A 72,089-nucleotide genomic window follows, 5' to 3' on the forward strand; every position below is an offset into this window, starting at 1 on the left:
ATATACAGTATACCCCTCAATCATCAACATACAACCCGGCTTGTGGTTGTGCTCTTGCACAAACACTACATCTACACCATACCTAATGAGCATCTCATGAAACCATTCACACTTCCTAGAATTTTTCAGACCATTAACATTTATAGAGAGACTCTTGAATTTGTCAATGGAGGTTTTCCTTTACGTATTGCACCACCTTTATCCCCCTTCCCCTTTATACGCCCTTGATCTTCAATCACCATTCTGTGATCTGCTTTCACATGCCCCTTGCCCCTGGACCCCCCAGGTCCATGCTCAACCACTTCAGCCCAAACCTTTTTGCCCGAACGCTGTGCCGGAGTGAGCACATCCACATCGTCCATGTCCGAGGGCACTGCCGCTCTCTTCCGTGACACTCGAGCCTTTCTTCCCGCCTCCACCTGGAAGCCATCCCCGTGCACTTCCGCCACCACTGTGCCAATTTGCAACCCAGCCTCAACCTGGGTCTCTGACATGCCTCCCCCCCTCTCACCACCTGGAACCCCAGCAGCATCCAGGGCACCCACAAGCCCCTCAACTGTGCTACACCATACAGCTCTTCGTTGGCAATGCCGTATGTGTCCCTGATGATGGCAGGTAATAAAACTTGAGCTGAGTGGGCATGCACAGCCCCACGCACCACTTCAATGCCGACAGTGTTTACCCTTCTTTTTGCCGGCTGCGCCTTAATATTATATCTCCAGTATCGTCATTAAATAGCTAAAATGAAGATGGTCGGCGATATATTATCTGTTCATCATCATCATTATCTTTATTATAATTAGCTAAGTATTATAGGTAGGATGTTTCCTTGGTTAAATAAGGAAAATAACTATTGACGGTAGGGAACCGTCTTGCCAACAACTGTTATGAGTTTTAGTGGTCCAGCCATCACACTCACGTGAGTCACGTGACCCTTACCTGACGTTTGGGTTGGAGAACGTGTGATCAGGCAGTCTGGTTCAGCCTTGAGCTGGAAAAACATCTCTCTCTTCTTGAGTCTCAAAGATCTTTAAGGGACAGAGTTGTTATACTGGGTTGTCTCACAAGAAGTGTCTTGTAGACTTTCTTTCGCTGTAAGACACAGGTCTTCATATTGGTTTTAAGTCTGCTAAGGCTTAAAGCGTCATACCAGTATTGTGTTTAAAGACTCGGAGTTCTATAGAAAGATGTATAGTTGCTTTCGTTAATTTCTTCTGTTGTTGGCTTTAGAGAGTTTTGCTTGACTCATTACCCGAGCTCAGGATCTCTTGGATCACGGTTGAACTGTATTATTAGATTTACCAGGATAAGGATAATGTGAATTTTCTAGTATAATTATCATGTATGTAAATTCATATACCTTAAGTTGTTTACGAAGCCAATCGTAAACTTGTACTTTCTGTATATTGCTCCTGTAATATAAATTAATAAGAGAGAAGAAAAGAAAGTATTGTCCTAAATATTTTATATTAAAGATGGTAAATATTTTACATGTTGGATTTTGTCTCCTAAGTGGATTAATCCTGTGATACTCTGAAGACTTTCTAAAGTCCCGCTTGTAATCCAACGTCTTGTTACGAAGAAGAAGCGATCTTATACTCTTTACCCGGAAAAAAGCTTACAAGCACAAAATAAACCCGGACTCGTAACAATGTGTTCAGTTCATTAAGACAAGAGCAAAGAAGTTCTCTGTAACAGCATCTAAAAAAAAAAAACATTATGTCATGCCAGTTGGGCACCAAGACAAGACCTGGGCATCTCATGTTGCTTGTCAACATCGTAAGAAAACATTGGAAGGTAATAAAGTCATTAGTTATGTGAAGGGTAAAATCTTGAATAGCAACATTTTTTTAAATGAAATGTATGTAACAGAAACTAATTCTTTTGTTCTTTTACAGGGTGGAATAGAGGAAAAAATAAAATGCCAGGAAGTTTGCTGTTCCTAGAATATGACGTGAACCCACTGATCACTCAACCAAACTGTTGCTTCTGTCTGGTGGATCCTTCCAAACACCGAACTGGGAAAAATGCACCTACTATTTATTATCCAGACCTTCTTCTCTTCTATTGCACCAGTACCACACAGTGTTGATCTTCCTGTACCTACACCTCCAGAAAGAAGTCAACCATCAGAAGAAATCAGCAAATCAGAAAATGAGGAGTACGGTGAACAAGACTATGATCTCACAGATGCAGCTGTTGAGAGGAATCCTTACTACCCACACCAGACTTCAGTGACCTTATCAGAGATCTTGGTTTGACAAAGTCAAATGCTGAGCTTTTAATTTCAAGGCTCAAGGAGTGGGACTTGGTGGATAAAAGTGTGCAAGTGACAAGCCAAGGAAAACCTAACCAACCTTTTTCAAGCTTCTTCACTAATGAAGAAAGATTGTCCTACTGTAATGATGTATCAGGCCTGTTTTATGCAACTGGAATTGCATGCAATCCAGATGAATGGAGACTCTTCATTGACCACAAGTCAGGAAAATCATGGAGCGCTCAGAATTTCCAAAGAAGCTCACAGAGAAGGAAAAGGAAGCATGGGAGAGTTTTGTTGCTGTAGCACAGGGCTTTCTGGGCAACAACAAGGCTCATAATTATGTGGAACTTGCTGAGACCTTGGTAAAAAAGCTATGGTCAGATGGCCTGTAGGATGTCCCTTAAGGTCCATATCCTTGATAATAATCTTGACAATTTCAAGGAGAATATGGGAGCATACTCAGATGAGCAAGGGGAGCGCTTCCACCAAGATATAACGGACTTTGGACACAGATATCAAGGATCTTATAATGAAAACATGATGGGAGACTGCATTTGGGGGCTTAAACAGGAAAGTGATTTGTTGCTGCTCGCAAATCTAGAGAAACTGCTCATTTTTGTCTTTGTAATTATGTTTTTTTTTCTTCTTCTTATTCGCCGGTACTCTCCCGGCCCGGGTCTTTCCCAAGTAGTGGTGACCCGGCCTTGGCTCCCTATCTGGGGAGTGACTCGAGACCTAAGTCTACCATGTTTCAGAAAGTTTTAAATAAAAAGTGTGTAAATTTTATTTTATATAAATTTTATTTATTATTTTTTTTATTTTCATGTAAAAACTAGCAAAAAATATTGAAATTTAGCCAATTTTTGTAATAAATTCAAACTGTAAGCCACAAAAAGCAAAGTTTAAAAGGAGTAATGGGCATTTTTAATTGTTTTGCCATAAAAGGAGTTGGAAAATAACACAAACTAGGCAGGAACAAAAATTTTGTTACATACTGTATGGGGCCAGAGACTGGGCAGCAAAATCGCCATAGATAAAAAATTTAAAAGTGGTAATGAACATATTTATATCTGGTTACCAGTGAAGTGCCACACAACGCCAGAGGAAATATTTAATATGTTGACACAAACAGGAGACTCAGAAGAATAAACAAAGGGACATTGTGGAAATAAGTCACTTTGACTTTATTTGGATTATCCTAACTAATTTACACATATGTTCCTATATATGACAATTGTTCTTTTGTTTACCTGCACCTAAATCACTTACAAAACATAGCTTGACCACCACGACCAGAACAAGAACTAAGACACGTGAAACTGAATGCAGTGAGTTTATTTAGACACAGGTACACATAACTACAGTTATCATACATAGTGTAAATTACAACGGATATCCGAGAAAAGTCGGAAAAAGTGAGATTTCCATTGGTGTAGTTGAAACATTAGATCACAGTTCTACAACCTCACAGAGGTAGAGATCGTGGATCACATAATAAGTCAACACAGCAGTCAGCACACAAGAAGTTGATGCGAATCCCAGAATTAAAGCGCAAAATGTGAAAACTCAAGAAAATAACTTCAAGTAGAAAATCGCACACTGTTACTGCTAAGGGGGTGTAGCTCAGTGGTAGAGCGTTCGCTTTGCGTGTGAAAGGTCCCGGGTTCGATCCCCGGCACCTCCAGTCACGGGGATGTAGCTCAGATGGTAGAGCGCTCGCTTAGCATGCGAGAGGTACGGGGATCGATACCCTTCATCTCCAGATTTTATAAAAAGACTAAGCACTCAGGAGGCTGAGCATCAGTTCAAAATGGTTTACTGAAGCTATGAAAATTTATAAAGAGTACAATTTTAATTTTCCACCAGAACTGCCCAAACAACCAACTTAAGTAATTCTAAGTGATGCTGGCGAATCCACAGATAACACACACAACACTTAAAATAATAACGCTGCTTTTGTGACTGAAGAACAAGTATTTATTTACCCAAATAAATGCTTGAAACAGGTTAAGTATTACACATTCAAGTTGGTATTAATGGATCCATGAAGAAAATATTGTTTCTCAAAGATTAAGTGAAAATTCAAGAGATTTGCATTTATTGCAATGCTTAAATTGGGACACTATGGCCGATCAGAAAACTTATTCCAAGGAAGCTGTTGAACGCCAAACGAAAGAATGAGGGAAAATAATCATGAACAAGAGGTCATTTTCCAAGAGGGTACTAAGAAATACGAAAACCTGAATGTGACCACCATATTCCGACAATACGAACATAATACGGCGAAATTCTTATTCTTTGGCAAGTGAGGATGATTGTGGAACAGGTGGAAATATTGATCTGTACATTGACAATACCTCCAGTAAATGATGAAAGTGGCAGAGAAAATAGCAGTTTATGAAATATCTTAACAATGCACTCCATACGCTGGGTTCGATTCCCAGCCAGAGTAGAAGCATTGGACGTGTTTCTTTCCACCTGTTGTCTATGTTCCCCATCAGTAAAATGGGTACCTGGGTGTTAGTCGACTGGTGTGCGTCGCATCCTGGGACACTGACCTAAAGAGGCCTGGTCACAGACCGGGCCGCGGGGGCGTTGACCCCCGAAACTCTCTCCAGGTAAACTCCTCTCCTCTCCAGGTAAACTCCATACCCATGGTGTCGGTGGTGGTTGCAACATACCCATGGTGTGGGTCGTGGTTGCAACATTCCCATGGTGTGTGTGTGTTGGCCACAACATACCAATGGTGTATGTGCTCACAACATACCCATGGTATAGGTGGTAGTCACACCATATCCATAGTGTAGGTGGTGGTCACAACATACCGATGGTATGGATGGTAGTCACACCATACCCATGGATTGGGTGGTGGTCACAACATAACCATGATGCGGGTAGTCGTCACAACATAACCATGATGTGAGTGGTGGTCAAAATACAACCACGGTGAGGGTAGTGGTCACAACATAACCATGGTGTGGGGGGGGTGGTAATAACATATCCAGTATGAGAGTGGAGATCACAACATACCCAAAGTGTGGGTAGTGGTTGCAACATTTCCATGGTGCAGGTGGTGGCCACAATATACCCATCGTGAGGGTGGTGGTCAGAATATAACCTTGGTGTGGTTGTTGGCCTGGTGGTTAACGCTCTCGCTTCACACGGCGAGGGTCTGGGTTCGATTCCCAGCCAGAGCAGAAACATTGGACGTGTTTCTTTCCACCTGTTGTCTATGTTCCCCATCAGTAAAATGGGTACCTGGGTGTTAGTCGACTGGTGTGGGTCGCATCCTGGGACACTGACCTAAGGAGGCCTGGTCACAGACCCGGGCCGCGGGGGCGTTGACCCCCGGAACTCTCTACAGGTCTACAGGGATAACCATGGTGTGGGTGGTTGTCACAACATAACCTTGGTGTGGGTGGTAGACACAACATAACTATAATGTGGGTGGTGCTACTAATATAGCCATCATATTGGTGGTGGTCACAACATAACCTTGGTGCGGGTGGTGGTCACAACTTACCCGTGATGTGGGTGGTGGTTGCAACATACCCATAGTGTAGGTTTTGGTTGCAACATACACATGGTGTGGGAGGTGACCACAACATACCCATCGTGTAGGTGGTGGTGGTCACAACGTAACCATGATGTAGGTGGTGGTCACAACATAACCATGATGTAGGTGGTCACAACTTACCCATGGTGTGGATGGTGGTAGCAACATACCTGCGGTGTGTGTGGTGGTTGCAACATAACCATGGCGTGGATGGTGGCCGCAACATACCCATGGTGTGGGTGGTGGACACAACATATCCATGGTGTGGGTGGAGGTAGTAACATATCCATGGTGTGGGTGGTGTTCACAACAAACCCATGGTGTGGGTGGTGGTCACAACAAACCCATGGTGTGGGTGGTGGTCACAACAAAATTCATGGTGTGGGTGGTGTTCACAACATATCCACAACTGGAGAATACACTAGACCTCATCTTCACTAACAATGATGATCCGATACGAAATGTCACCATATCAAAAACAATATACTCAGATCACAACATAATCGAGGTTCAGACATGTATGCACGGAGCCCCAGACCGACAAAATGAGATTAGTCACGAGGGAGCCTTCACCAAATTCAACTTCAATAACAAGAACATAAAGTGGGACCAAGTAAACCAAGTCCTAAACGATATAAGCTGGGAAGATAGACTAAGCAACACAGACCCCAACTTATGCCTAGAACAGATTAACTCGGTGGCACTCGATGTATGCTCAAGGCTTATTCCTTTAAGAAAGAGGAGGAGTAGATGTAAAATAGAATGAGACAGGCGCTCCCTTTACAGGCGACGGGAAAGAATAACAGAGCGGCTAAAAGAGACCAATATATCTGAAATGCGTAGGGAGACACTGGTCAGAGAAATAGTAAACATCGAACTTAAGCTAAAGAAATCTAAAAAAAAAAATACCACGGGTGGGGATAGAACCCGCGATCAGAGAGTCTCGAAACTCCAGACCGTCGCGTTAGCCATGGGTTCTTTCCCCGCCCGTGGTATGGTTTGTTTGCAATTGTGTCATTACGATTTCGTGAGTCAAGCTCAAGGAATCTTATAGGAGTCAGGAATCGAGGGAAGAACTAAAAGCCATAAATGAAATCGAAAGAAACCCAAAGGATTTCTTTTCTTATGACAGATCAAAGTCGACAGATCAAACAAGATGGGTCCTACACAGATGACATCAAGGAAATAAGTGAGCTACTCAAGTCCCAGTTTGACTCAGTTTTTAGCAAGCCGCTAACCAGACTGAGAGTCGAGGATCTAAATGAATTTTTCATGAGAGAGTCACAGAATTTGGTAAACACAAGCCTATCTGATGTTATCCCAACGCCAAATGACTTCGAACAGGCGATAAATGACAGGGCCCCAGGGCCAGACTCATGGAACTCCTTGTTCATCAAGAACTACAAGAAGTCCCTACCACGTGCTTTTACCATCCTATGGAGAGGGAGCATGGACACGGGGGTCGTCCCACAGTTACTAAAAACAACAGACATAGCCCTACTCCACAAAGGGGGCAGTAAAACAATAGCAAAGAACTACAGACCGATAGCACTAACATCCCATATCATAAAATCTTTGAAAGGGTCCTAAGAAGCAAGATCGCCACCCATCTAGAAACCCATCAATTACACAACCCAGGGCAACATGGGTTTAGAACAGGTCACTCCTGTCTGTCCCAACTACTGGATCACTACGACAAGGTCCTAAATGCACTAGAAGACAAAAAGAATGCAGATGTAATATATACAGACTTTGCAAAAGCCTTCGACAAGTGTGACCATGGCGTAATAGCGCACAAAATGCGTGCTAAAGGAGTTACAGGAAAAGTTGGTAGATGGATGTATAATTTCCTCACAAACAGAACACAAAGAGTAGTAGTCAACAGAAGAAAGTCTGAGGCGGCTACGGTGAAAAGCTCTGTTCCACAAGGCACAGTACTCGCTCCCATCTTGTTTCTCATCCTCATATCTGACATAAACAAGGATGTCAGCCACAGCACCGTGTCTTCCTTTGCAGATGACACTCGAATCTGCATGCCAGTGTCTTCCATTGCAGACACTGCAAGGCTTCAGGCGGACATCAATCATATCTTTCAATGGGCTGCAGAAAGCAATATGAAGTTCAACGATGAGAAATTTCAATTATTCCGATATGGTGAACACGAGGAAATTAAAACTTCATCAGAGTACAGAACAAATTCCGGCCACAAAATAGAGCGAAAAACAAACGTCAAAGACCTGGGAGTGATCATGTCGGAGGATCTCACCATCAAGGACCATAACATTGTATCAATCACATCTGCTAGAAAAATGACAGGATGGATAATGAGAACCTTCAAATCTACGGATGCAAAGCCCATGATGACACTCTTCAGGTCGCTTGTTCTATCTAGGCTGGAATATTGCTGCACACTAACAGCACCTTTCAAGGCAGGTGAAACTGCTGACCTAGCAAATGTACAGAGAACCTTCACGGCGCGCATAACGGAGATAAAACTCCTCAATTACTGGGAGCACTTAAAGTTCCTGAACCTGTACTCCCTGGAACGCAGGCAGGAGAGATACATGATTATATACACCTGGAAATTCCTAAAGGGACTATTACCGAACTTGCACACGAAAATCACTCACAACGGAAGCAAAAGACTCGGCAGTCGATGTGAAGGCTTACTCAGCCCTGTAACAACTTCAGACAGTATTACCAAGGTTGGCTCCTCCTCTGGAAAATTAATGAATAGAAAAAGAAATAATAACAAACATAAACACTTTATTATATAGAAAATATAAAATATAAAACACTTAAATATGAAATATTAATCCTACATTAAAGAAAATGAAAAATGAAAAATATAAATAACTGAATTCAACGCTAATATAAAACTTGAGTGTCTGGTGTTGGTGACACTGCTTGTTGAAATCGTAGCCGTTGCCGATGATGGGGGATGGGGGGGTGGTCGCAAGTGTTGGTTACAACCCACTGGCTAGTTCTTCACAGTATAGCCTTGACAGGAAAGCAGGTTCTTTACCGCTGCAATGATGAGGGGTTACGTCCTGCAATTTCATACAGGTGCACAGGTAATTAAATCCAAAAAGGGGAAGTCTCAGGACGTTAGTCCATCTCCATCAGTTCAACTCGTTGATTGGCAGGTGACCCTCTCTGTCATCCAAGCTGGAAAGATAGACAGGTTACCCACTGCTTAAGAAATCACTCTCCATGATAAGTAAATACCTAAAAGATGTGATTATTACAACAGTCAACTTAGAGCAAGACTGAAAGGATTAAGTTTATTATTGGTCAAAAGTGAAGCTTTCAACCAATAAATCCACTAGAATACAAGGCAGGCATGTACTTACAGTAGTGCTGGGTGCTGTGAGTCTAATGATTACTGTTTCGACCGGAGCCCCACACGTCACCTTTCGTGGGGGGGGGGAAGAAGGAGGGGAAGGAATAGCGAGAGCTAGACTGACCCTACCTTAACAAGTAGCCGGCAAGCAAACTATCACTTTCGGGGAGGGGGAAAAAAGGCGAGAATAGCGGGAGCTTGACTTACCCTACCTTAACAAGTAGCCGGCAATGAAACTATTGTTACTATACACTCCCTCGCTACTCCTATCTATTGAACTTTTCCCTCACAGGCGATGCAACATCCCCCCAATGAAAAGCAAGGGTGTCACTAGCACGTTAAAAGACAGTACAATTAGTGTCAGGGGCCCGAGACTGTTCAACTGCCTCCCACCATAAATGAGGGGATTACAAATACACCCCTGGACGACCAAACTAGTGGCTGCCAGAGCCATGAAACTTATGGAGGTCTTAAGTGATACCCCATCTCAACAGTGGTACCGAGCAGCGACTCAGGGAGAACACCCTCCATATGATAGAAGCTGGTCCAGAGCGCAGTGTACCGCCATCCATCGGCTTCGTTTGGGCTTTCCCACAGCCAAGATGATGGTAGACAAGGCTGAGGAGGAGATGTGCCAGTACTGTCAGCACGTTGTCCAGCGCCCCCTAACACACTATCTTCTGGAGTGCGAAGTTACTGAGACACTCCGCAGGCAACTAGGACTGATATTCCCTTCCGAAGAGGACGCAGAGATGACTGCGGCCACACTACTGTACCATGGAGTCAACGAACCAGACAAGCTATTTTACCCGTGATAACGACATTTCCTCCTCGCTAGTGTCAACAGTTAGGAGTACATATAGTGTTGTCGCTTATGGGATGCACCAGTTGAACTGATCAAAAGAGTGCTTGAGCAGCATACGTCCCATCATTGTAGAAACCTATCTCCCTCGGGAGCCAGAGACGGGTATCGCAAGATTGAGACCCGTGCCAGGACTACGGTCCTGGCGAACATTATACGCACATACACACCCCTGGCTGTCTTCAAGCAGGCATTGGATATGCACCTGAAGTCGGTACCTGACCAGCCGGGCTGTGGCTCGTACGTTGGAATGAGTGCAGCCAGCAGTAACAGCCTGGTTGATCAGGCTCTGATCCACCATGAGGCCTGGTCAAAGACCGGGCCGCGGGGGCGTTGACCCCCGGGACTCTCTCCAGGTAAACTCCAGGTCTCCAGATGTTGGTGGTGGTCACAACAAAACCATGGTGTGGTTGGTGGTCGCAACATACCCATGGTGTGGATAGTGCTCACAACATACCCATGATATGGGTGGTGGTCACCACATACCCAAGGTGTGGGTGGTAGTCATCCAGAAACCTATGGTGAGGGAGGTAGTCACCACATACTTATGGTGTGGGTGGTAGCCATCCAAAACCAATTGTGTGGGTGGTAGTCACCATATACCCATGATGTGGGAGGCAGTCACCCAATGGCCATGGTGTGGGTAGTAGTCACAACATACCCTTGGTGTGGGTGGAAATTACAGTCACATAATGGGCAGCAAAGTTTGGTAGCTAAAAAAATTAACAGTGGTAATGTACATATTTATATCTGGTTACCACTGAAGTGCCACACTGCACGAGAGGAAATTTTAAATATATTGACACATGTACTCAGTGGAGCGCAGGCGAGAAAGATACATCATAACCTTCACCTGGAAGATTCCGCAGGGACTGATCCCTTTATCTGCACACAGAAATCACTCCTTACAAAAGCAAACGACTTGGCAGCCGATGCAACATACTCCCAATGAAAAGTAGGGGGGCCATTACTACACTAAAATAAAACACAATAAGTGTCCGGGACACAAGACTGTTCAAGAGCCTCCCACCAGCCATAAGGGAAATTACCAATAGATCAATGATTGTCTTCAAGAGGGAGATGGACAGATATCTAAAGTCACTGCAGAATCAGCCGGGCTGTGGTTCGTAAGTTGGAGTAAGTGCGGCCAGCAGTAACAACCTCGTTGATAAGGCCCTGATCCACAGGAGGCCTGGTCATGAACTGGGCCGAGGGGGCGTTGGTCCCCGGAATACGGAATACCCTCCAGGTAGACTCCAGGTAGTGGAATAGGCCACTTCGTTAGACTTTTTTTATAATTATCCTATCTAATTTAAACATACATTTATGTTACTTCGTGTGATAATTATATTTATATGCACCTGTAGCTAAAAAAATTAGTAAACACAGACTGACCACCACGAGCAGAACCAGAAATAGGACACGTGAAAACTGAAGAATGCAAAGTTAGTAAGTTAATTTAGGCACAGGTACACATGAGTAAAATTATCATACGAGTGGAAATTACTTCGGAAAATCCAAAAAAGTCAATTGTTGTTACAACTGTTGTTCTACAACCTCACAAAGGTAGAGATCGTGGATCCCATTATAAGTCAACAAGCAGTCAGCACACAAGAAGTTGATGCGAATCCCAGAATTAAGACACAAAACGTGAAAGCTCAGCAAAATAACTTCAAGTAGATACTCGCACACTGTTATTGCTAAGGGAGTGTAGCTCAGTGGTAGAGCGTTCGCTTTGCATGTGAAAGGTCCCGGGTTCGATCCCCGGCACCTCCAGTCACGGGGATGTAGCTCAGATGGTAGAGCGCTCGCTTAGCATGCGAGAGGTACGGGGATCGATACCCTGCATCTCCAGATTTTATAAAAAGATTAAGTACTCAGGAGGCCGAGCATCAATTGAAAATGGTTTACTGAAGCTGTGCTAATTTTATATTATGTAAAATTTTAATTTTGCATCCAACAACCAACCTAAGAAAGGTCAAGGACCGGTCCGCGGGGGCGTTGACCCCCGGAACACCACCAGGTAGACTCCTCCAGGTAGGTTATCTAGCTAACAATTACCTTCAGTTAGCCGCTTTACCTGAGGAAAGTGATGCTGGCGAATCCTTAGGTGACACACACAACACTTAATAACTCTGCTTCTGTGACTGCAGAACAAGTCTTTATTTACCCAAATAAATGCTTGAAACGGGTAAAGTATCACACACTCAAGTTGGTAACGATGGATCACAGGAAGAAAATATTGTTTCTCAAACCTTAAGTGAAAATTCATGAGAACTCCATTTATTGCAATGATTGAACTGGGACACTATTGCTGATCGGATAATTTATTCCAAGGAAGCTGTTGAACGGCAAGTGAAAGAATGAACGGAAATAATCATTAGCTGAGGTCGTATTTCCAGAAGGTATTGGAAAATACCAAAACTGGAAAGTTCAAGTATGGGACTCCGATGCACGAACCATTCCACTTTAATAAACTGATTTTTTCTTTGGCAGGTGAGGATAATTGCGGAACAGGTGGAAATATTAATCTGTACACTGTAGAATACCTCCAGAAGAGCCTCAGAGTAAATGATAACGGTGGTAGACACACCAACAGTTTAGTTTAATATCTTCATCATGCAGCTTATGCCCATGTTGTGGGTGGTCACGACGTACCCATGGTGTGGGTGGTGGTGACAACATACCCATGGTGAGGGTGGTCCTCGCAACATACCCATGGTGTGGCAGGTGGTCACAACATACCCATTGTCTGGGTTGTAGCCACCCCATACCCATTGTGTGGGTAGTCACAACATACATATGGTGTGGTTGGTGGTCACAGCATACCCATAATGTCGATTGGGGTCATAACATACCCACGTTGTGGGTGGTGGTCACATTATACCCATTGTGTGGGTGGTAGTCAGCACATATCGATGGTGTGGGTTGTGCTCACACCATACCCATGGTGTGGGTGGTGGTCACAACACACCCACGGTGTGGGTGGTCACAACATAACCATAGTGTGGATAATCACAACATACCCATGGTGTGGGTGTTGGTCACAGCATACCCATGGTGTGGGTGGTAGTCACAACATACCCTTGGTGTGGGTGAAAATTTAAAGATTACAGAAACACATAATGGGCCGCAAATTTTGTTAACTAAAAAATGAAACTGGTAATGTACATATTTATATCTGGTTACCACTGAAGTGCCACACTACGCCAGAATAAATTTCAAATATGTTGACACACATGTACTCTGTGGAGCTCAGGCGAGTGAGATACATCATAATCTTCACCTGCAATGTTCTGGATTGAATGATCCCTTTATTTGCACACAGAAATCACTCCCTACGAAAGCAAACGACTTGGCAGGCGTTGCAACATATCCCCAGTGCAAAGTAGGGGCGCCATTAGTACACTAAGAGAAAACATAGTAAGTGTCCTGGGCCCAAAACTGTTCAACAGCCTCCTACCAGCAATAAAAGGACTTAGGAATAGATCCCTGAATGTCTTCAAGAGGGAGATAGATAGATACCTAAAGTCACTGCCGGATCAGCCAGGCTTTGGTTCGGAAGTTGGAGTGAGTGCGGCCAGCAGTAACAACGTCGTTGAAAAGACCCTGATCCACAGGAGGCCTGGTCATCAACCGGTCCGCGGGGGCGTTGGTCCCCGGAATACGGAATACCCTCCAGGTAGACTCCAGGTAGTGGAATAAGTCACTTTGACTTTTTTTTTAATTATCCTAGCTAATTTACACATATGTTACTACATGTGATAATTATACTCCTATGAACCTGTACTTAAAAAACTTAGTAAACATAGACTGACCACCACGAGCAGAAGCAGAACTAGGACACTGAGTGCAAAGTGAATAAGAGAATTTAGGCACAAATACTCATGAGCAAAATTATCATACTAGTGCAAATTACTCCGGAAAATCCCAAAAAGTCAATTGTTGTTACTGAAGCTTAAGACTATAGTTCAACAACCTCACAGAGGTAGAGATCGTGGATCACATTATAAGTCAACAAGCAGTCAGCACACAAGAAGTTGATGCGAATCTCAGTACTAAAGCAGCCAGCAGCAACAGCCTGGTTGATCAGGCTCTGATCCACCAGGAGGCCTGGTTACAGACCGGGCCGCGGGGGCGTTGACCCCCGGAACTCTCTCCAGGTAAACTGCAGATAATCGCACACTGTTATTGCTAAGGGAGTGTAGCTCAGTGGTAGAGCGTTGGCTTTGCATGTGAAAGGTCCCGGGTTCGATCCCCAGCACTTCCAGTCACGGGGATGTAGCTTAGATACTACAGCGCTCTCTTAGCATGCGAGACGTACGGGGATCGATACCCAGCTTTGCCAGATTTTATAAAAAACATTGAACACTCAGTAGGCCGAGCATCAATTGAAAATGGCATACTGAACCTATGTTAATTTTATATTAAGTAAAATTTTAATTTTGCACCAAACAACCAACCTAGGAAAGATCAAGGACTGGGCCGCAGGGGCGTTGACCCCCGGAACACGCTCAGGTAGACTCCTGCAGGTAGTTCATCTAGCTAAAAATTCCCTTTAATTAGCCGCTTTACTAGATGATAGTGTTGCTGGCGAATCCTTATTTCACCCACACAACACTTAAGATAATAACTCTGCTTCTGTGATTGCAGAACAAATCTTTATTTACCCAAATAAATGCTTGAAACAGGTTAAGAATCTCAAACTCAAGTTGGTATTGATGAACCACTGGAAGAAAATATTGTTTCTCAAAGATTAAGTAAAAATTCAAGCATAGCATTTATTGCTATGATTGAATTGGGACACTATTGCTGAGCAGATAACTTATTCCGAGGAAGCTGTTGAACGGCTAATGATAGAATGAAAGGAAATAATCATGAATTAGCGGTCATTTTTACACAGGTTATTAGAAGGTACGATAACCTGCATGTTCAAGTACGGGACTCCGATGTTCGCACGATTCCAGTTCATTAAGCTGATTTTTTTTCTTTGTGGAATAGGTGGAAATACTGATCTGTACATTGAAGAATACGTCCAAAGAGTCTCAGAGTAAATGATAAAGGTGGCAGAGACACCAAGTATAGTTTAATACCTACATTATGCACCATATACCCATGGTGTGGGTGCTGATCACAACATACCCATGGTGTGGGTGCTGATCACAACATACCCATGGTGTGGGTGGTGGTCACAACATACTTATGGTGTGGGTGGTGGTAACAACACACCCATGGTGTGGGTGGCAGTCACACCATACTATTGGTTAGGGTGGTAGTCACACCATACCCATGGTGTGAGTGGAAGTCCCACTATACCCACAATGTGGGTGGTAGTCGCAGCATACCCATGGTGTGGGTGGTAGTCACATCATACACATGGTGTGAGTGGTAGTCACACCATACCCATGGTGTGGGTGGTGGTCACAACATTCCCATGGTGTGGGTGGTTGTCACAACATACCCATTGTGTGGGTGGTAGTCACACCATACGCAAGGTGTTAGTGGTGGTCACAACATACCCTATGCGTGAGTGATAGTCACACCATACCCAAGGTGTTGGTGGTGGTCACAACATACCCATCGCGTGGGTGGTGCTCAAAACATACCCATAGTGTGGGTGGTAGTCACAACATACCCATGGTGTGGGTGGAAATTTAAAGATTACAGAGGCGCATAATGGAACGCAAAGTTTTGAGAGCGAGAAAACTTACAATAGTAATGAACATATTAATATCTGGTTACCAGTGAAGTGCCACACTACTCCCAAGGAAATATTTGATATGTTGACACATACAGGAGACACAGAAAACTAAACAAAGGGACATCAGTGGAAATAAATCTGACTTTCTTTGGGTTATCCTAGCTAATTTACACATATGTTGCTAAGAATGATAATTATTTTTATATGTACCACCTAAACAACATAGACTGACCAGCAAGAGGAAACCAGATCCAGGACACGTGACAATTGAATGCAAAATCAGTTTATTTAGGCTCAGGTACACATAAGTACAGTTATCATACATAGTGTAAATTACGTAGGATAACCCAAAAAAAAGTCAAAGTGTCTTATTTCCATTAGTGTCCTGGAAGAGTAAGACTACAGTTCTACAACCTCACAGAGGTAGACATCGTGGATCACATTATAAATCAACACAACAGTCAGCACACAAGAAGTTGATGCGAATCCCAGAATTAACCCTTTAGAGAGCACTGTTATTGCTAAGGGAGTGTAGTTCAGAGGTAAAGCGTTCGCTGTGCATGCGAAAGGTCGCGCGTTCGATCCCCGGCACTTCCAGTCACGGGGATGTAGCTCAGATGGTAGAGCGCTCGCTTAGCATGCGAGAGGTACGGGGATCGATACCCCGCATCTCCATAATTTACAAAAATATTAAGGACTCAGGACGCCTATCAATTGAAAATGGTTTACTTAAGATATGCTAATTTATAATAAGTAGAATTTTAATTTTGCAACAGAACTACCCAAACAACCAACCTACCCAGCTAAAAAAGTTCCTTTAGTTCACCACTTTACTTGAGAAAAGTGATACTGACGAATCCTCAGGTGACACATACAACACTTAAGATAATAATTCTGCTAATGTGACTCCAAAACAAGCTTTATTTACCCATATATATTTAAAACAGGTTAAATACCACACTTCCAAGTAAAGACTTGAAACAACTTGAATGAATGAATATGGACTCACAGGTAATGACTGCAAGTGGCGAGGGGGAAGTGGGCATACTTCGAAGAATAGATGGTGAGAGGGATGTCTTGAGTCGAAGAGAGAAGAGTCAGGACTAAACACAACTGCTAAGCCGGGAGAAACACTGACGAAGACGAAGTAGAAGGCACACGAACTCTGCAGGTGCTGACTGCATCTCTCTTGATGGAAGAAATTGAGACTTGCTGGCGATAGGTGTCTGAAGGCGGCAAGGGAGGAGCTCATCATTGATTAGTCAGTTCATGGAGTTGGGGTTCACTTCGAATTATGTCGTTGTTTTGCCATAACTTCATTCTTGTTGATTACAGCTCCTTTCACAATGCGTTTGAATCGTTGGGTCGGGATGATAATGAAACGTGTTAACAGGGGTTGATTGCAGGGAATCTCAGAGTTACCTTGAATATGCTTTAATATAGATGCAAGTGTATTGATACGAGCTGCTTTGAGTGATCGATGGTAAACATGACTGCCTTGTTGGTAAGGTGACTCTGTAGTTCAGATAACAGCATATCTTGAGCATAGTGAGCTGTGGTGTAGAAAGTGATTCCATTCCATGGATAAAAATAATCAACTTCATCAGCTTGAATTGTATCATGTCGAGAGTCATAAGATGGTGTTGTTGGCATATGTTTAACTCTCATGGCATGTGGTAATGAAGGTGGAGGTGTAGATTCAATGTTGGCTTCAGTGGACGAATAGGAAGTTGTTGCTGGTGGCAAGGTCACTGATTGGATGGTTTCAGTGGGAAGTGATGGAGGTAGAGGCTTCTCATTGGTTGTTGTTGGAGTGACGTCACTAGTTGGTAGAGACGGAGGAGTTACTGAAGAAGCAGAGGTGGCGTCTGTCTTTCGTAAATTTAAGAATATCGACAGATGGTGGAGAGGTTGGAAATTCAAACGATGGCAAGCTGTTCAAGGCGAATAGCTCGTTAATGGTGGTGTTGAAGGAGCCAGGTACTGCCATATTGACAAAACTTAAATAACAGCTCACCCAAGGAAAGGCTTCAACGTTGTTAAATACCACATACTCAAACAAAGGCTTTCAATAGGTTAAATAACAAACACAAAAATATGTGTTTGAATCAGGTTAAGTATCACACACTCAAGTTGATATTGATGGACCACAGGAAGGAAATATTATTTCTCAAAGATTAAGTGAAAATTCAAGAGATCTGCATTTATTGCAATGCTTCAATTGTGACACTATTGATGATAGAATAACTTATTCCAAGGAAGCTGTTGAACAGCAAATGAATCAACGAAGGGAAATAATAATTAGCAAGAGGTCATTTTCCAATGTTTAATTACGGGACTCCGATGGTCGCACGATTCCAGTTTAATAAGCTGATTTTTTTCTTTGGCAGGTGAGGATGATTGTGGAACAGGTGGAAATATTGATCTGTACATTGAAGAATATCTCCAGAAGAGTCTCAGAGTAAATGATAACGGTGGCAGAGACACCAAGTATAGTTTAATATCTTCATTATGCACTATATACCCATGGTGTGTGTGGTGGTCGCAACATACCCATGATGTGGGTGGCGGTCACAACATATCCATGGTGTGGGTGGTCACAACATACCCATGGTGTGGGTGGTGGTTACAACATATCCATGGTGAGGATAGTCACAATATATCCATGGTGTGGGTGGTGGTCACAACATACCCATGGTATGGGTTGTGGCAACATTTCCATGGTGTGGTTAGTTGTCACAACGTATCCATTGTGTGGATGGTCACAACATGCCCATAGTATGGGTGGTGGTAACAACATACCAATGGTGTGGGTGGTGGTCACAACATACCCATGCTGTGGGTGGTCACAATATATCCATTATGTGGGTGGTGGTCACAACATACCCATGCAGTGGGTTGTGGTAACATTTCCCTGGTGTGGTTCGTGGTCACAATTAACCCCTGGAGTGGTTGGTGGTCAGAACATATCTATGTTGTGGGTGGTAGTAACAACATATCCATGGTGTGGGTGGTGGTCACAACAAATCCATGGTGTGGGTGGAGGTCACAACAAACCCATGGCGTCATTGGTGGTGGCATCATACCCATGGTGTGGGAAGTGCTCACAACACACCCATGGTGTGGGTAGTGCTCACAACATACCCATGGTGTAGATTGTTGTCACCACATACCCATGATGTGGGTGGTAGTCACCCAATAGCAAGGGGTTTGGGTAGTAGTCACAACATACCATTGGTGTGGGTGAAAATTTAAAGATTACAGAGTCACATAATGATCCGCAAATTTTGGTAGCTAAAAAATGAAAGAGTGGTAATGTACTTATTCATATCTGGTTACCACTGAAGTGCCACACTATGGCAGAGGAAATTTTATATATGTTGACATATGTAGTCACTGGAGCTCAGGCGAGTGAGATACATCATAATCTTCACCTGCAAAGTTCTAGTGGGAATGAATCGTTTATCTGCACACAGAAATCACTCCCTACGAAAGCAAACGGCTTGGCAGGCGATGCAACATATCCCCAGTGAATAGTAGGGGCGCCTTTAGTACACTAAGAGAAAACATAATAAGTGTCCGGGGTTCAAGACTGTTCAACAGCCTTCTACCAGCAACAAGTGGACTTACGAATAGATCCCTGATTATCTTCAAGAGGGAGATAGACAGATGCCTAAAGTCAATGCAGGATCTGCCGGGCTGTGGTTCATAAGTTGAAGTGCGGCCAGCAGTAACAGCCTCGTGGATCAGGCCATGATCCACAGGAGGCCTAGTCATGACCCGGTCCGAGGGGGCGTTGGTCCCCGGAATACGGAATACCCTCCAGGTAGACTAAAGGTAGTGGAATAAGTCACTTTGACTTTTTTTTTAATTATCCTAGCTAATTTACTCATGCTAATACATGTGATAATTATACTCCTATGAACCTGTACCTAAAAAACTTAGTAAACATAGACTGACCATAACGAGCAGAAGCAGAACTAGGACACGTGAAAACTGAATGCAAAGTTAGTAAGTTAATTTAGGCATAAATACTCATTAGTAAAATTATCATACTAGTGGAAATGACTTCGGATAATCCGAAAAAGTCAATTGGTGTTACTGAAGCGTAAGACTACAGTTCAACAACCTCAAAGAGGTAGAGATCGTGGATCACATTATAAGTCAACAAGCAGTCAGCACACAAGAAGTTGATGCGAATCCCAGAATTAAGGCACAAAATGTGGAAGCTCAACGAAATAACTTCAAGTAGATAATCGCACACTGTTATTGCTAAGGGAGTGTAGCTCAGTGGTAGAGCGTTGGCTTTGCATGTGAAAGGTCCCGGGTTCGATCCCCGGCACCTCCAGTCACGGGGATGTAGCTCAGATGGTAGATCGCTCGCTTAGCATGCGAGAGGTACGGGGATCGATACCCTGCATCTCCAGATTTTATAAAAAAAAAAAAAAACATTAAACACTCAGTAGGCCGAGCAGCAATTGAAAATGGCATACTGAACTTATGTTAATTTTATATTATGTAAAATTTTAATTTTGCACCAAACAATCAACCTAGGAAAGATCAAGGACTGGGCCGCAGGGGCGTTGACCCCCGGAACACCCCCAGGTAGACTCCTCCAGGTAGGTTATCTAGCTGAAAATTCCCTTTAATTAGGCGCTTTACTTGAGGAAAGTGATCCTGGCGAATCCTTACTTGACACACACAACACTTAATGACTCTACTTCTGTGACTGCAGAACAAGTCTTTATTTACCCAAATAAATGCTTGAAACAGGTTAAGTATCTCAAACTCAAGTTGGTATTGATGAACCACTGGAAGAAAATATTGTTTCTCAAAGACTAAGTAAAAATTCAAGCATAGCATTTATTGCTATGATTGAACTGGGACACTATTGCTGATTAGATAACTTATTCCAAGGAAGCTGTTGAACGGCTTATGAAGGAATGAAGGGAAATAATCATGAATTAGCGGTCATTTTTACACAGGTTATTAGAAGGTGCGATAACCTGCATGTTCAAGTATGGGACTCCGATGTTCGCACGATTCTAGTTTATTAAGCTGATTTTTTTTCTTTGTGGAATAGGTGGAAATAGTGATCTGTACATTGAAGAATACGTCCAAAGAGTCTCAGAGTAAATGATAACGGTGACAGAGACACCAAGAGTTTAGTTTAATACCTTCATTATGCACCATATACCCATGGTGTAGGTGCTGGTCACAACACACCTATGGTGTGGGTGCAGGTCACAACGTACCTATGGTGTGGGTGATTATAACATACCTATGGTGTGGGAGCTGGTCACAACACACGTATGGTGTGGGTGCAGGTCACAACGTACCTATGGTGTCGGTGATTATAACATACCTATGGTGTGGGTGCTGGTCACAACACACGTATGGTGTGGGTGCAGGTCACAACGTACCTATGGTGTGGGTGATTATAACATACCTATGGTGTGGGAGCTGGTCACAACATACCAATAGTGTGAGTGGTGGTCACAACATACCCCATGGTGTGTGTGGTATTCACAATATACCTATGGTGTGTGTGGTGTTCACAACATATCTATGGTGTTGGAGGTGGTAACAACATAACCGTTGTGTTGGTGGTAGTCACCATACTAATAGTTAGGATGGTAGTCACACCATACCCATGGTGTGAGTGGAAGTCACACTATACACATAGTGTGGGTGGTTGTCACACCATACCCATGGTAATGGTGGTAGTCGCACCATACCCATTGAGTGGGTGGTAGTCACATCATTCACATGGTGTAAGAGGTAGTCACATCATACCCATGGTGTGGGTGGTAGTCACACCATACCCATGGTGTGTGTGGAGATCACAACATACCCTTGGCGTTGGTGGTGGTCACACCAAACCCATGGTTCGGGTGGTAGTCACGCCATACCCCTGGTGTGCGTGGTAGTCACACCATACCCATGGTGTGGGACGAAATTTAAAGCATACAGAGGCGCATAATGGAACGCAAAGTTTGACAGCGAGAAAACTTACTATAGTAATGAACATATTAATATCTGGTTACCAGTGAAGTGCCACACTACGCCGCAGGATATATTTGATATTTTGACACACGCAGGAGATTCAGAAGACTAAATAAAGGGACATCAGTGGAAATAAGTTGGACTTTCTTCGGGTAATCCTAGCTAATTTACACATATGTTGCTATGAATGATAGTTATTCTTATATGTACCACCTAAATAGCTTAGTAAACATAGACTGACCAGCAAGAGGAAACCAGATCCACGACACGTGACAATTGAATCCAAAATCAGTTTATTTAGGCTCAGGTACACATAAGTACAGCTATCATACATAGTGTAAATTACGTAGGATAACCCAGAAAAAGTCAGTGTCTTATTTCCGTTGGTCTCCTGGAAGCGTATGACTACAATTCTACAACCTCACAGAGGTAGAGATCGTGCATCACATTATAAATCAACACAACAGTCAGCACACAAGAAGTTGATGCGAATCTCATAATTAAAGCACAAAATGTGAGAGCTCAAAAAAATAACTTCAAGCAGATAATCGCACACTGTTATTGCTAAGTGAGTGTAGTTCAGAGGAAAAGTATTCGCTGTGCATGCGAAAAGTCTTGGGTTCGATCCCCGGCACTTCCAGTCACGGGGATGTAGCTCAGATGGTAGAGCGCTCGCTTAGCATGCGAGAGGTACGGGGATCGATACCCCGCATCTCCATAATTTACAAAAATATTAAGGACTCATGAGGCCGACCATCAATTGAAAATGGTTTACTGAAGATATGGTAACTTATAATAAGTAAAATTTTAATTTTGCACCAGAACTACCCAAACAACCAACCTACCCAGCTAAAAAAGTTCCTTTAGTTCACCACTTTACTTGAGAAAAGTGATACTGACGAATCCTCAGGTGACACATACAACACTTAAGATAATAATTCTGCTAATGTGACTCCAAAACAAGCTTTATTTACCCATAAAAATTTAAAACAGATTAAACACCACACTCCCAAATAAAGACTTGAAACAACTTGAAGGAATGAATGAATGAGGACTCACAAGGGGTGAGGGGAAAGTGGGTATACGTCGAAAAATAGACGGTGAGAGGAATGTCTTGAGTCGAAGAGAGAAGAGTCAGTACTAGACCCAACTGCTATGCCGGGAGAAACACTGACGAAGACGATGTAGAAGGCACTGGAACTCTGCAGGTGCTGACTGCATCTCGCTTGATGGAAGAAATTGAGACTTGCTGGTGATAGGTGTCTGAAGGCGACAAGGGAGGAGCTCATCTTTGATTGGTCAGTTCATGGAATTATGTCGTTGTTTTGCCATAACTTCATTCTTGTTGATTTCAGCTCCATTCGCAATGCGTTTGAATCGATGGATCAGGATGATCATGAGACGTGTTAACAGATGTTGATTGCCGGAAATCTTAGAGTTATCTTGAATATGCTTTAGTACAGATGAAAGTGTAATACCAGCTCCTTTGAAAGAGGGATCGATGGTAAACTTGACTGTCTTTTTGGTAAGGTGACTGTGTAGTTTAGATAACAGCATATTTTGAGCATAGTGAGCTGTGGTGTAGAAAGTGATTCCATTCCATGGATAAAAAGAATCAACTTCATCAGCTTGAACTGCATTATGTCGAGATTCATAAGATGGTGTTGTTGGCATATGTGTAACTCTTGGCATGCGGTGATGAAGGTGGTGTAGATACAATGTTGGCTGCAGTGGACGAATAGGAAGCTGTTGCTGGTGGCAAGGTCTCTGATTGGTTTGTTTCAGTAGGAAGAGATGGAGGTAGAGGCTTCTCATTGGTTGTCGTTGGAGTGACGTCACTAGTTGGTAGAGACGGAGGAGTTATTGGAGAAGCAGAGGAGGAGGTTAAGTCTTTCGTAAATTTAAGAATATCGGCAGATGGTGGAGAGGCTGGAAATTTAAAGGATGCCATGCTGTTCCAGGCGAATACCCCGTTGATGGTGGTGTTGAAGGAGCCAGGTACTGCAATACTGAAACAACTTAAATAACGGCTCACCCAAGGAAAGGCTTCAACGATGTTAAATACCACATACTCAAATAAAGGCTTTCAATAGGTTAAATAACAAACACCCAAATATGTGCTTGAATCAGGTTAAGTATCACACACTCAAGTTGGTATTAATGGACAATAGGAAGGAAATATCTCTCAAAGATTAAGTGAAAATTCAAGAGATCTGCATTTATTGCAATGCTTCAATTGCGACACAATTGATGATAGAATAACTTATTCCAAGGAAGCTGTTGAACAGCAAATGAAAGAATGAAGGAAAATAATCATTAGCTAGAGGTCATTTTCCCAGAGGGCATTGGAAAATACCAAAATTGGAATGTTTAAGTATGGGACTCTGAAGGTCGCACGATTCCAGTTTAATAAACTGATTTTTTTCTTTGGCAGGTGAGGATGATTGTGGAACAGGTGGAAATATTCATGTGTACATTGGAGAATATCTCCAGAAGAGTCTCAGAGTAAATGATAACGGTGGCAGAGACACCAACAGTTTAGTTTAATATCTTCATTATGCACCATATACTCATGATGTGGGTGGTGGTCACAACATACCCATGGTGTGGGTGGAGGTCACAACATATCCATAGTGTGGGTGGTCACAACATATCCATAGTGTGGGTGGTCACAACATACCCATGGTGTGGGTGGTGGTCACAACATACCCATGATGTGGGTGTTGGTCACAACATACCCATGGTGTGGGTTGTGGTAACATTTCCATGGTGTGGTTGGTGGTCACAACATATCCATTGTGTGGGTGATCAACACATCCCCATGGTGTGGTTATTGGTAGAAACATACCCATGGTGAGGGTAGTGCTCACACCATACGCATGGTGTGGGTAGTGGTAACATTTCCATGGTGTGGGTTGTGGTCACAACATATCCATGGAGTGGGTGGTGCTCACAACTTACCAATGGTGTGGGTGGTCACAACATACCCATGGTGTGGGTGGTGGTCAGAACATGCCCATAATATGGGTGGTGGTAACAACATATCCATGGTATGGGTTGTGGTCACAACATACTCATGGTGTGGTTGGTGGTCACAACATACCCATGGTGTGGGTGGTGATAACTACATATCCATGGTGTGGGTGGTGGTAGCATCATATCCATGTGTGGGTGGTGGTCACAACATATCCATGGTGTGGGTGGTGGTAACAACATATCCATGGTGTGGGTGGCGGTGGTCACAACAAACCCATGGCGTCCTTGGTGGTCGCAACATACCCATGGTGTGGGTAGTGCTCAAAACATAAACATGGTGTGGGTTGTGGTAACATTTCCATGGTGTGGGTGGTGGTCACAACATATCCATGGTGTGGGCGGTCACAACATGCGAATAGTGAGGGTGGTGGTAACAACATACCCATGGTGTGTGTGGTGGTCACAACATACCCATGCTATGGGTGGTCACAATGTATCAATGGTGTGGGTGGTGGTCACAACATACCCATTGCGTGGGTTGTGGTAACATTTCTATTGTGTGGTTGGTGGTCACAATAAACCCATGGTGTGGGTGGTGGTCAGAACATATCCATGGTCTGGGAGGGGGTAACATCATATCCATGGTGTGGGTGGTGGTCACAACATGCCCATGATGTGGGTGGTGGTCACAACATATCCATAGTGTGGGTGGTGGTCACAACGTACCCACGGTGTGGGTGGTGGTCAAAACATACTCATGGTGTGGGTGGTGGTCACACCATACCCATCGTGTGGTTGGTGGTCACAACATACCTATGATGTGTGTGGTCACAATATATCCATGTTGTTGGTGGTGGTCACAACATGCCCATGGTGTGGGTTGTGGTAACATTTCCATGGTGTGGTTGGTGGTCACAACATACCCATGATGTGGTTGGTAAACACATACCCATGGTGCGGTTGGTGGTCACAACATACTCATGGTGTGGGTGGTAAACACATACCCATCGTGTGGGTGGTCAACACATACCCATGGCGTGGGAGGAGGTAACAACATATACATGGTGTGGGTGGTGGTCACAACATACCCATGGTGTGGGTGGTGGTTATAACATATCTATGGTGTGGGTGGTGGTCACAACATACCCATGGTGTGGGTGGTGGTCAGAACATACCCATGCTGTGGGTGGTCACAATATATCCATTATGTGGGTGGTGGTCACAACATACCCCTGGTGTGCGTTGTGGTAACATTTTCATGGTGTGGTTGGTGGTCACAATAAACCCATGGTGTGGTTGGTGGTCACAACAAATCCATGGTGTGGGTGGATGTCACAACAAATCCATGGTGTGGATGGAGGTCACAACAAACCCATGGTGTCGTTGGTGGTTGCATCATACCCATGGTGTGGGTAGTTCTCACAACATACCCGTGGTGTAGATTATTGTCACCACATACCCATGATGTGGGTGGTAGTCACCCAATACCAAGGGGTTTGGGTAGTACTCACAACATTCCCTTGGTGTGGGTGAAAATTTAAAGATTACAGAGTCACATAAAGGTCCGCAAATTTTGGTAGCTAAAAAATGAAACAGTGGTAATGTACATATTTATATCTGGTTACCACTGAAGTGCCACACTATGGCAGAGGAAATTTTAAATATGTTGACACATGTCACTGGAGCTCAGGCGAGTGAGATACATCATGATCTTCACCTGCAGGGTTCTAGTGGGAATGAATCGTTTATTTGCACACAGAAATCACTCCCTACGAAAGCAAACGGCTTGGCAGGCGATGCAACATATCCCCAGTGAATAGTAGGGGCGCCATTAGTACACTAAGAGAAAACATAATAAGTGTCCGGGGCCCAATACTCTTCAACAGCCTTCTGCCAGCAATAAGTGGACTTACGAATAGATCCCTGATTATCTTCAAGAGGGAGATAGACAGATGCCTAAAGTCAATGCAGGATCTGCCGGGCTGTGGTTCGTAAGTTGAAGTAAGTGCGGCCAGCAGTAACAGCCTCGTTGACCAGGCCATGATCCACAGGAGGCCTAGTCATGAACTGGTCCGCGGGGGCTTTGGTCCCCGGAATATGGAATACCCTCCAGGTAGACTCCAGGTAGTGGAATAAGTCACTTTGACTTTTTTTTTAATTATCCTAGCTAATTTACTCATGCTAATACATGTGATAATTATACTCCTATGAACCTGTACCTAAAAAACTTAGTAAACATAGACTGACCACCACCAGCAGAAGCAGAACTAGGACACGTGAAAACTGAATGCAAAGTTAGTATTTTAATTTAGGCACAAATACTCATTAGTAAAATTATCATACTAGTGGAAATGACTTCGGATAATCCGAAAAAGTCAATTGGTGTTACTGAAGCTTAAGACTACAGTTCAACAACCTCAAAGAGGTCGAGATCGTGGATCACATTATAAGTCAACAAGCAGTCAGCACACAAGAAGTTGATGCGAATCCCAGAATTAAGGCACAAAATATGAAAGCTCAGCAAAGTGACTTCAAGTAGATAATCGCACTCTGTTATTGCTAAGGGAGTGTAGCTCAGTGGTAGAGCGTTCGTTTTGCATGTGAAAGGTCCCGGGTTCGATTCCCGGCACCTCCAATCATGGGGATGTAGCTCAGATGGTAGAGCGCTCGCTTAGCATGCGAGAGGTACGGGGATTGATGCCCCGCATCTCCAGATTTTATAAAAAAAAAACATTAAACACTCAGAAAGCCGAGTATCAATTGAAAATGGCATACTGAACTTATGTTAATTTTATATTATGTAAGATTTTAATTTTGAACCAAACAATCAACCTAGGAAAGATCAAGGACTGGGCCGCAGGGGCGGAGACCCCCGGAACACCCCTAGGTAGACTCCTCCAGGTAGGTTATCTTGCTAAAAATTACCTTTAACTAGCCGCTTTACCTGAGGAAAGTGATCCTGGCGAATCCTTACTTGACACACACAACACTTAATAACTCTGCTTCTGTGACTGCAGAACAAATCTTTATTTACCCAAATAAATGCTTGAAACAGGTTAAGTATTTCAAACTCAAGTTGGTATTGATGAACCACTGGAAGAAAATATTGTTTCTGTTCAAGGCGAAGAGCTCGTTGATGGTGGTGTTGACGGAGCCAGGTACTGCCATATTGAAACAATTTAAATAACGGCTCACCCAAGGAAAGGCTTCAACGATGTTAAATACCACATACTCAAATAAAGGCTTTCAATAGGTTAAATAACAAACACCCAAATATGTGCTTGAATCAGGTTAAGTATCACACACTCAAGTTGGTATTGATGGACCACAAGAAGGAAATATTTCTCAAAGATTAAGTGAAAATTCAAGAGATCTGCATTTATTGCACTGCTTCAATTGCGACACTATTGATGATAGAATAACTTATTCCAAGGAAGCTGTTGAACAGCAAATGAAAGAATGAAGGAAAATAATCATTAGCTAGAGGTCATTTTCCCAGAGGGCATTGGAAAATACCAAAATTGGAATGTTTAAGTATGGGACTCTGAAGGTCGCACGATTCCAGTTTAATAAACTGATTTTTTTCTTTGGCAGGTGAGGATGATTGTGGAACATGTGGAAATATTCATGTGTACATTGAAGAATATCTCCAGAAGAGTCTCAGAGTAAATGATAACGGTGGCATAGACACCAACAGTTTAGTTTAATATCTTCATTATGCACCATATACTCATGATGTGGGTGGTGGTCACAACATACCCATGGTGTGGGTGGAGGTCACAACATATCCATAGTGTGGGTGGTCACAACATACCCATGATGTGGGTGGTGGTCACAACATACCCATGATGTGGGTTGTCACAATATATCCATGGTGTAGGTGGTGGTCTAAACATACCCATGGTGTGGGACGAAATTTAAAGCAAAAAGAGGCGCATAATGGAACGCAAAGTTTGACAGCGAGAAAACTTACTATAGTAATGAACATATTAATATCTGGTTACCAGTGAAGTGCCACACTACGCCGCAGGAAATATTTGATATTTTGACACATGCAGGAGATTCAGAAGACTAAATAAAGGGACATCAGTGGAAATAAGTTGGACTTTCTTTGGGTTATCCTAGCTAATTTACACATATGTTGCTATGAATGATAGTTATTCTTAAATGTACCACCTAAATAGCTTACTAAACATAGACTGACCAGCAAGATGAAACTAGATCCACGACACGTGACAATTGAATGCAAAATCAGTTTATTTAGGCTCAGGTACACATAAGTACAGCTATCATACATAGTGTAAATTACGTAGGATAACCCATAAAAAGTCAGTGTCTTATTTCCATTGGTGTCCTGGAAGTGTAAGACTACAGTTCCACAACCTCACAGAGGTAGAGATCGTGCATCACATTATAAATCAACACAACAGTCAGCACACAAGAAGTTGATGCGAATCCCATAATTAAAGCACAAAATGTGAAAGCTCAAAAAAATAACTTCAAGCAGATAATCGCACACTGTTATTGCTAAGGGAGGGTAGTTCAGAGTTAAAGAGTTTCCTGTGCATGCGAAAGGTCCCGGGTTCGATCCCCGGCACTTTCAGTCATGGGGATGTAGCTCAGATGGTAGAGCGCTCGCTTAGCATGCGAGAGGTACGGGGATCGATACCCCGCATCTCCATAATTTACAAAAATATTAAGGACTCATGAGGCCGACCATCAATTGAAAATGGTTTACTGAAGATATGCTAATTTATAATAAGTAGAATTTTAATTTTGCACCAGAACTACCCAAACAACCAACCTACCCAGCTAAAAAAGTTCCATTAGTTCACCACTTTACTTGAGAAAAGTGATACTGACGAATCCTCAGGTGACACATACAACACTTAAGATAATAATTCTGCTAATGTGGCTCGAAAACAAGCTTTATTTACCGATATAAATTTAAAACAGGTTAAATACCACACTCAATAATGAAGACTTGAAACAACTTGAATGAATGAATGAATGAGAACTCACATGTAAGGACCGCAAGGGGCGATGGGAAAGTGGGTACACGTCGAAGAATAGATGGTGTGAAGAATGTCTTGAGTCGAAGAGAGAAGAGTCAGTACTAGACCCAACTGCTAAGCCGTGAGAAACGCTGACGAAGAAGATGTAGAAGGCACTGGAACTCTGCAGGTGCTGACTGCATCTCGCTTGATGGAAGAAATTGAGACTTGCTGTTGATAGGTGTCTGAAGGCGACAAGGGAGGAGCTCATCTTTGATTGGTCAGTTCATGGAATTATGTCGTTGTTTTGCCATAACTTCATTCTTGTTGATTTCAGCTCCTTTCGCAATGCGTTTGAATCGATGGATCGGGATGATCATGAGACGTGTTAACAGGTGTTGATTGCCGGAAATCTTAGAGTTATCTTGAATATGCTTTAGTACAGATGAAAGTGTAATGATACCAGCTCCTTTGAAAGAGGGATCGATGGTAAACTTGACTGTCTTTTTGGTAAGGTGACTGTGTAGTTTAGATAACAGCATATATTGAGCATAGTGAGCTGTGGTGTAGAAAGTGATTCCATTCCATGGATAAAAAGAATCAACTTCATCAGCAAGTCGAGATTCATAAGATGGTGTTGTTGGCATATGTGTAACTCTTGGCATGCGGTGACAAAGGTGGTGTAGATTCAATGTTGGCTGTAGTGAACGAATAGGAAGCTGTTGCTGGTGGAAAGGTCTCTGATTGGTTGGTGTCAGTAGGAAGTGATGGAGGTGGAGGCTTCTCATTGGTTGTCGTTGGAGTGACGTCACTAGTTGGTAGAGACGGAGGAGTTATTGGAGAAGCAGAGGAGGAGGTTAAGTCTTTCGTAAATTTAAGAATATCGGCAGATCGTGGAGAGGCTGGAAATTCAAACAATGGCATGCTGTTCAAGGCGAAGAGCTCGTTGATGGTGGTGTTGAAGGAGCCAGGTACTGCCATATTGAATCAACTTAAATAACGGCTCACCCAAGGAAAGGCTTCAACGATGTTAAATACCACATACTCAAATAAAGGCTTTCAATAGGTTAAATAACAAACACCCAAATATGTGCTTGAATCAGGTTAAGTATCACACACTCAAGTTGGTATTAATGGACAATAGGAAGGAAATATCTCTCAAAGATTAAGTGAAAATTCAAGAGATCTGCATTTATTGCAATGCTTCAATTGCGACACTATTGATGATATAATAACTTATTCCAAGGAAGCTGTTGAACAGCAAATGAAAGAATGAAGGAAAATAATCATTAGCTAGAGGTCATTTTCCCAGAGGGCATTGGAAAATACCAAAATTGGAATGTTTAAGTATGGGACTCTGAAGGTCGCACGATTCCAGTTTAATAAACTGATTTTTTTCTTTGGCAGGTGAGGATGATTGTGGAACATGTGGAAATATTCATGTGTACATTGAAGAATATCTCCAGAAGAGTCTCAGAGTAAATGATAACGGTGGCATAGACACCAACAGTTTAGTTTAATATCTTCATTATGCACCATATACTCATGATGTGGGTGGTGGTCACAACATACCCATGGTGTGGGTGGAGGTCACAACATATCTATGGTGTTGTTGGTGGTAGCAACATAACCGTTGTGTGGGTTGTAGTCACCATACTAATGGTTAGGATGGTAATCACATCATACCCATGGTGTGAGTGGAAGTCACACCATATACATAGTGCGGTTGGTAGTCACACTATACCCATGGTAATGGTGGTAGTCGCACCATACCCATTGAGTGGGTGGTAGTCACATCATACACATAGTGTAAGTGGTAGTCACATCATACCCATCGTGAGGGTGATAGTCACACCATACCCATGGTGAGGTGGAGATCACAACATACCCTGGGCATGAGTGGTGGTGACACCAAACCCATGGTTCGGGTGATAGTCACGCCATACCCCTGGGGTGCGTGGTAGTCACTCCATACCCATGGTGTGGGACGAAATTTAAAGCAAAAAGAGGCGCATAATGGAACGCAAAGTTTGACAGCGAGAAAACTTACTATAGTAATGAACATATTAATATCTGGTTACCAGTGAAGTGCCACACTACGCCGCAGGAAATATTTGATATTTTGACACTCGCAGGAGATTCAGAAGACTAAATAAAGGGACATCAGTGGAAATAAGTTGGACTTTCTTTGGGTTATCCTAGCTAATTTACACATATGTTGCTATGAATGATAGTTATTCTTAAATGTACCACCTAAATAGCTTAGTAAACATAGACTGACCAGCAAGATGAAACTAGATCCAGGACACGTGACAATTGAATGCAAAATCAGTTTATTTAGGCTCAGGTACACATAAGTACAGCTATCATACATAGTGTAAATTACGTAGGATAACCCAAAAAAAGTCAGTGTCTTATTTCCATTGGTGTCCTGGAAGCGTAAGACTACAGTTCTACAACCTCACAGAGGTAGAGATCGTGCATCACATTATAAATCAACACAACAGTCAGCACACAAGAAGTTGATGCGAATCCCATAATTAAAGCACAAAATGTGAAAGCTGAAAAAAATAACTTCAAGCAGATAATCGCACACTGTTATTGCTAAGGGAGGGTAGTTCAGAGTTAAAGCGTTTCCTGTGCATGCAAAAGGTCCTGGGTTCGATCCCGGCACTTCCAGTCACGGGGATGTAGCTCAGATGGTAGAGGGCTCGCTTAGCATGCGAGAGGTACGGGGATCGATTCCCCGCATCTCCATAATTTACAAAAATATTAAGCACTCATGAGGCCGACCATCAATTGAAAATGGTTTACTGAAGATATGCTAATTTATAATGAGTAGAATTTTAATTTTGCAACAGAACTTCATAAACAACCAACCTACCCAGCTAAAAAAGTTCCTTTAGTTCACCACTTTACTTGAGAAAAGTGATACTGACGAATCCTCAGGTGACACATACAACACTTAAGATAATAATTCTGCTAATGTGACTCCAAAACAAGCTTTATTTACCCATATAAATTTTAAACAGATTAAATACTACACTCCCAAATAAAGACTTGAAACAACTTGAAGGAATGAATGAATGAGGACTCACAGGTAAGAACCGCAAGGGGCGAGAGAAAAATGGGTATACGTCGAAGAATAGACGGTGTGAGGAATGTCTTGAGTCGAAGAGAGAAGAGTCAGTACTAGACCCAACTGCTAAGCCGTGAGAAACACTGACGAAGAAGATGTAGAAGGCACTGGAACTCTGCAGGTGCTGACTGCATCTCGCTTGATGGAAGAAATTGAGACTTGCTGTTGATAGGTGTCTGAAGGCGACAAGGTAGGAGCTCATCTTTGATTGGTCAGTTCATGGAATTATGTCGTTGTTTTGCCATAACTTCATTCTTGTTGATTTCAGCTCCTTTCGCAATGCGTTTGAATCGATGGATCGGGATGATCATGAGACGTGTTAACAGGTGTTGATTGCCGGAAATCTTAGAGTTATCTTGAATATGCTTTAGTACAGATGAAAGTGTAATGATACCAGCTCCTTTGAAAGAGGGATCGACGGTAAACTTGACTGTCTTTTTGGTAAGGTGACTGTGTAGTTTAGATAACAGCATATTTTGAGCATAGTGAGATGTGGTGTAGAAAGTGATTCCATTCCATGGATAAAAAGAATCATCTTCATCAGCTTGAATTGTTTCAAGTCGAGACACATAAGATGGTGTTGTTGGCATATGTGTAACTCTTGGGATGCGGTGATAAAGGTGTTGTAGATTCAATGTTGGCTGTAGTGGACGAATAGGAAGCTGTTGCTGGTGGAAAGGTCTCTGATTGGTTGGTGTCAGTGGGAAGTGATGGAGGTGGAGGCTTCTCATTGGTTGTCGTTGGAGTGACGTCACTAGTTGGTACAGACAGAGGAGTTATTGGAGAAGCAGAGGAGGAGGTTAAGTCTTTCGTAAATTTAAGAATATCGGCAGATGGTGGAGAGGCTGGAAATTCAAACAATGGCATGCTGTTCAAGGCGAATAGCTCGTTGATGGTGGTGTTGAAGGAGCCAAGTACTGCCATATTGAAACAACTTAAATAACGGCTCACCCAAGGAAAGGCTTCAACGATGTTAAATACCACATACTCAAATAAAGGCTTTCAATAGGTTAAATAACAAACACCCAAATATGTGCTTGAATCAGGTTAAGTATCACACACTCAAGTTGGTATTAATGGACAATAGGAAGGAAATATCTCTCAAAGATTAAGTGAAAATTCAAGAGATCTGCATTTATTGCAATGCTTCAATTGCGACACTATTGATGATAGGATAACTTATTCCAAGGAAGCTGTTGAACAGCAAATGAAAGAATGAAGGAAAATAATCATTAGCTAGAGGTCATTTTCCCAGAGGGCATTGGAAAATACCAAAATTGGAATGTTTAAGTATGGGACTCTGAAGGTCGCACGATTCCAGTTTAATAAGCTGATTTTTTTCTTTGGCAGGTGAGGATGATTGTGGAACATGTGGAAATATTCATGTGTACATTGAAGAATATCTTCAGAAGAGTCTCAGAGTAAATGATAACGGTGGAAAGACACCAACAGTTTAGTTTAATATCTTCATTATGCACATTATACCCATGATGTGGGTTGTGGTCACAACATACCCATGGTGCGGGTGGTGGTCACAACATATCCATAGTGTAGGTGGTCACAACATACCCATGGTGTGGGTGGTGGTCACAACATACCCATGATGTGGGTGGTGGTCACAACATACCCACGATGTGGGTTGTCACAATATATCCATGGTGTAGGTGGTGGTTAAAACTTACCCATGGTGTGGGTTGTGGTAACATTTCCATGGTGTGGTTGGTGGTCACAACTTACCCATGGTGTGGATGTTCAACACATCCCCATGGTGTGGTTGATGGAAACAACATACTCATGGTGTGGGTAGTGCTCACACAATACCAATGGTGTGGGTTGTGGTAACATTTCCATGGTGTGGGCTGTGGTCACAACATATCCATGGTTTGGGTGGTGGTCACAACATACCCATGGTGTGGGTGGTGGTCAGAACATGCCCATAGTATGGGTGGAGATAACAACATATCCAAGGTATGGGTTGTGGTCACAACATACTCATGGTGTGGGTGGTGGTCACAACATACCCATGGTGTGGTTGGTATTCACAATATACCCATGGTGTGTGTGTGGTATTCACAATATACCTATGGTGTGCGTGGTGTTCACAACATATCTATGGTGTTGGTGGTGGTAGCAACATAACCGTTGTGTGGGTGGTAGTCACCATACTAATGGTTAGGATGGTAGTCACACCATACCCATGGTGTGAGTGGAAGTCACACCATACCCATAGTGTGGGTGGTAGTCACACCATACCCATGGTAATGGTGGTAGTCGCACCATACCCATTGAGTGGGTGGTAGTCACATCATACACATGGTGTAAGTGGTAGTCACATCATACCCATCGTGAGGGTGATAGTCACACCATACCCATGGTGAGGTGGAGATCACAACATACCCTTGGCATGGGTGGTGGTCACACCAAACCAATGGTTCGGGTGATAGTCACGCCATACCCCTGGTGTGAGTGGTATTCACACCATACCCATGGTGTGGGACGAAATTTAAAGCAAACAGAGGCGCATAATGGAACGCAAAGTTTGACAGCGAGAAAACTTACTATAGTAATGAACATATTAATATCTGGTTATCAGTGAAGTGCCACACTAAGCCGCAGGAAATATTTGATATTTTGACACTCGCATGAGATTCAGAAGACTAAATAAAGGGACATCAGTGGAAATAAGTCGGAATTTCTATAGGTTATACTAGCTAATTTACACATATGTTGCTATGAATGATAGTTATTATTAAATGTACCACCTAAATAGCTTAGTAAACATAGACTGACCAGCAAGATGAAACCAGATCCAGGATACGTGACAATTGAATGCAAAATCAGTTTATTTAGGCTCAGGTACACATAAGTACAGTTATCATACATAGTGTAAATTACGTAGGATAACCCAAAAAAAGTCAATGTCTTATTTCCATTGGTGTCCTGGAAGCGTAAGACTACAGTTCTACAACCTCACAGAGGTAGAGATCGTGCATCACATTATAAATCAACACAACAGTCAGCACACAAGAAGTTGATGCGAATCACAAAATTAAAGCACAAAATGTGAAAGCTCAAAAAAATAACTTCAAGCAGATAATCGCACACTGTTATTGCTAAGGGAGGGTAGTTCAGAGTTAAAGCGTTTCCTGTGCATGCTAAAGGTCCCGGGCTCGATCCCCGGCACTTCCAGTCACGGGGATGTAGCTCAGATGGTAGAGCGCTCGCTTAGCATGCGAGAGGTACGGGGATCGATACCCCGCATCTCCATAATTTACAAAAATATTAAGGACTCAGGACGCCGATCATCAATTGAAAATGGTTTACTGAATATATGCTAATTTATAATAAGTAGAATTTTAATTTTGCAACAGAACTTCCCAAACAACCAACCTACCCAGCTAAAAAAGTTCCTTTAGTTCACCACTTTACTTGAGAAAAGTGATACTGACGAATTCTCAGGTGACACATACAACACTTAAGATAATAATTCTGCTAATGTGGCTCCAGAACAAGCTTTATTTACCCATATATATTTAAAACAGGTTAAATACCACACTTCCAAATAAAGACTTGAAACAACTTGAATGAATGAATGAATGAGGACTCACAGGTAAGAACCGCAAGGGGCGATGGGAAAGTGGGTATACGTCGAAGAATAGACGGTGTGAGGAATGTCTTGAGTCGAAGAGAGAAGAGTCAGTACTAGACCCAACTGCTAAGCCGGGAGAAACACTGACGAAGAAGATGTAGAAGGCACTGGAACTCTGCAGGTGCTGACTGCATCTCGCTTGATGGAAGAAATTGAGACTTGCTGGTGATAGGTGTCTGAAGGCGACAAGGGAGGAGCTCATCTTTGATTGGTCAGTTCATGGAATTATGTCGTTGTTTTGCCATAACTTCATTCTTGTTGATTTCAGCTCCTTTCGCAATGCGTTTGAATCGATGGATCGGGATGATCATGAGACGTGTTAACAGGTGTTGATTGCCGGAAATCTTAGAGTTATCTTGAATATGCTTTAGTACAGATGAAAGTGTAATGATACCAGCTCCTTTGAAAGAGGGATCGATGGTAAACTTGACTCTCTTTTTGGTAAGGTGACTGTGTAGTTTAGATAACAGCATATTTTGAGCATAGTGAGCTGTGGTGTAGAAAGTGATTCCATTCCATTGATAAAAAGAATCAACTTCATCAGCTTGAATTGTATCAAGTCGAGATTCATAAGATGGTGTTGTTGGCATATGTGTAACTCTTGGCATGCGGTGATAAAGGTGGTGTAGATTCAATATTGGCTGTAGTGGACGAATAGGAAGCTGTTGCTGGTGGAAAGGTCTCTGATTGGTTGGTGTCAGTGGGAAGTGATGGAGGTGGAGGCTTCTCATTGGTTGTCGTTGGAGTGACGTCACTAGTTGGTAGAGACGGAGGAGTTATTGGAGAAGCAGAGGAGGAGGTTAAGTCTTTCGTAAATTTAAGAATATCGGCAGATGGTGGAGAGGCTGGAAATTCAAACAATGGCATGCTGTTCAAGGCGAATAGCTCGTTGATGGTGGTGTTGAAGGAGCCAGGTACTGCCATATTGAAACAACTTAAATAACGGCTCACCCAAGGAAAGGCTTCAACGATGTTAAATACCACATACTCAAATAAAGGCTTTCAATAGGTTAAATAACAAACACCCAAATATGTGCTTGAATCAGGTTAAGTATCACACACTCAAGTTGGTATTGATGGACCATAGGAAGGAAATATCCCTCAAAGATTAAGTGAAAATTCAAGAGATCTGCATTTATTGCAATGCTTCAATTGCGACACTATTGATGATAGAATAACTTATTCCAAGGAAGCTGTTGAACAGCAAATGAAAGAATGAAGGAAAATAATCATTAGCTGGAGGTCATTTTCCCAGAGGGCATTGGAAAATACCAAAATTGGAGTGTTTAAGTATGGGACTCTGAAGGTCGCACGATTCCAGTTTAATAAGCTGATTTTTTTCTTTGGCAGGTAAGGATGATTTTGGAACAGGTGGAAATATTCATGTGTACATTGAAGAATATCTCCAGAAGAGTCTCAGAGTAAATGATAACGGTGGCAGAGACACCAACTGTTTAGTTTAATATCTTCATTATGCACCATATACTCATGATGTGGGTGGTGGTCACAACATACCCATGGTGTGGGTGGTGGTCACAACATACCCATGGTGTGGGTGGTGGTCACAACATATCCATAGTGTGGGTGGTCACAACATACCCATGGTGTGGGTGGTGGTCACAACATACCCATGATGTGGGTGGTGGTCACAACATACCCATGATGTGGGTTGTCACAATATATCCATGGTGTAGGTGGTGGTCAGAACATACCCATGGTGTGGGTTGTGGTAACATTTCCATGGTGTGGTTGGTGGTCACAACATACCCATTGTGTGGATGGTCAACACATCCCCATGGTGTGTTTGGTGGTAACAACATACCCATGGTGTGGGTAGTGCTCACACCATACCCATGGTGTGGGTTGTGGTAACATTTCCATGGTGTGGGTTGTGGTCACAACATATCCATGGATTGGGTGGTGATCACAACATAACCATGGTGTGGGTCGTGGTCACAACATAACCATGGTGTGGGTGGTGATCAGAACATGCCCATAGTATGCGTGGTGGTAACAACATATCCATGGTATGGTTTGTGGTCACAACGTACTTATGGTGTGGGTGGTGGTCACAACATACCCATGGTGTGGGTGGTGGTAACTACATATCCATGGTGTGGGTGGTGATAACAACATAGCCATGGTGTGCTTGGTGGTCACAACATATCCTTGGTGTGGGTGGTGGTGACAACATATCCATGGTGTGGGTGGTGGTCACAACAAACCCAAAGTGTCCTTGGTGGTCGCAACATACCCATGGTGTGGGTAGTGCTCACAACATAAACATGGTGTGGGTTGTGGTAACATTTCCATGGTGTGGGTGGTGGTCACAACATATCCATGGTGTGGGCGGTCACAACATGCCCATAGTAAGGGTGGTGGTAACAACATACCTATTGTGTGTGTCGTGGTCACAGCATACCCATGCTGTGGGTGGTCACAATATATCAATGGTGTGGGTGGTGGTCACAACATACCCATGGTGTGGGTTGTGATAACATTTCCATTCAGTGGTTGGTGGTCACATTAAACCCTTGGTGTGGGTGGTGGTCAGAACATATCCATGGTCTGGGAGGTGGTAACATCATATCCATGGTGTGGTTGGTGGTCACAACAAACCCTTGGAGTGGTTGGTGGTCAGAACATATCCATAGTGTGGGTGGTGGTCACAACATACCCATGGTGTGGGTGGTGGTAACATCATATCCATGGTGTGGTTGGTGGTCACAACGTACCCACGGTGTGGGTGATGGTTAAAACATACTCATGGTGTGGGTGGTGGTCACACCATACCCATGGTGTGTCTGGTGGTCACAACATGCCTATGATGTGGGTGGTCAAAATATACCCATACTGTGGGTGGTGGTCACAACATACCCAAGGTGTGGGTTGTGGTAACATTTCCATGGTGTGGTTTGTGGTCACAACATACCCATGAAGTGATTGGTCAACACATACCCATGGTGTAGTTGGTGATCACAGCATACCCATGGTGTGGGTGGTAAACACATACCCATCGTCTGGGTGGTCAACACATACCCATGGTGTGCGTGGTGGTAACAACATATCTATGGTGTGGGTGGTGGTCACAACATACCCATGGTGTGGGTGGTGGTCAGAACATGCCCAAAGTATGGGTGGTAGTAACAACATATCTATAGTATGGGTGGTGGTCACAACATATCCATGGTGTGGGTGGTGGTCACAACATACCCATGGTGTGGGTGGTGGTCACAACATACCCATGGTGTGGGTGGTGGTCACAACATACCCATGGTGTGGGTGGTGGTGACAATAAACCCATGGTGTGGGTGGTGGTCACAACATACCCATGGTGTGGGTGGTGGTTACAACATATCCAGGGTGTGGGTGGTGGTCAAAACATACCAATGGTGTGGAAGGTGGTCACAATAAACCCATGGTGTGGAAAGTGGTCACAATAAACCCATGGTGTGGGTGGTGGTAACAACATATCCATGGTGTGGGTGGTGGTAACAACATATCCATGGCGTGGGTGGTGGTCACAACATATCCATAGTGTGGGTGGTCACAACATACCCATGGTGTGGGTGGTGGTCACAACATACCCATGATGTGGGTGGTAACAATATATCCATAGTGTGGGTGGTCACAACATATGCATTGTGTGGGTGGTGGTCACAACAAATCAATTGTGTGGTTGGGGTCAGAACATATCCATGGTGTGGGTGGTGGTAACAACATATCCATGGTGTGGGTGGTGGTAACAACATATCCATGGTGTGGGTGGAGGTCAAAACAAACCCATGGTGTCGTTGGTGGTCGCAACATACCCATGGTGCAGGTAGTGCTCACAACATACCCATGGTGTGGGTGGTGGTCACCACATACCCATGATGTGGGTGGTAGTCACCCAATGGCAAGTTGTTTGGGTAGTAGTCACAACATGCCCATGGTGTGGGTGGTGGTCACCACATACCCATGATGTGGGTGGTAGTCACCCAATGGCAAGGGGTTTGGGTAGTAGTCACAACATACCCATGGTGTGGGTGAAAATTTAAAGATTACAGAGTCACATAATGGTCCGCAAATTTTGGTAGCTAAAAAATGAAACAGTAGTAATGTACATATTTATATCTGGTTACCAATGAATTGCCACACTACGGCAGAATAAATTTTAAATATGTTGACACATGTCACTGGAGCTCAGGCGAGTGAGATACATTATAATCTTCACCTGCAAGGTTCTAGAGGGAATGAATCCATTATCTGCACACAGAAATCACTCCCTACGAAATCAAACGGCTTGGCAGGCGATGCAACATATCTATAGTAAATGGTAGGGGTGCAATTAGTGCACTAAGAGAAAACATAATAAGTGTCCGGGGCCCAAGACTCTTCAACAGCCTTCTGCTAGCAATAAGTGGACTGACGAATAGATCCGTGATTGTCTTCTAGAGGGAGATGGACAGAAGCCTAAAGTCAATGCAGGGTCTGCCGGGCTGTGGTTCGTAAGTTGGAGTAAGTGCGGCCAGTGGTAACAACCTCGTTGATCAGGCCCTGATCCATCGGAAGCCTAATGATGAACCGGTCCGCGGGGGCGCTGGTCCCCGGAATATGGAATACCCTCCAGGTAAACTCCAGGTACTGGAATAAGTCACTTTGACTTTTTTTTAAGTATCCTAGCTAATTTACACATGTTACTACATGTGATAATTATACTCCTATGAACCTGTACCTAAAAAACTTAGTAAACATAGACTGACCATAACGAGCAGAAGCAGAACTAGGACACGTGAAAACTGAATGCAAATTTAATAAGTTAATTTAGGCAAAATACTCATTAGTAAAATTATCATACTAGTGGAAATGACTTCGGATAATCCAAAAAAGTCAATTGGTGTTACTGAAGCGTAAGACTACAGTTCAACAACCTCAAAGAGGTAGAGATCGTGGATCACATTATAAGTCAACAAGCAGTCAGCACACAAGAAGTTGATGCGAATCCCAGAATTAAGGCACAAAACGTGAAAGCTCAACAAAATAACTTCAAGTAGATAATCGCACACTGTTATTGCTAAGGGGGTGTAGCTCAGTGGTAGAGCGTTCGCTTTGCATGTGAAAGGTCCCGGGTTCGATCCCCGGCACCTCCAATCATGGGGATGTAGCTCAGACGGTAGAGCGCTCGCTTAGCATGCGAGAGGTACGGGGATCGATACCCTGCGTCTCCAGATTTTATAAAAAACATTAAACACTCAGTAGGCCGAGCATCAATTGAAAATGGCACACTGAACTTATGTTAATTTTTGTATTATGTAAAGTTTTAGTTTTGAACCAAACAATCAACCTAGGAAAGATCAAGGACTGGGCCGCAGGGGCGTTGACCCCCGGAACACCCCCAGGTAGACTCCTCCAGGTAGGTTATCTAACTAAAAATTACCTTTAACTAGCCGTTTTACTTGAGGAAAGTGATCCTGGCGAATCCTTACTTGACACACACAACACTTAATAACTCTGCTTCTGTGACTGCAGAACAAGTCTTTATTTACCCAAATAAATGCTTGAAACAGGTTAAGTATCTCAAACTCAAGTTGGTATTGATGAACCACTGGAAGAAAATATTGTTTCTCAAAGATTAAGTAAAAATTCAAGCATAGCATTTATTGCTATGATGAATTGGGACACTATTGCTGATTAGATAACTTATTCCAAGGAACCTGTTGAACGGCTAATGAAGGAATGAAGGGAAATAATCATGAATTAGCGGTCATTTTTACACAGGTTATTAAAAGGTACGATAACCTGCATGTTCAAGTATGGGACTCCGATGCTCGCACGATTCCAGTTTATTAAGCTGATTTTTTTTCTTTGTGGAATAGGTGGAAATACTGATCTGTACATTGAAGAATACGTCCAAAGAGTCTCAGAGTAAATGATAACGGTGGCAGAGACACCAAGAGTTTAGTTTAATACCTTCATTATGCACCATATACCCATGGTGTGGGTGCTGGTCACAACACACCTATGGTGTGGGTGCTGATCACAACATATCCATGGTGTGGGAGCTGGTCACAACATACCAATAGTGTGGGTGGTGGTCACAGCATATCCATGGTGTGGGTGGTATTCACAATATACCCATGGTGTGTGTGTGGTATTCACAATATTCCCATGGTGTGTGTGGTGTTCACAACATATCTATGGTGTTGGTCGTGGTAACAACATAACCGTTGTGTGGGTGGTAGTCACCATACTAATGGTTAGGATGGTAGTCACACCATACCCATGGTGTGAGTGGAAGTCACACCATACACATAGTGTGGGTGGTAATCACACCATACCCATGGTAATGGTGGTAGTCGCACCATACCCATTGAGTGGGTGGTAGTCACATCATATGCATGGTGTAAGTGGTAGTCACATCATACCCATGGTGTGGGTGGTAGTCACACCATACCCATCGTGTGAACGATAGTCACACCATACCCAGGGTGAGGTGGAGATCACAACATACCCTTGGCATGGGTGGTGGTCACACCAAACCCATGGTTCGGGTGATAGTCACGCCATACCCCTGGTGTGCGTCTTAGTCACTCCATGCCCATCGTGTGGGACGAAATTTAAAGCAAACAGAGGCGCATAATTTAACGCAAAGTTTGACACCGAGAAAACTTACTATAGTAATGAACATATTAATATCTGGTTACCAGTGAAGTGCCACACTACGCCGCAGGAAATATTTGATATTTTGACACTCGCAGGAGACTCAGAAGACTAAATAAAGGGACATCAGTGGAAATAAGTTGGACTTTCTTTGGGTTATCCTAGCTAATTTACACATATGTTGCTATGAATGATAGTTATTCTTAAATGTACCACCTAAATAGCTTAGTAAACATAGACTGGCCAGCAAGATGAAACCAGATCCAGGACACGTGACAATTGAATGCAAAATCAGTTTATTTAGGCTCAGGTACACATAAGTACAGCTATCATACATAGTGTAAATTACGTAGGATAACCCAAAAAAAGTCAGTGTCTTATTTCCATTGGTGTCCTAGAAGCGTAAGACTACAGTTCTACAACCTCACAGAGGTAGAGATCGTGCATCACATTATAAATCAACACAACAGTCAGCACACAAGAAGTTGATGCGAATCCCATAATTAAAGCACAAAATGTGAAAGCTCAAAAAAATAACTTCAAGCAGATAATCGCACACTGTTATTGCTAAGGGAGAGTAGTTCAGAGTTAAAGAGTTTCCTGTGCATGCGAAAGGTCCCGGGTTCGATCCCCGGCACTTACAGTCACGGGGATGTAGCTCAGATGGTAGAGCGCTCGCTTAGCATGCGAGAGGTACGGGGATCGATACCCCGCATCTCCATAATTTACAAAAATATTAAGGACTCAGGACGCCGATCATCAATTGAAAATGGTTTACTGAAGATATGCTAATTTATAATAAGTAGAATTTTAATTTTGCACCAGAACTACCCAAACAACCAACCTACCCAGCTAAAAAAGTTCCTTTAGTTCACCACTTTACTTGAGAAAAGGGATACTGACGAATCCACAGGTGACACATACGACACTTAAGATAATAATTCTGCTAATGTGACTCTAAAACAAGCTTTATTTACCCATATAAATTTAAAATAGATTAAACACCACACTCCCAAATAAAGACTTGAAACAACTTGAATGAATGAATGAGGACTCACAGGTAAGAACCGCAAGGGGCGATGGGAAAGTCTGTATACGTCGAAGAATAGACGGTGTGAGGAATGTCTTGAGTCGAAGAGAGAAGGGTCAGTACTAGACCCAACTGCTAAGCCGGGAGAAACACTGACGAAGACGATGTAGAAGGCACTGGAACTCTGCAGGTGCTGACTGCATCTCGCTTGATGGAAGAAATTGAGACTTGCTGGTGATAGGTGTCTGAAGGCGACAAGGGAGGAGCTCATCTTTGATTGGTCAGTTCATGGAATTATGTCGTTGTTTTGCCATAACTTCATTCTTGTTGATTTCAGCTCCTTTCGCAATGCGTTTGAATCGATGGATCGGGATGATCATGAGACTTGTTAACAGGTGTTGATTGCCGGAAATCTTAGAGTTATTTTGAATATGCTTTAGTACAGATGAAAGTGTAATGATACCAGCTCCTTTGAAAGGGGGATCAATGGTAAACTTGACTGTCTTTTTGGTAAGGTGACTGTGTAGTTTAGATAACAGCATATTTTGAGCATTGTGAGCTGTGGTGTAGAAAGTGATTCCATTCCATGGATAAAAGGAATAAACTTCATCAGCTTGAATTGTATCATGTCGAGACTCATAAGATGGTGTTGTTGGCATATGTGTAACTCTTGGGATGCGGTGATCAAGGTGATGTAGATTCAATGTTGGCTGCAGTGGACGAATAGGAAGCTGTTGCTCGTGGCAAGGTCTCTGATTGGTTGGTTTCAGTGGGAAGTGATGGAGGTGGAGGCTTCTCATTGGTTGTCGTTGGAGTGACGTCACTAGTTGGTAAAGACAGAGGAGTTATTGGAGAAGCAGAGGAGGAGGTTAAGTCTTTCGTAAATTTAAGAATATCGGCAGATGGTGGAGAGGCTGGATATTCAAACAATGCCATGCTGTTCCAGGCGAATACCCCGTTGATGGTGGTGTTGAAGGAGCCAGGTACTGCCATATTGAAACAACTTAAATAACGGCTCACCCAAGGAAAGGCTTCAACGATGTTAAATACCACATACTCAAATAAAGGCTTTCAATAGGTTAAATAACAAACACCCAAATATGTGCTTGAATCAGGTTAAGTATCACACACTCAAGTTGGTATTTATGGACCATAGGAAGGAAATATTTCTAAAAGATTAAGTGAAAATTCAAGAGATCTGCATTTATTGCAATGCTTCAATTGCGACACTATTGATGATAGGATAACTTATTCCAAGGAAGCTGTTGAACAGCAAATGAAAGAATGAAGGAAAATAATCATTAGCTAGAGGTCATTTTCCCAGAGGGCATTGGAAAATACCAAAATTGGAATGTTTAAGTATGGGACTCCGAAGGTCGCACGATTTCAGTTTAATAAGCTGATTTTTTTCTTTGGCAGGTGAGGATGATTGTGGAACATGTGGAAATATTCATGTGTACATTGAAAAATATCTCCAGAAGAGTCTCAGAGTAACTGATAACGGTGGCATAGACACCAACAGTTTAGTTTAATATCTTCATTATGCACCATATACTCATGATGTGGGTGGTGGTCACAACATACCCATGGTGTGGGTGGAAGTCACAACATATCCATAGTGTGGGTGGTCACAACATACCCATTGTGAGGGTGGTCACAACATACCCATGATGTGGGTGGTGGTCACAACATACCCATGATGTGGGTTGTCACAATATATCCATGGTGTAGGTGGTGGTCAGAACATACCCATGGCGTGGGTTGTGGTAACATTTCCATGGTGTGGTTGGTGGTCACAACATACCCATGGTGTGGTTGGTGGTAAAAACATACCCATGGTGTGGGTAGTGCTCACACCATACCCATGGTGTGGGTTGTGGTAACATTTCCATGGTGTGGGTTGTGGTCACAATATATCCATAGTGTGGGTGGTGATCACAACATAACCATGGTGTGGGTCGTGGTCACAACATACCCATGGTGTGGGTGGTGGTCAGACATATCCACATGGTCACAACATACTCATGGTGTGGGTGGTGGTCAACATACCCATACCCATGGTATGGGTGGTGGTCACAACATACCCATGGTGGGTTGGGTGGTGGTGGCCACAACAACATATACCCATGGTGGTCACATCATACACATGGTGTGGGTGGTACCCATCGTGTGGGTGGTCAACATACTTATGGTGTGGGTGGTGGTCACAACATATCCATGGTGTGGGTGGTGGTCACAACATACCCATGGTGTGGTTGGTGGTCAGAACATTTCCAAAGTGTGGGTGGTGGTAACAACATATCCATAGTATGGGTGGTGGTCACAACATATCCACGGTATTGGAGATGGTAACAACATATCCATGGTGTGGGTGGTGGTCACAACATACTCATGGTGTGGGTGGTGGTCACAACATACCCATGGTGTGGGTGGTGGTGACAATAAACCCATGGTGTGGGTGGTGATCACAACATATCCATGGTGTGGGTAATGGTATCAACATATCCATGGTATGTGTCGTCTCAACATACCCATGGTGTGGAAGGTGGTCACAATAAACCCATGGTGTGGGTGGTGGTCACAACATATCCATGGTGTGGGTGGTGGTAACAATATATCAATGGTGTGGGTGATGGTATACAAGTGTATATTCCCATGGTGTGGGTGATGTGGGTGTAACAACATATCCATAGTGTGGGTGGTCACAACATACCCATGGTGTGGGTGGTTGGTCAGAACATATCCATGATATGGGTGGTAACAATATATCCATGGTGTGGGTGGTGGTCACAACATATCCATTGTGTGGGTGGTGGTAACAATATATCCATGGTGTAGGTGGTGGTCACAACAATCCATGGTGTGGGTGGAGGTCAAAACAAACCCATGGTGTCGTTGGTGGTCGCAACATACCCATGGTGCAGGTAGTGCTCACAACATACCCATGGTGTGGGTGAAAATTTAAAGATTACAGAGTCACATAATGGTCCGCAAATTTTGGTAGCTAAAAAATGAAACAGTAGTAATGTACATATTTATATCTGGTTACCACTGAAGTGCCACACTACGCCAGAATAAATTTTAAATATGTTGACACATGTCACTGGAGCTCAGGCGAGTGAGATACATTATAATCTTCACCTGCAAGGTTCTAGAGGGAATGAATCCATTATCTGCACACAGAAATCACTCCCTACGAAATCAAACGGCTTGGCAGGCGATGCAACATATCCATAGTAAATGGTAGGGGCGCAATTAGTGCCCTAAGAGAAAACATAATAAGTGTCAGGGGCCCAAGACTCTTCAACAGCCTTCTGCCAGCAATAAGTGGACTTACGAATAGATCCCTGATTGTCTTCAAGAGGGAGATGGACAGATGCCTGAAGTCAATGCAGGATCAGCCGGGCTGTGGTTCGTAAGTTGGAGTAAGTGCGGCCAGTAGTAACAACCTCGTTGATCAGGCCCTGATCCATAGGAAGCCTAATCAAGAACCGGTCCGCAGGGGCGCTGATCCCCGGAATACTGAATACCCTCGAGGTAGACTCCAGGTAGTGGAATAAGTCACTTTGACTTTTTTTTTTTAATTATCCTAGCTAATTTACACATATGTTACTACATGTGATAATTATACTCCTATGAACCTGTACCTAAAAAACTTAGTAAACATAGACTGACCATAACGAGCAGAAGCAGAACTAGGACACGTGAAAACTGAATGCAAAGTTAATATTTTAATTTAGGCACAAATACTCATGAGTAAAATTATCATACTAGTGGAAATGACTTCGGATAATCCAAAAAAGTCAATTGGTGTTAGTGAAGCGTAAGACTACAGTTCAACAGCCTCAAAGAGGTAGAGATCGTGGATCACATTATAAGTCAACAGCAGTCAGCACACAAGAAGTTGATGCGAATCCCAGAATTAAGGCACAAAACGTGAAAGCTCAACAAAATAACTTCAAGTAGATAATCGCACTCTGTTATTGCTAAGGGAGTGTAGCTCAGTGGTAGAGCGTTCGCTTTGCATGTGAAAGGTCCCGGGTTCGATCCCCAGCACCTCCAGTCATGGGGATGTAGCTCAGATGGTAGAGCGCTCGCTTAGCATGCGAGAGGTACGGGGATCGATACCCCGCATCTCCAGATTTTATAAAAAGCATCAATTGAAAATAGCATACTGAACTTATGTTAATTTTATATTATGTAAAATTTTAATTTTGCACCAAACAATCAACCTAGGAAAGATCAAGGACTGGTCCGCGGGGGCGTTGACCCCCGGAACACCACAGGTATACTCCTCCAGGTACGTTATCTAGCTAAAAATTACCTTTAATTAGCCGTTTTACTTGAGGAAAGTGATCCTGGCGAATCCTTACTTGACACACACAACACTTAATAACTCTACTTCTGTGACTGCAGAACAAGTCTTTATTTACCCAAATAAATGCTTGAAACAGGTTAAGTATCTCAAACTCAAGTTGGTATTGATGAACCACTGGAAGAAAATATTGTTTCTCAAAGATTAAGTAAAAATTCAAGCATAGCATTTATTGCTATGATGAATTGGGACACTATTGCTGATTAGATAACTTATTCCAAGGAAGCTGTTGAACGGCTAATGAAGGAATGAAGGGAAATAATCATGAATTAGCGGTCATTTTTACACAGGTTATTAAAAGGTACGATAACCTGCATGTTCAAGTATGGGACTCCGATGCTCGCACGATTCCAGTTTATTAAGCTGATTTTTTTTCTTTGTGGAATAGGTGGAAATACTGATCTGTACATTGAAGAATACGTCCAGAAGAACATAAGAAAGGAGGAACACTGCAGCAGGCCTGTTGGCCCATATTAGGCAGGTCCTTTACAATTCATCCCACTAACAAACATTTGACCAACCCAATTTTCAATGCTACCCAAGAGATAAGCTCTGATGTGCAAGTCCCACTCAAATCCAACCCATCCCACTCATGTATTTATCCAACCTAAATTTGAAACTACCCAAAGTCCTAGCCTCAATAACCCAACTAGGTAGACTGTTCCACTCATCAACTACCCTATTTCCAAACCAATACTTTCCTATGTCCTTTCTAAATCTAAACTTATCTAATTTAAATCCATTACTGCGGGTTCTCTCTTGGAGAGATATCCTCAAGACCTTGTTAATATCCCCTTTATTAATACCTATCTTCCACTTATACACTTCGATCAGGTCTCCCCTCATTCTTCGTCTAACAAGTGAATGTAACTTAAGAGTCTCCAATCTTTCTTCATAAGGAAGATTTCTAATGCTATGTATTAATTTAGTCATCCTACGCTGAATGTTTTCTAACGAATTTATGTCCATTCTGTAATATGGAGACCAGAACTGAGCTGCATAATCTAGGTGAGGCCTTACTAATGATGTATAAAGCTGCAGTATGACCTCTGGACTTCTGTTGCTTACACTTCTTGATATGGTATAAACCTTGGTAATAAATACCGACAAGTTGGTTTAGAAAGACACGTAAGCAAACACTATAACATATTTATTAGAAAACGTTTCGGTCCTGGGACCTTGATCACTTCTAACATACAGAGGTAGAAAGACATTATATATATAGGCGGAGAGTGAGATGTGACGCACGTGACCTGAGGAATGTCATAAGAACATAAGAATGGAGGAACACTGCAGAAGGCCTACTGGCCCATGCGAGGCAGGTCCTTATCAAAACAACCTCTACCTATGATGAGGACGGGTAGACGATGAAATCATGTGACTCCTGTGTTGTTGGGTTGGTGCTGCTTAAGTATCATGTATGCCAATGCTTTTGAAATCCTGTAGTTTCCAGTGTTGCGTTCTATAGTGTCGGTGACGGCGATTAGTGAGGCTTCCAGGCACCGTCGGCGTCTGAGGTCTGGTTCGGTGAGAACGAGTTGTGCCTCGTTCCAGTTCATCAGATGCCCCGTGGAGTCTCTGTGGAGGACACAGGCGTACCTTACATCGTCTCTGTTAGAGGCATTTCGATGTTCATTCAGGCAGACTGCAAGATCTCTGCCTGTCTCGCCAACATATTTCTTGGGACAGAACCCACAGGGGATAGTGTAGACGCCTGCTGTAGAAGTTAGAGGTGTGGGGCTGCGTTTCGTAGTGAGGTCTTTGACAGATGATGTGTTTATGGTGGAAACGTTGATGTTACTCATAGTAAGTGCCTCTAACAGAGACGATGTAAGGTACGCCTGTGTCCTCCACAGAGACTCCACGGGGCATTTGATGAACTGGAACGAGGCACAACTCGTTCTCACCGAACCAGACCTCAGACGCCGACGGTGCCTGGAAGCCTCACTAATCGCCGTCACCGACACTATAGAACGCAACACTGGAAACTACAGGATTTCAAAAGCATTGGCATACATGATACTTAAGCAGCACCAACCCAACAACACAGGAGTCGTAATAAAGTTGGTAGAATTACCGACAATATGTAAAGTAAAAGGACACAAGTGCAACTAATGTGACATTTATTGTGGCAACGTTTCGCTCTCCAGGAACTTTATCAAGCCATTACAAACAATACATGGACACAGAGGGTATATAAAGGCTCAGAGTGAGGTGAATACTAGTGAGGTACCATTTCGATGTTCACTAGTGGTAGTAGTAGTAGTAGTAGTAGTGGTAGTGACAAAAGTAATACAATATGGTAGAGCAATTAATTCGTACATGAGTAAAAGGATATAAAAGCTATTACTTGGGTAACATAAAAATAGGTTGGACAAATATAAACTGGAATGAGGCAGCTCGTTTCAGTGTTCACTCTCTGTGCTTTGTGTAGTATAACAGGAGAGACTATGTGATGGCAGGGTTTACTGTTTTCAGGAGGATTCTTGCTAAGACTTCGGAGATGGTGAAGCTGCCGTTGTTTTGTTTAATTGTATTCGAAACAGCGATCAGTGCTGATTATCAGTGCTGTTAATCAAGTCCGATTAGATCTCACTTACCTTAGAAACAACATTTTACACAGCCTAGACCAAGACCACAACAATCACTGGTCACGACTAATACAACAAGCGGACAGGCAGCGTGTTAAAAACACTAAAGCCTTCTGGAACTTTATCAAAAAAATCAGAGGCACTACTCCCACCAACAAATTCAAACACATCACCCACAACAACACACACATCTCAGACCCACAGGCTGCTACCAACATCTTCAAACACATCTGGGAGAACATCTTCCACGCTCACCCACCTCACCCTAACGTTATTCAACACATTCAGAACATAGAACACTGGAACACTGCACACACACAAGAAACAACACCAGACAGCCACATACATCTAGACACTCTTACCTCCTCCCAAGAACTCGACACTCCTTTCACCAACACAGACATTAAAACTCTCCTCAGACACCTTCCTCCAAAGGCTCCTGGTGCCTCTGGCCTAAACCATATTATCCTGAAACACCTTCCTGACTCTATCATTACTGCCTACACAAACCTCCTCAATGCCTCCCTTGCCTCTGGATACTTCCCTTCCCTCTTCAAAGCTGCTACTGCTATCCTCCTTCCTAAACCCAATAAAGACCACTCTGACCCTAGAAACTATCGCCCTATCAGCCTCCTCGAAACTTTAGGAAAACTCTTTGAAAAACTCGTTAATCATCGCCTTCGCCGATACCTGGAACATAATTCTCTACTTTCAGATGGCCAGTTTGGCTTCAGAACACACAGATCCACACAGGATGCCATTAACATCATTCTCAACTACATCCACATAAACACAAAACAAAGAAACAGGACAGCCCTGGTTGCAAAAGACGTTGAAAAAGCTTTTGACACTGTGTGGCACGAGGGGCTCAAGTACAAACTCTGCACTAACTTCAACCTGCCTCTCAATACTCGTAAACTCCTCTGCAACTTCCTAGACGGCCGTACCATGAGAATCAAATTCCAAGGCTGTTACTCTGACTACTTCACACTAAATGCTGGAGTACCCCAGGGATCTGTCCTTTCCCCTACCCTCTACATTTTATACACTAACGACATTCCAACACCTATATACCACAACTCCATCACACTAGCCTATGCAGACGACATTACACAACTTATCACTCATGCCAATATAGATACACTCACACACAAAACACAAAATGAGGTTGACAGGATAGCCATCTGGGAACAAAAATGGAGGATCAAAACCAATGCAGCAAAATCCAGCATTACGTATTTTAACTACAGGAAACGTGATCCTCCATTACCTGTCGAACTCAGAACAGCTGACACCCGCACTTACTTCCCTATCACACAATCTGTCACTGTCCTTGGCGTTAATCTTGACTACCTTCTTCGTTTACACGGACACATTCACTCAAGGCATGCAATAGCTAGTAAGGCCCTTGCGGGCCTCTACAAGCTGAAACATGCCTCTCAACGCACCAAACTACACCTCTACAAATCCCTAATACGTCCTCTGATAACTTACTCTCCTCTAGCCCTCTCTCTTGCAGCAAAAACAAACTTACTTAAACTGCAGCGTGTCCAGAACAAGGCGCTGTGCTGGGTGCTTGATGTCAGATGGGAGGACTTCGCCACAAGCGAGTCTCTCCATGCCCAGTTAGACGTCCCTGCGCTGAATCTGTACTGGAAGAGGCTCAGTGACAGACAGATAGACAAACTTGAGACACGACATGACTACTGGACCTCTCTCCTTGACGAAGACATTCGCAGACCCACAAACCAACACAACCTTTTCTACTCCTTGCATGATCCTGCTCCTAACCCTACTTACAAATAACCTTGGATCCGCTGACAGGTACCTTCTAAGACAGGTACCATTCTCTGACCCACGTTCGCCTTAGCTTTTTTGGGTTAAGACATGACTCAGTTCTGCACTCCTCTCTAGCTCTAAACGTCGCAAGTCCCTTACTCCCAGCTCACCCCACCGGAGTCCCAACAGAAGAACCGGAATTTCTCTTTTCAATATCTGTCCCACGATCGCCTTTGCTGCTGGGTTAAGCCCTGGCTCTATTTCTACGACTAAGAACACTCCTCTCCAGCACTATTCTTCGTCTGGCCCGTCTTCCCCGCTCATCCCATTTGGGATCTTACCTGAAATTTCGTTCGTTCGTTCGTTCTGTATGTTAGAAGTGATCAAAGTCCCAGGACCGAAACGTTTTCTAATAAATATGTTATAGTGTTTGCTTACGTGTCTTTCTAAACCACTTCTTGATATAAATCCCAGTAATCTATTTGCCTTATTACGTACGCTTGTGCATTGCTGTCTTGGTTTAAGGTTGCTGCTCACCATAACCCCCAAGTCCTTTTCGCAATCTGTATGGCTAAGTTCTACATCATTTAACTTTTAAGTGCTAGGGTTATGGACACTCCCGAGCTTCAGAACCTTGCATTTATCTACATTGAACTGCATCTGCCACTTTTCTGACCAAGAATAGAGTTTGTCTAAATCTTTCTGAAGTTCACTTACATCTACGTTTGAATCAATTATCCTACCTATCTTTGTGTCATCGGCGAATTTGCTCATATCACTACTAATTCCTTCATCAAGATAATTGATATATATTATAAACAACAACGGGCCCAAGACTGATCCCTGTGGAACGCCGCTTGTTACCGATCCCCACTCGGATTTAACCCCATTTATGGACACTCTCTGCTTCCTGTCTGTGAGCCATGATTCGATCCACGAGAGCACCCTTCCCCCAATGCCATGAGCTGCCACTTTCTTTAACAGTCTTTTGCGCGGAACTCTATTAAAAACCTTACTAAAATCTAAGTAAATAATATAAAATTATTTATCGTGGTCAACAGCCTCAAAAGCTTTACTGAAGAAAGTTAATAAATTAGTTAGACAAGAACGGCCTCTTGTGAATCCATGCTGAGTATCATTAATCAAGCTATGCTTATCGAGATGGCTTCTTATAATCTCAGCTATAATTGACTCTAGTAATTTGCCTACAATTGAGGTCAGGCTTATTGGGCGGTAATTTGATGTTAACGACTTGTCCCCTGTTTTAAAAATAGGAATTACATTAGCCATCTTCCACATATCAGACACTACACCTGTTTGAAGAGATAAATTAAAAATGTTAGTTAATGGTTCACAGATTTCCATTTTGCATTCCTTAAGAACCCTTGAAAAAACCTCATCAGGACCCGGTGACTTATTTTGCTTCAATCGGTCTATCTGCTTCACAACCATTTCACTAGTGACTGTGATGTTACATAATTTATCGTCTTCTGGCCCACTATAAAAATTAATTACTGGAATATTATTAATGTCTTCCTGTGTAAAAACCGAGATAAAATAATTATTTAAAATCGAGCACATTTCATTCTCTTTCTCAGTAAGATGCCCATACTTATCTTTAAGGGGACCTGTCTTATCTCTGACTTTTGTTCTATATATCTGGAAAAAACTTTTTGGGTTAGTTTTAGAATCCCTAGCAACTTTAACTTCATAGTCCCTTTTAGCTTTTCTTATCCCCTTTTTAATGTCCGTCTTAATGTCAATATACTGATTCATAAGATGACCCTCACCTCTTTTGACACGCCTATAAATTCCTTTCTTATGCCCTAGTAGATATTTCAGCCTATTATTCATCCATTTTGGGTCATTTCTATTTGATCTAATTTTTTTATACGGGATAAACGTTCTTTGAGCAGCATGTATAGTGTTCAGAAAACTGTCATATTGATAGCTCTCTTCGTTACCCCAGTCAACAGAAGACAAATGTTCTCTAAGCCCATCGTAATCTGCTAAGCGAAAATCTGGGACTGTTACTGAGTTATCCCTACTATCATACTTCCATTCAATGCTAAATGTAATTGATTTGTGGTCGCTAGCACCCAGTTCCTCTGAAACTTCTAAATTATTAACAAGGGATTCATTGTTTGCCAGAACTAAGTCAAGCAGGTTATTACCCCTTGTAGGTTCTGTCACAAACTGCTTCAAAAAACAATCCTGAACTACTTCTAAGAAGTCGTATGATTCTAAATTCCCAGTCAAGAAATTCCAATCAATATGACTAAAGTTAAAGTCTCCTAGAATTACTACATTATCGTGCCTTGTGGCTCTAACAATTTTCTCCCATAGTAGTCTCCCCTGGTCCCTACCTAAGTTTGGGGGACGGTATATCACTCCTAAAATTAATTTTTCATGCCCCTCCGAAAATTCTATCCAAACAGACTCTGTATGTTTTACTTCAGACTTAATACCCGTTTTTATGCAAAGTTCAAGCGATCTCGGACATACAATGCCACCCCACCTCCCTTCCCGACACTTCTATCTACTTGGAACAATTTAAAACCCTGAATGTGACATTCCGCAGGCATGTCCCGACATTTTGAATTAAACCACGTCTCAGTTAAGGCAAATACATCAATGTTACCTGCACTAGCAACTAGTCTCAACTCGTCCATCTTATTCCTAGCACTGCGACTATTTGTGTAATATATATTTAAAGACCCTCCTCTCTCTTTACCCTTCCTGCTCCTTTCTGTTATTCGACTAAACCTATTACTGTCCTTGTCAATTAGTGCCACTGGCTTTCCAATATCCACCTCGTTTTGCCTATTACTAGTTCTCCTACCCTGCGACTTCAGGAGAACTAGTAATAGGCAAAACGAGGTGGATATTGGAAAGCCAGTGGCACTAATTGACAAGGACAGTAATAGGTTTAGTGGAATAACAGAAAGGAGCAGGAAGGGTAAAGAGAGAGAGTCTCAGAGTAAATGATAACGGTGGCAGAGACACCAAGAGTTTAGTTTAATACCTTCATTATGCACCATATACCCATGGTGTAGGTGCTGGTCACAACATATCCATGGTGTGGGTGGTCACAACATACCTATGGTGTGGGAGCTGGTCACAACATATCCATACTGGGGTGATGGTCACATCATATCCATAGAGTGGGTGGAATTCACAATATACCCATGAAATGTGTGGTGTTTCACAACATATCGATGGTGTGGGTGGTGGTAACAACATACCCGTTGTGTGGGTGGTAGTCACACCATACTAATGGTTAGGGCGGTAGTCACACCATGCTAATGGTTAGGGCGGTAGTCACACCATACCCAGGGTGTGGGTGGTAGTCACACCATTCCTATAGTGTGGATGGTAGTCACACCATACCCATGGTGTGGGAGGAAATTTGAAGAATGCAGAGGAGCATAATGGAACGTGAAGTTTAGACAGCGAGAAAACCTACAATAGTATTGAACATATTAATATCTGGTTACCTGTGAAGTGCCACACTACGCCGCAGGAAATATTTGATAATTTGACACATGCAGGAGATTCAGAAGACTAAATAAAGGGACATCAGTGGAAATAAGTTTGACTTTCTTTGGGTTATCCTACCTGATTTACACATATGTTGCTATGAATGATAGTTATTCTTATATGTACCACCTAAATAACTTAGTAAACATAGACTGACCAGCAAGACGAAACCAGATCCAGGACACGTGACAATTGAATACAAAATCAGTTTATTTAGGTTCAGGTACACATAAGTACAGCTATCATTCATAGTGTAAATTACGTAGAATAACCCCCAAAAAAGCCAAAGTGTCTTATTTCCATTGGTGTCCTGGAAGAGTAAGACTACAGTTCTACAACCTCACAGAGGTAGAGATCGTGCATCACATTATAAATCAACACAACAGTCAGCACACAAGAAGTTGATGCGAATCCCAGAATTAAAGCACAAAATATGAAAGCTCAACAAAATAACTTCAAGTAGAAAATCGCACACTGTTATTGCTAAGGGAGTGTAGTTCATGGCAATATAAACACAAATGCAGTATAATGTGATCCTTTATTGACTACGTTTCGCCCACACAGTGGGCTTTTTCAAGTCACAAACAGAACTACCTGGGGTGGAAGGAACGCGAGTATTTATAGTCCGGCTGAGGTCAGGTGAAGAATGCTGCATCTGATGATGTACCGAGTTGGGTTGTAGAGTCTAAAAACTTGGGTAGCTTGGAAAGGAGACTGGACAAGTTTGTGAGCAGACCTTCTACAGTGTTCTTATGTGGGATAGCGATGAAGAAGTTTCTTGGCAAGTGGTTCAGCTATGTTATAGAAGCCACTATTCTGGTTGAAGTTGTCGGATACAGAAATAAGTGATGATTCCAGGATTCTTCGGTATTGGGTGTTGTCTTCTGTGGCGATAAGTCTTGAGTTTCTGTAGTTTATCAAGTGGTTGTGTGAATTACGGTGTTGTACGCATGCATTCCTTGTGTCGTCAGACCTGCTTGCGTATTGGTGTTCTGAAATACGTGTTTGGAGGTCCCTTGATGTTTCGCCCACGTATAACTTGTTGCAGTCATTACAAGGGATTATGTATACCCCTGCAGAGGATTGAGGCTTGTCCTGCCTACTACTGGTGATGTCCTTGATGGTCGTGGTTGTGGAGGTAGATACTTGGAATGATGTTTTGGCAAAGATGTTGGAAACATGTTTGGCAATGGAGTTGGTGGGAAGGACTATGTATCTCTTCTCGGCAGTGTCTTCTCTGGGTGTGTTGAAGATGTTTAATGCTCGTCGTCTGCAGTCTCTGATGAAGTGACGAGGATAGTGGAGTTTGGAAAATACCTGTTCAATTATAGTGCATTCTTCCTCAAGGAACTCGTTGCTGCAGATTCTGAGTGCACGCAGGAAGAAGCCTATAATTACACCACGTTTGGTTTTGGTGTCGTGGTGAGAGTAGAAGTGGAGAAGATCGTTTTGGTTGGTGGGTTTTCGATAGACTTTAAAACGAAGTTCGTGGTCAGCTTTGCAGAGTAGAACATCAAGGAAAGGAAGAGTGTTGTCGACCTCTTCTTCAAGTGTGAACTGGATTGAAGGCTCGACCTGGTTGAGCTTGTCTTGGAGAGCTTGAACGTTGAAGCGTTTAGGAGTTATGAGGAGAATGTCGTCAACATAACGGAGCCAGGTGACAGACGAAGGAATAATGGTGGAGAAACGTTCGGCTTCTAGATGTTCCATGTATAGGTTCGCTAGGACTGCACTGAGTGGCGAACCCATGGGTAGTCCAAAAGTCTGCTGAAAGAGGTGATTTTCAAAAGAGAAACACGTAAAGCCAACACATAGTTCAGAGGTAAAGCGTTCGCTTTGCATGCGAAAGGTCCCGGGTTGGATCCCCGGCATTTCCAGTCACGGGGATGTAGCTCAGATGGTAGAGCGCTCGCTTAGCATGCGAGAGGTACGGGGATCGATACCCCGCATCTCCATAATTTATAAAAATATTAAGGACTCATGAGGCCGATCATCAATTGAAAATGGTTTACTGAAGATATGCTAATTTATAATGAGTAGAATTTTAATTTTGCAACAGAACTACCCAAACAACCAACCTACCCAGCTAAAAAAGTTCCTTTAGTTCACCACTTTACTTGAGAAAAGTGATACTGACGAATCCTCAGGTGACACATACAACACTTAAGATAATAATTCTGCTAATGTGACTCCAGAACAAGCTTTATTTACCCATATATATTTAAAACAGGTTAAATACCACACTTTCAAGTAAAGACTTGAAACAACTTGAATGAATGAATGAATGAAGACTCACAGGTAAAGACCCCAAGGGGCGAGGGGGTAAGTGGGAATAGGTCGAGGAATAGACGGTGTGAGGAATGTCTTGAGTCGAAGAGAGAAGAGTCAGGACTAGACCCAACTGCTAAGCCTGGAGAAACACTGACGAAGACGATGTAGAAGGCACAGAAACTCTGCAGATGCTGATTGCATCTCCCTTGATGGAAGAAATTAAGACTTGCTGGTGATAGGTGTCTGAAGGCGACAAGGGAGAAGCTCATCGTTGATTGGTCAGTTCATGGAGTTGGTGTTCACTTCGAATTATGTCGTTGTTTTACCATAACTTCATTCTTGTTGATTTCAGCTCCATTCACAATGCGTTTGAATCGTTGGATCGGGATGATCATAAGACGTGTTAACAAGTATTGATTGCCGGGAATCTCAGAGTTATCTTGAATATGCTTTAGTACAGATGAAAGTGTATGATACCAGCTCCTTTGAAAGAGGGATCGATGGCAAACTTGACTGTCTTGTTGGTAAGGTGACTGTGTAGTTCAGATAACAGCATATCTTGAGCATAGTGAGCTGTGGTGCAGAAAGTGATTCCATTCCATGGATAAAAAGAATCAACTTCATAAGCTTGAATTGTATCATGTGTAACTCTTGGCATGCGGTGATGAAGGTGGAGATGTAGATTCAATGTTGGCTGCAGTGGACAAATAGGAAGCTGTTGCTGGTGGCAAGGTCTCTGATTGGTTGGTTTCAGTGGGAAGAGATGGAGGTAAAGGCTTCTCATTGGTTGTTGTTGAAGTGACGTCACTAGTTGGTAGAGACGGAGGAGTTATTGGAGAAGCAGAGACATGATCGAAGTGTACAAGTGGAAGATGGGTATTAAAAAGGGGGATATTAGAAAGGTGTTGAGGATATCTCTCAAGGAGAGAACCCGCAGTAATGGATTTAAATTGGAAAAGCTTAGATTTAGAAGGGATGTAGGAAAGTATTGGTTTGGAAATAGGGTAGTTGATGAGTGGAACAGTCTACGTAGTTTGGTTATTGAGGCTAAAACCTTGGTTAGTTTCAAATATAGGTTGGATAAATACATGAATGAGAGGGGTTGGATTTGAGTGGGAGTTGCATATGAGAGTGGATAGCGTTATCAGAGCTTATTTCTTGAGTGGCATTGAAAATTGGGTTGGGCAAATGTTTTGTTAGTGGGATGGATTGTAAAGGACCTGCCAAGTATAGCCCAGCAGGCCTGCTGCAGTGTTCCTCCTTTATGTTCTTATGTTCAAAACTGATCCTTGTGGAGCGCCACTAGTGACTAATCCCCATTCAGATTTCACCCCATTAATGGTAACTCTCTGCTTTCTATTGGTAAACCATGCTTCTATCCATTCTAAAACTTTACCTCCTATACCATGAGCTTCCACTTTTCTTAAGAGTCTCTTGTGAGGTACTCTGTCGAAGGCTTTATTAAAATCCAAATAAACAATATCATGTTTGTAGATGAATGGTTCAGAGAACCGACATGTTGATAAATTAGACACATGTGCAACTCTTGGGTATCTTTATTGAGGATAAAGATACCCAAGAGTTGCACATGTGTCTAATTTATCAAACAATATCATATTCTTTATCACTGTCAACTGCCTCAAATGTTCTATTGAAGAACGTCAGCAAATGTATCAGGCAGGAACGACCTCTCGTGAATCCATGCTGAGATTCATTTATCAAGTTATGCTCCTCAAGGTGACTTCTAATAATGTTAGTTATAATTGATTCTAATAACTTGCCCACTATAGATGTCAGGCTTATTGGACGATAATTTGAAGGAGTGGACTTATCCCCTGATTTGAATATAGGAACCACGTTAGCCATCTTCCACAATTCTTGCACAACACCGGTAAGGTTGGACGCGATGGCATAAACCTTGGTAATAAATACCGACAAGTTGGTTTAGAAAGACACGTAAGCAAACACTACAACATATTTATTAGAAAACGTGATCAAGGTCCCAGGACCGAAACGTTTTCTAATAAATATGTTGTAGTGTTTGCTTACGTGTCTTTCTAAACCAAGGATGGACGCATAAAACACTAAAATAACATTAAAATAACCATGTCGGTTTAGAAAGACACGTAAGCAAACACTATGATATATTTATTAGAAAACGTTTCGGTCCTGGGACCTTGATCACTTCTAACATCTCTTCATCCGAGATTGCAGACTCAAGGCAAAAGCTATCCTCAACAAATCGCCCATGGAAAAAAACCCTAAGCAGTTCATAGTGCCCCCATGTGGTGATGTTGCCACGAATACTCGCCGGGCACTTCCTATGAGTAACATCAACGTTTCCACCATAAATACATCTTCTATCAAAGACCTCACTACGAAACGCAGCCCCACACCTCTAACTTCTACAACAGGCGTCTACACTACTCCCTTTGAATTCTGTCCCAAGAAATATGTAGGCGAGACAAGCAGAGATCTTGCAGTCCGCCTGAATGAGCATCGAAATGCCTCTAACAGAGACGATGTAAGGTACGCCTGTGTCTCTGTGAATCTGAATTTGGTCTCTGTGAATCTGAACCGTCTCTGTGAATTTGAACCAGGATGCCCTCTCTTGAGCAACTTTACCAGCAGCTGAAAGAAGAGCTTAGGGCTGCTTAGCTGGAGATACGGCGATTAACGGACGAGAACAAGAGGATTCGTAGTCCCCAGGTTAAGAGGGGAACTTGGTCAGTGGCCGGGCAACATGGAATCAAGCTGAGGATCAAGAAGACTGTTGGAGAGGCAGAAACAACGAGGAACCAGAAGACTAATGTGGAAACTTCCAACCCATTTTCGGTGCTACCTGACGAATGTGGGTGTTCTACTGGAAATGCCACACTGAGCACCAAGGAAGCATTGGCAGACGTAAGTGAGACATCCCTAGAAACACCAACAAAGACCATCGAGAACGTCTTGACGAATTCCACAAGTAAAGGTGTTGTGCTACCTAACGAATGTGAGTTGACTACTAGGAACATCACCACGGACGTCGACAAGGAAGGTAAAAGCATTGTTGTTGTTGGGGATAGCCAGATTAGGTACATGGACAGGGCATTCTGCTTGAAGGATAGGAGTAGGAGGCAGAGAGTGTGTTTTCCTGGGGCTGGGATGAAGGATATTGTTAGCCGTCTGGATGACATTATGAGAGGTAATGGGAGAAATCCTATTATCTGTCTCAGTGCTGGAGACAACGATGTTGGCAGACGTAGGAGTGAGGACCTGATTAGCAGGTATAGGTTAGCATATGTGGTATTTTGCCAAGGAGAGGAGTTGGAAATGAATGGATGTCGCTCGATGGAGGGCATTTTGGTTCAGTCCACGGAGAGCACACAAGACACTTCTTCACAGAGTTAAGTACAGGTCACCACTGACGTTCTTCAATAGAACATTTGAAGCAGTTGACAGTGGTAAAGAATATGATATTGTTTATTTGGATTTTAGTAAAGCCTTCGATAGAGTACCTCACAAGAGACTCTTAAGAAAAGTGGCAGCTCATGGTATAGGAGGTAATGTTCTAGCATGGATAGAGGCATGGCTTACCAATAGAAAGCAGAGAGTTACCATTAATGGGGTGAAATCTGAATGGGGATTAGTCACTAGTGGCGTTCCACAAGGATCAGTTTTAGGCCCTCTCTTGTTCATAATTTACATTAATGGCCTTGATGAACGGATTACGAGTGACACGAGTAAATTTGCTGATGATACAAAGATAGGCCGTATAATTCATTCTGAGGAGGATAGCAATGAACTCCAGGAGAATTTGGACAAATTAATGTCTTGATCTGAAAAACGGCAGATGAAGTTCAATGTGGATAAGTGTAAGGTACTAGTCCTTGGTAATGAAAATAGCCCTCGAAGCTATAATCTAGGTGAAGTACAGCTTGACCATACAGAATGTATGTAATTCCTATTTTTAAAGCAGGGGACAGGTCGTTACCATCAAATTACCGTCCAATAAGCCTGACCTCAATTGTAGGCAAATTACAAGAGTCAATTATAGCTGAGATTATAAGAAGCCATCTCGATAAGCATAACTTGATTAATGATACTCAGCATGGATTCACGAGAGGCCGTTCTTGTCTAACTAATTTATTAACTTTCTTCAGTAAAGCTTTTGAGGTTGTTGATCACGACAAAGAATTTGATATTATTTACTTAGATTTTAGTAAGGCTTCTGATAGAGTTTCGCACCAAAGACTGTTAAAGTGGCAGCTCATGACACTGGAGGAAAAGTGCTCTCGTGGATCGAGTCATGGCTCACAGACAAGAAGCAGAGAGTGTCCATAAATGGAGTTAAATCCGAGTGGGGATCTGTAACAAGTGGCGTTCCACGTAGATATCAGGGAACTTCAGGAGGATTTAGACAAACTCAATACCTGGTCAGCAAAGTGGCAGATGCAGTTCAGTGTAGATAAATGCAAGGTTCTGAAGCTCGGGAGTGTCCATATCCCTAGCACTTATAAGTTAAATAATGTAGAACTTAGCCATACAGATTGTGAAAAGGACTTGAGGGTTATGGTAAGCAGTAACCTTAAATCAAGACAGCAATTCCTAAGCGTACGTAATAAGGCAAACAGATTACTGGGATTTATATCAAGAAGTGTAAGCAACAGAAGTTCGGAGGTTATATTACAGCTTTATATATCATTAGTAAGGCCTCACCTAGATTATGCAGCCCAGTTCTGATCTCCATATTACAGAATAGACATAAATTCGTTAGAAAACATTCAGCGTAGAATGACTAAATTAATACATAGCATTAGAAATCTTCCTTATGACGAGCTGTCAGGGCGTGTACTTAACGAGTGGTGACGTGTACTTAGCTCTGTGAAGACCTGTTTGTGTGCTGTCTGTGAATCTGAACCTGGATGCCCTCTCTTGAGCAACTTTACCAGCAGCTGAAAGAAGAGCTTAGGGTTGCTAAGCTGGAGATACGGTGATTAACGGAGGAGAACAAGAGGATTCGTAGTAGTCCTCCTGGTTTGAGTCCTCAGGTTAAGAAGGGAACCTGGACAGTGGCTGGACAGCATGGAACGAAGTTGACGATCAAGAAGAATGGAAAGACAGAAACGATGAAGAAGAAAGACACTGCTGTGGAAACTGTTGTGGAAACATCTAATGCGTTCTCCGTGCTACCCGACGAATGTGAGTCGACTACAGAGAACGTCACGACGAACGACACCAAGGAAGTTAAGAATATTGTGCAAGACAGGTATACAATACCGACAAGATGAAAGTTAAGACACTTGTGCAACATCTGGTTATCTTTATTGTAGACGTTTCGTCATCCAGTGGCTTTATCAATACAGATTCTTGGACATAATAAGAAAACAGAAGAACTATATACAAAAGATGAGGTAATCAGTCCCTCAGCCTTTAAGGTGGTGTTGTAGAATCTCTACAACCACGGTGCTCTAAACACCACCTTCAAGGCTGAGGGACTGATTACCTCATCTTTTGTATATAGTTCTTCTGTTTTCTTATTATGTCCAAGAATCTGTATTGATAAAGCCACTGGATGGCGAAACGTCTACAATAAAGATAACCAGATGTTGCACAAGTGTCTTAACTTTCATCAAGGTAAGAATATTCTTGTTGTTGGAGATATCCAGGTTAGATACATGGATAGGGCCTTCTGCTTGAAGGACAGAAGTAGGAGACAGAGGGTTTCCTTTCCTGGGGCTGGGATGGAGGACATTGTTAGCCGGCTTGACAACATCATGAACAGTAATGGGATCAATCCTATTATTTGCCTCAGTGCTGGAGGCAATGGTGTAGGCAAGCGTAGAAGTGAGAATTTAGTTAGAAAGTTCAGGACATCTATAGACATAATTAGGAAGAAGGGGGGGCGCCCTGTTATATGTGGCATTTTGCCAAGAAGGCGTGTTGGAAATGAATGGTTGTCCAGAGCAATTGGTATTAATTGTTGGCTGGATAAACACTGTAAGGATAATGCAGTACCATTCATTGACAACTGGGACAACTTTTATGGCCGAAATGGCATGTATACCAGGGATGGGGTTCACTTATCCAGGGCAGATGTGAGTTTTCTTGCTAACTCAGATGAGGAGGTTGTTGGGACTTTAAACTAGGATTAGTTAGAGGTATGGGTCTAGAAATGATAAATAATGAGTATGGATATATTGACTTATGCTCTGATATTAAGAATCTTAATAGTAACTGTCATGGAGTAACTCTGGGTAATGATAATTTCAGAAATTGTGTAAAAACAAAGATGAATAGGAAAAATGTGCAGAAGAAAAAACATATGATGGTATTTTATTCTAACAGTCGAACGGCAAGAAATAAGATTAATGAACTACGTTTGGTAGCACGTGCTGGGAACTTTGATGTCATTGCATTAACTGAAACCTGGTATGATTTAATGAGTCGGGATATGATTGCTGAGTGTAATATTCAAGGGTTTAAGTTGTTCCATGTGAATAGATGTAATGGGAAGGGGAAGGAGTTGCAATATATGTTCGAGAGAATGTTAACTGTTGCATAAAAACAGGTATTAAAATAGATGGAACAGTAACAGACTCTGGGTAGAGTTTGTAGAAGGTCAAGAAAAACTAATTCTAGGTGTAATATACCGACCTCCAGGCTTGGAACACGACAGAGGGAGACTTCTTTGGGACGAAATTGTTAGGGCTTCTAGACACAAGAACATAGTGATAGTAGGGGATTTTAACTTTAGTCAAATTGACTGGAATTCTTTGATCGGTAATCTGGAGTCCAGTGACTTTATGGAAACAGTTCAGGACTGTTTCTGAAGTAGTGTGTAACAGAGCCTACCAGGGGTAATAATTTGCTGGACCTAGTCTTGTCAAATAAGGAAACACTCGTAAATAATCTGGAGATCACTGAAGAGCTTGGCGCAAGTGATCACAAATCCATCACTTTTAGCATTAACTGGGAATACAAGAATAATGATAATACGGTAAAAATCCCATATTTTCGTTCTGCCGATTATTATGGACTTAGGGAACATCTGTCAAATCTCGATTGGGGTTATCTAGCTAATGATTCTATTGACGATGATCATACTAATGATTACGAAGGGATCTCCATTTATGAGTTCTTTCTCAATAATGTACACCGTGCTCAGAGTATATACATTCCCCAGAGAGATATCAGGTCTAATAATAACGATCCCAAATGGGTCAACAGGAGGCTAAAGGGGAGAAAAGGGGAATTTATAGGCTCATCAGAAGAAGAGAGATTAACCTTACTGACCAATATGTTCAGCTTAAAAGAGAAGTAAACAAGAGGATTAGAAAGGCTAAACGTGACTATGAAATTAGAGTTGCTAATGAATCAAAGACCAATCCGAAGGGTTTCTTTCAAGTGTATAGGACGAAGGTGAAGGAAAAAGTAGGACCTCTGAAAATTGTGAATGGACAGCTGACGGATAACGAACTGGAAATGTGTTCCATATTTAATGACTATTTTTTGTCAATTTTTACACAGGAAGACATAAATGAGATTTCAGAAATTAACAGTTATTCAGTTCCTGACGAATTCAAAATGACTAATATTACTGTCACGAGGGACATGGTTATCAAACAGATAGACAAACTGAAGCAAAATAAGTCCCCGGGGCCCGACGAGTTATTTTCCAGGGTACTTAAGGAATGCAAGATGGAACTTAGTCAGCCATTAACGAGTGTGTTTAATGCATCCATCCTTACTGGTGTTGTGCCAAAGTTGTGGAAACTGGCTAATGTGGTTCCCATATTCAAATCAGGGGATAAGTCCGTTCCTTCAAATTACCGTCCAATAAGCCTGACATCTATAGTGGGCAAGTTACTAGAATCAGTTATATCTGACATTATTAGAAGTCACCTTGAAGAGCATAACTTAATAAATGAATCTCAGCATGGGCTCAGGAGAGGTCTTTCCTGCCGGACAAATTTACTGACGTTCTTCAACAGAACATTTGAGGCAGTAGACAGTGAAAAAGAATATGATATTGTTTATTTGGATTTTAGTAAAGCCTAAGATAGAGTACCTCAAAAGAGACTCTTAAGAAAAGTAGCAGTTCATGGTACAGGAGGTAAAGTTCTAGCATGGATAGAGGCATGGCTTACCAATAGAAAGCAGAGACTTTCGATTAATGGGGTGAAATCTGAATGGGGATTAGTCACTAGTTCCTTTCCACATGGATCAGTTTTAGGCCCTCTCTTGTTCATAATTTACATTAATGACCTTGATGAAGGGATTATGAGTGACATGAGCAAATTTCCTGATGATACAAAGATAGGCCGCATGATTCATTCTGAGGAGGATAACAATGAACTCCAGAAGGATTTGGACAAATTAATGTCTTGGTCTGAAAAATGGCAGAAGTTCAATGTCGATAAGTGTAAGGTACTAGCCCTTGGTAATGAAAATAATCCTCGGAAATATAAATTAGGTGAAGTAGAGCTTGATCATACAGAATGTGAAAAAGACTTGGGAGTCATGGTAAGCAGAAATCTAAAGCCAAGACAGCAGTGCCTTAGTGTGCGCAACAAGGCCAACAGATTACTTGGATTTATCTCAAGAAGTATTAGTAACAGTAGTCCAAAAGTTATTTTACAGCTCTATACTTCACTAGTGAGGCCTCATTTGGATTATGCCTCTCAGTTTTGGTCTCCTTACTACAGAATGGATATAGATTCATTGGAGAACATACAGAGAAGGATGACTAAAATGATTAACTGTGTAAGGAATCTCCCGTATGAAAACAGACTTAAAGCCTTAAATCTCCACTCTCTGGAGAGACGTAGAATGAGGGGAGATATCACTGAAGTATGACAGGCATAAACAAAGGAGATATTAATAAAGCACTGAGGGTGTTGAACCAGGTAAGAACCAGAAATAATGGATTTAAGTTGGATAAATTTAGATTTAGAAATGACATAGGTAAGTACTGGTTCTCTAACAGAGTTGTGGATGCGTGGAACAATCTTTCCAGTAGGGTGATAGAGGCTAGGACCTTGGGTAGCTTTAAAAAGAGATTGGACAAATATACGAGTGGGAAGGGCTGGGCTTGACTGGTGTCGTGCAAGAATGGTACATAATACCGACAAGATGAAATTAAGACACATCTGCAACATCTGGGTATCTTTATTGTAGACGTTTCGCCATCCAGTGGCTTTATCAATACAAATTCCAGGACATAACTTGAAGACAGTAGGACTATATACATATGAGGTAATCAGTCCCTCAACCTTGGAGTAGATGCGAAGAGCACCGTAGTCGTGGATATTCTGAAGCAGAATCAAGGAGCCTGGCGCTTATATACTAACGTCAGATGTAGTAGACGAGGGAATAGTCACTGGTAGCTGGGATTCCCCAGTGGAAGTAGGTCTTTCCCAAAGAGATGGGTTAGTTGTAGTAGTAGTTGTCGTACTCGTGAAGGTTATGCACATGTCTTCAGAAATCATGATTCCATGATGTTGCAGTGTCTGACAAGTTGTGCAAGAATGGTATATAATACCGAAAAGATGAAATTAAGACACATTTGCAACATCTGGGTATCTTTATTGTAGACGTTTCGCCATCCAGTGGCTTTATCAATACAAATTCCAGGACATAACTTGAAGACAGTAGGACTATATACAGATGAGGTAATCAGTCCCTCAACCTTGGAGTAGGTGCGAAGAGCACCGTAGTCGTGGAGATTCTGAAGCAGAATCAGTATGTATGTATAATGTTTGCCAAGACCGTAGTCCTGGCACGGGTCTCAATCTTGCGATGACCCGTCTCTGGCTCCCGAGGGAGAAAGGTTTCTACAATGATGCGACGTATGCTGCTCAAGTACTCTTCTGGTCAGTTCAACCGGTGCATCTCATAAGCGACAACACCATATGTACTCCTAACTATGGACACTAGCGAGGAGGAGGATATGTCGTTATCACGGGTAACAGCTTGTCTGGTTCGTTGACTCCATGATACACTAGTGTGGCCGCAGTTATCTCTGGGTCCTCATCGGGAGGGAATATCAGTCCTAGTTGCCTGCGGAGTGTATCAGTAACTTCGCACTCCAGAAGATAGTGTGTTAGGGGGCGCTGGACAACGTGCTGACAGTACTGGCACATCTCCTCCTCAGCCTTGTCTACCATCATCTTGGCTGTGGGAAAGCCCAAACGAAGCCGAAGGATGGCGGTACACTGCGCTCTGGACCAGCTTCTATCATATGGAGGTGGATCTCTCTGAGTCGCTGCTCGGTACCACTGTTGAGATGGGTATCACCTAAGACCTTCCCCATAAGTTTCATGGCTCTGGCAGCCACCAGTTTGGTCTGTCGTAGGCTGATGGGGACAGGAATCCCAACATGTGGATAGTCTGTTGCTGCCTTGGCTGCATCATCTGCCGCCTCATTTCCCCAGATGTCAGCATGGCTGGGGATCCAGTTCAACGTCGATCTGTTACCCTGAACTTCTAAGGCTGTCATTATGCTCAGGATCGATGTGATGAGGTGAACATTGTCCTGTGGTTGAGGATGGGAGAGGGCATTGATTGCCGAGGTGGAATCAACATGTATGACAGGTCGGAGTCGATGTCGTACGGCATGTGACAATGCCTGCTGAATCGCCACCAGCTCAGCTTGAAGGATAATGCAGTGGTCAGGGAGTCGCCAGCGTTGTGTGACCATTGTGGTACAGTCCAGCTGCTGCTCTCTTCCTGTCAGGGTCAACAGAACCATATGTGAAATACACTCCACTTGTGCTTCCCTCTGCCAGTGCCATGCTTGTCTCAGCATGTTCGCTGAGGGTGTCTTGACTGCAGGGGCGCTTAGAGATGGGTAGTTGCATGATGCAAACATCGGCTGGATCTGGGCGCCAGGGAGGTGGTTGGTGGTACCCAGCAACAGGAAGGTCACAATTCTTCTCAAGAAGTGGTTGTATAGGCAGCAGCTTCCGCCCAGCAGCACAAAACGAACGAATGCAGGAGAAGTCTGTGAAGAGTGTGGGATCTGTGTCATGGTTGTCAATATCCGTCTCCTTAGTGGGGTACCTTGCTGCCGGTGCAGAATCTGGATACTTTGCAGGCGTTTATGTATCTTACTCTGTCAGCCAAGGAAGGAAGCCGGGCCTCAGATCTGAGATATACTGTGTTGGTCCAGATGGGGGCCCCCAAGCATAGTTCTTATCGCCTGGTTTTGTACGACCTCCACCCTTTGCCTGCTCTGCGGGAAAAGATGAGCTAGCGCCGGTGTACCGTAGTCAATGAGTGAGCGTATAGCTTGTATATATTACAAGCGAAGTACATCTTTGTTTGCCCATGCACAGTGCCTCGTCATGGCTCTCATGGCGTTGAGTCTGAATAGAGCACGGGACCTGACATACTGGGCCTGTTTCTGAAAGGTCAGCTTTTTATCAATGTATATTCCCAAGTACAGGTAGGAGCCTGTCCACTCAAGTTCTATATCCTGAATACGTAATCTATTCACAGGATCTGGTCCCTTGAACATCATTGCAAGAGATTTCTCGGCCCAGATCTTGAGGCCAAGTTCCTTGCAAGACTGCGTAATTAGGTCCAAAGGTCTCTGAGCCTGTCGCTCTAAATTGCCTTTCCCATTCACTACTAGTGCAAGATCATCAGCATAGTTGAGGAGCTGTGTACCACTATGAAAGGAAAGGCTCACAAGTTCCTGCATAAGGATGTTAAACAGGGTAGGATTGAGCACACCTTGTGGCGTGCAGTTTTCCAGGGATTTAAAGGAAGAGTAGTGTCCCTGAAAGCTGACACAGGCCTGCCTGCCCCTAAGGTAGGACTCTATCCAGGCCAGGAGGCGTCCTTTGATTCCCTTCCGAGCTAGTATTGCTAGAATTGCTGTGGGGCTGGCTAGCTCAAATGCCTTCTCAAGGTCGAGGTAGACGACGATACTAGGTTTTTTGTTACTAACAGCAATCTAGCTTAGTAGAGTGGTTATGCACTCTGCTGTACCCACTCCTTTGGCGAAGCCAAATATGTGATGATGAGAGGGTCCAAGTTTCCATAGGAGGCGGTTTAACACCATCCTCTCAGCAGTCTTGGCTAAGCAGCTGGTCAGCGATATGGGTCTCATACTGCCTGTGTCCTTGGGCTTTGGAATTGGTACGATGGCAGCTTTCTTCCAAGCTGCTCGGAGTGTCCCGGCCCTCCACGACTTGTTAATGATGTCTAGTATGGCTTCCCATCCACTCTGCCCAGCCCGTGCAATCATGGAGTACGTAACACCATCGATGCCAGGGGCAGTGTCACCTGTGTTCTTAATGGCACGTCGGAGTTCCAAGTCCGTGAGGTCTTCATCAGTCACATCTTCCGACTCACATGCAGCTTGTATCGTTAGCTGGCGCTGTGGCAGAAGATCCGTCTGTATATTCTGGATGTCCTGTGGGAGCTGAGTGGAGGCTCCCATGGAAGTGAAAAGCTCCACTAGTTTCTCAGATTCCTGGGATGGGTTCGGGTGTGCTGGTGGCCTCGGCTTGCTCTTGGCAGTTGCTATGTTTAGCTTGCCCCATATCTCAGATAAGGTAGTGTGATGCCTGAATGTTGAGCACCACTCCAGCCATTTCTCAGTTTTTACTCTGAGAGAGACTCTGCGGGCATGCTGCACAATGGCTCTCAGAGTATTCCTGTTCTCTGCCGTAGGGTTACGCCTGTATAGCTTCCTAAAGGAATTGATGCGGTGGTTCTGCTCCCGCACCTCGTCGTTGTAGAACCACCAGTCTCTTTTGTGAGTGCTTCCTGCGGACTTCTTTGAAACTGCGCACTCTGCTGCCTGGATGAGAACAGTTATTAGCTCCTGTTCAGCCGTATCACAGTCTTCAGATAGAGTATGTGGACCACCAGTCAAGAAGATAATCCTGGAACACGTTCCAGTTGGCCCTCTTTACGTCCCATCTAGGAGGCAGCACAACTGTGGGAGGCCTGTTGATGTTGAAGGTGGTGATCAATGTAAAGTGGTCACTGACAAGGTGAGGATGAGTTTCCCATGTGGCTCCTGCTGCGAGTTGTCTTGACCCGAAGGTAAGTTCGAAGCAGCCACCCAACAGGTGTGTGGGGTCTCCATTGTTTAGCAACTTTACCTCTGGAATATCGTGTAGGAGCATTGCTGTGTGTCTACCAGCAGCATTGGTTGCTGAGTGAGAGTGCAGCATTGGGTGATGTGCGTTGAAATCTCCACCCACAATAATGCACTCAGTGCGTGCTAGTGCGAGGAGCTCTGTAATGTCGAGGGTGTGTCTTGGGTTCTTGTAAATGTTATAGATGGTAATAAGCGCCCCAGGTATGAGTGCAAGGATGGCCTGTACCTCGACATCCGCCCGACAGTCCACAGGGTTGGCTATAACCTCGTGAG

At 43.0% G+C, this 72,089-nt stretch overlaps 18 non-coding genes across 18 annotated transcripts; all 18 read left to right on the forward strand.

Annotated features, from left to right (window-relative positions):
* The first annotated feature begins 3,872 nt into the window (after positions 1–3,872).
* On the forward strand, positions 3,873–3,944 carry TRNAA-UGC (transfer RNA alanine (anticodon UGC)). Its single transcript has one exon. It is a non-coding gene; the product is annotated as a tRNA-Ala (tRNA).
* Positions 3,945–11,725: 7,781 nt separating this feature from the next.
* Positions 11,726–11,797, forward strand: TRNAA-UGC (transfer RNA alanine (anticodon UGC)). Its single transcript has one exon. It is a non-coding gene; the product is annotated as a tRNA-Ala (tRNA).
* A 5-nt stretch (positions 11,798–11,802) lies between these two features.
* On the forward strand, positions 11,803–11,875 carry TRNAA-AGC (transfer RNA alanine (anticodon AGC)). The gene has a single exon. It is a non-coding gene; the product is annotated as a tRNA-Ala (tRNA).
* A 2,344-nt stretch (positions 11,876–14,219) lies between these two features.
* On the forward strand, positions 14,220–14,291 carry TRNAA-UGC (transfer RNA alanine (anticodon UGC)). Its single transcript has one exon. It is a non-coding gene; the product is annotated as a tRNA-Ala (tRNA).
* Positions 14,292–16,324: 2,033 nt separating this feature from the next.
* On the forward strand, positions 16,325–16,397 carry TRNAA-AGC (transfer RNA alanine (anticodon AGC)). The gene has a single exon. It is a non-coding gene; the product is annotated as a tRNA-Ala (tRNA).
* Positions 16,398–19,998: 3,601 nt separating this feature from the next.
* On the forward strand, positions 19,999–20,070 carry TRNAA-UGC (transfer RNA alanine (anticodon UGC)). The gene has a single exon. It is a non-coding gene; the product is annotated as a tRNA-Ala (tRNA).
* A 2,303-nt stretch (positions 20,071–22,373) lies between these two features.
* On the forward strand, positions 22,374–22,446 carry TRNAA-AGC (transfer RNA alanine (anticodon AGC)). The gene has a single exon. It is a non-coding gene; the product is annotated as a tRNA-Ala (tRNA).
* A 4,821-nt stretch (positions 22,447–27,267) lies between these two features.
* Positions 27,268–27,339, forward strand: TRNAA-UGC (transfer RNA alanine (anticodon UGC)). Its single transcript has one exon. It is a non-coding gene; the product is annotated as a tRNA-Ala (tRNA).
* A 5-nt stretch (positions 27,340–27,344) lies between these two features.
* On the forward strand, positions 27,345–27,417 carry TRNAA-AGC (transfer RNA alanine (anticodon AGC)). The gene has a single exon. It is a non-coding gene; the product is annotated as a tRNA-Ala (tRNA).
* Positions 27,418–29,312: 1,895 nt separating this feature from the next.
* On the forward strand, positions 29,313–29,385 carry TRNAA-AGC (transfer RNA alanine (anticodon AGC)). Its single transcript has one exon. It is a non-coding gene; the product is annotated as a tRNA-Ala (tRNA).
* A 2,997-nt stretch (positions 29,386–32,382) lies between these two features.
* On the forward strand, positions 32,383–32,455 carry TRNAA-AGC (transfer RNA alanine (anticodon AGC)). The gene has a single exon. It is a non-coding gene; the product is annotated as a tRNA-Ala (tRNA).
* A 3,576-nt stretch (positions 32,456–36,031) lies between these two features.
* On the forward strand, positions 36,032–36,104 carry TRNAA-AGC (transfer RNA alanine (anticodon AGC)). The gene has a single exon. It is a non-coding gene; the product is annotated as a tRNA-Ala (tRNA).
* A 5,442-nt stretch (positions 36,105–41,546) lies between these two features.
* On the forward strand, positions 41,547–41,618 carry TRNAA-UGC (transfer RNA alanine (anticodon UGC)). The gene has a single exon. It is a non-coding gene; the product is annotated as a tRNA-Ala (tRNA).
* A 5-nt stretch (positions 41,619–41,623) lies between these two features.
* On the forward strand, positions 41,624–41,696 carry TRNAA-AGC (transfer RNA alanine (anticodon AGC)). The gene has a single exon. It is a non-coding gene; the product is annotated as a tRNA-Ala (tRNA).
* Positions 41,697–43,776: 2,080 nt separating this feature from the next.
* On the forward strand, positions 43,777–43,849 carry TRNAA-AGC (transfer RNA alanine (anticodon AGC)). The gene has a single exon. It is a non-coding gene; the product is annotated as a tRNA-Ala (tRNA).
* A 4,299-nt stretch (positions 43,850–48,148) lies between these two features.
* TRNAA-UGC (transfer RNA alanine (anticodon UGC)) lies at positions 48,149–48,220 on the forward strand. The gene has a single exon. It is a non-coding gene; the product is annotated as a tRNA-Ala (tRNA).
* A 5-nt stretch (positions 48,221–48,225) lies between these two features.
* TRNAA-AGC (transfer RNA alanine (anticodon AGC)) lies at positions 48,226–48,298 on the forward strand. The gene has a single exon. It is a non-coding gene; the product is annotated as a tRNA-Ala (tRNA).
* Positions 48,299–58,325: 10,027 nt separating this feature from the next.
* Positions 58,326–58,398, forward strand: TRNAA-AGC (transfer RNA alanine (anticodon AGC)). Its single transcript has one exon. It is a non-coding gene; the product is annotated as a tRNA-Ala (tRNA).
* Positions 58,399–72,089: the final 13,691 nt, after the last annotated feature.

The sequence above is a fragment of the Cherax quadricarinatus genome, chromosome 23 (genome assembly GCF_038502225.1).
Source record: "Cherax quadricarinatus isolate ZL_2023a chromosome 23, ASM3850222v1, whole genome shotgun sequence".
Lineage (NCBI taxonomy): Eukaryota > Metazoa > Arthropoda > Malacostraca > Decapoda > Parastacidae > Cherax > Cherax quadricarinatus.